Raw genomic sequence first — 72,089 nt, forward strand, 5'->3', positions numbered from 1 at the left:
TCCTCTGCCTATCTTCACTTTTTTGCACATGAGCATTGTTCCTGTAGAGAACAAATAAGATCTGTTAGGCACAAGTGTCACCTTACCTATATATCCGTTATCTCCAAGATTGGCCTCTTCCCATCTAGTAGATATCGGCTTGGACCCGGGAGGGGTTACCTGCAGAAGGGACTCCGAAGCTTAAGTCAGCCAAAGCTCTCAAAAAGTCAAATCAGGTTATTAATGGAGTAATGAATGCGTACCTTTAATTTGTGGGGTCCATGTATATTTATAGATTATTAATTATGTTTGCCCATCCCATGGTTTGGGTCATAGGTGGGCTTGGGGTGATAGGTGGGCTTGGGCTTAGTCTTGACTATTGGGGAGCTACTAGATATTAGGGGGTCTTTGATTTTACTGAGTATTTTAAAGTGGTCGGTCTAAATCGAGTACTTCCTTTGGCGGCTTGTGCCGCTAGCACTCATATGCTGTCCTAGGTGGTTCATTCCTTTTGGTATCTTAGGTTGCCGGTTCAGGCTAGTTAGGTTTAGGTTAGCGTAGACCGGTTACTAGAATGATTTCACGTGTAGGTATGGTGATCGTTTATTGTTATTACTTGGTTAAAATGGTTCGGTGCGGTACAAGCATAATCGTTGTGACATCGATTTTCAAACTTAACTATATCTAGCATGGTTCCATTACAAATTTACTAAAATTGTACTCTAATCATAAAAATCCCCAATCTGCCAATCCTAAAATTTGTTCATCTCAAATTTTATCCTATTCACTTCCAATCTCAAGCGAATTCAACAATTTTAGCCTCCAATAGCCTACAACTGAACGACTTACTCATTTCCTGATTGAAAATCCGCTCATAACCAATAAAATATAAAAATCTAGACATACTGCTCGCGTCACCTAGCGGCTTGATCATCACCACCAGGCCCTTCATTCAAAAACCTAGAAATTGGGTTGACATACATGTGTCGCCTGGCGGTCAGGCTCGTAATGCCAGGCGGTTCCTCATCTGGAACCCAGAAACAGACAGAATGGGTATGGGTCGCCTAGCGGCTTTGAAGGCCCACTAGGGGTTTCAGGAAAATTTCAAAAAATGTGAAATTGCATAGTTTTATCACAATTCAGGCATCTAGATACTCAATCAAGCATGCAATAATAACAACACGAGTCAAAATAAAGTAGTCTAACTCCCCTAACCTGGAATCCTTACTTAAACTTGAGAATCTAAAGCTTCCTCTTAGTCAACAATGGCTCTTCCAGGAACAACCCTCAATCCTCATGAAAATGCAGCTTCTCTGTGCTCAAAATGCAATTTCAGATGATTCCCCAAACTGCCCTAAGTTTTCTCCCTATGTTTCTGATGGACGTCCTTGGAGTAGGAGAGGGAGGAAATCCATGGAGAATGTTGAGGAGAAGATGAAGTGCAGCGGAATTTGGAGAATTAGAGAAAGGTTGCTCTCGGAAATGGAGAATTTGGTGAAGATGAAGAGTAGAAGTGGAGCTATGGTATGGAAGGTGGCTAGAGGAGATGAAGGAGAAGGTTAGCCATGTGTGCTCTCAAATTAATAGAAGTGTGGAGTGATCTCAAACACTAGCATCTATTAGCAATTCAAGAGTAACCTTTACAATATTTGAGTGGCTCTATTTATAGGCACATGGCCGGCCAAATAAAGAGAAAATGCAACAAAGATGAAATGCAAATGTAGCTTGGAAAAGAAGCTTGATTGTAGACCATGTGATGTAGTAGATGAGTCTAGATGGTGCCAAGTGGCGTATCACACTCTCCTTGCCCAAGTCACACACACCATGCTTCCATCACATGCTCCTTGCTTAGTTCATGCTTTGCTTGCATCCAAAAGGAGAGCCACTCTAGTAACTCTTGGCCAAAGGTGGCACATTGGGCTCGGCCCAAATGATCCCAACAAGTGTTCTAGCTTTTATTGAAAGGAAAGCCTAAACAATGGCCCAATTTAAATCTAGACTACTTCCTTCATGCATCATCTCATATTTTAGAGATTTCTTTAGCCCATGTAAATAATGTAAAAAGCCCATGATTGACTTGATCATCTTGTGAGAGGCCCATGTGAATCTTTCTCATCATGCTTCTAGTGATTGGGCCTTGATATGGGCTTGGGCTTGTTGATGCACTTGAGCTTGGGCTTGTTGGGGTCACATCAGTTTCCTTCTCTCTCTTACTGTAAATTCACTTGATTAATCACCATATATTCAAAAACGAAAATTGCCATTAACTAGAGTTTAATTACCATTCAAGGTCCATTAGTGGTTGTTTTCCAGCCTTCCATGGCTACCCATTGTCAGCTAGGGTTTCTCTGCCCTTTCACCTTCATGCCAAAAGAAATTTTGGCAAAAAGAAATTTTAGTTTGGAGTCACCATGATTCAAACCCATAACATGCCAATGCTAACTCAATACACAACCATTCAACCAATTCATGTATCGTGATAATTCTTAATTATATTATCACTCCTCATGATCCAACACATTATTAAAATAATAATAATTTAAATAACACACAATTAGCATACATAGGACTTGAACCTAAGTCCTTTCACACAATAAAGTACTCTCAACCAGTTGAACTAATACTTTTCCACGTCATACATGTCAGAATTAAATGTCATAAAGGCTTCCACTACCCGTATTTATTAATTAATTAATTATTTAATTAATTAAATTTCACGGGTCTTACATATATTGTTTTGAATGTCACTATGGTGACTGAAATTGAATGAATTGTATTATGAGTTATTATTAGGGTTCATGAGGGATTGGGGATGAGTTAAATTGTGTGAAAATGTGTGATATTCTATGAAATTGAGTTAAATGGGCCATGTGTTGAGTTTGTAAACATAATTAGGGGTGAATTTGTGGTCTTTAATGACTGGATCACATGGTGGGAAATTTTAGGGTTCTTGCAGGTGCACGAAAATCTAGGTTTTTACCCAAAACCTAATGCATCGCTTGTCGGTACTTCGCTTGCACCCAGGCAACAACCACTAACTAGCAAGCCTTTGTGGTTGATTGTGTGAGGCACAAGTTGGAGATTGCTTTGGGGTTTAATTGGAATTATGCATGAGTTATGGCCTTATGTGGTGACTAGTTTTGAATTCACTAAAAGCATGAATAATCCCTTGTTAAATTCATGTTGCAATTAATGTGATCCTATGTTTGAGTGCATGAACATGTAGTGATGCTAAATTTTGGTTTTGCTATGATGCATTGGATTAAATGGAATGTTGCAATTATTGTTTTGGTGGTATGTTCAATGTGGCATTAGTTGGAGGTGGGTTCTGTTATGAGTTCTCATGGAACATTAGTTTTCCTTTCTTAATTCACATGAAGGGATAGCCTTATTATTGAATGTATGTATATATATATATATATATATATATATATGTGGATACCATTGTTGCGAATGTGATGTGTGGTTGTACAAATGAGTCATACTAGGTTATATGCATGTGTATGGTGATATTCTGGATCTTTGTCTTGCATGGTTGATGGTTGGACACTGTTTTGGATCCCTTAAAAACCAGGAGTTTCATGCTACCAGTGAGTTGTGACCGCTAGGTAGTCTGCATTAAAATGTCGCGTGTCGGCGATTAGGCAGGTCAGGTGATAGTGTAGGGGAAAGGTGAATCTATAGTTTTTTTGCATGGTTTGTTGTGAGGGCTTTGGTCTGGGATATGCTTGGATGAATTACGAGCTGGGAGGTTCATAATGGAGTTGGAAATGCGTGATTAATACGGACGTGAAGGTTCATATTTGATGTACTCTTGTGTGAGGATACGAAACGCGTGAAACTTTATAACTCTTTTATGTTAACTTTGGTATTTGAAACTTGTAATAGTTTACTTATGACTTTTGGTTATTGGTTTTAGAAACATTTAATGTGTTTTTTAAATATTCCCGCGTTATTGGATTTTTTTTAAATTATAAATTTTCTTTTAATAAGTAATATCCACCTAGGGTGTTAAACCCATACTATTGACAGAGGGAGCATCTGAATTTGTGTGTGTTTGTTATCTTGTGTGTACTGTTTCTGGAAACATTTTTCAGATTCACAAGCTTAAGCAAAGAATGGAAGATGATGCTTAGATGGCACATGAAGCTTATCTTGATGATTTGGTTTTTCAAGATTTGATGAAGATACATGAAGCCATTGCCTTGGAACATGTTCAAACCATGCTTAAATTGATGAAGATGTGAAGATATGTTATTTCACATGTTGATCAAGCTTCATGTACGTGTGGTACATCTGGTTTATTCATGAAGAAAACAAGTTTGAATATTGGAATTCATATTGTAGACCATTTAGCATTGTATAGATGTATAAGGTCTTGTTTGTGTCTTTTAATCTTTTGAATTATTTTTCAACATCTTAAATGGTCTTTTAATCTGTTGAATGGCTTTTTAAAAGATGATTTAACTAGTTGGATGGTACAAACTTTCATTTAGATGTGTCAGTTTGGCACCCATTTTTAAAAAAATGTAAATTGAGTCCCAACTTTTGAAAAGATGCCTCCATTAGGTCCCTTTCAAGAAAAAACTATTAACGCAATTAATGATAATGATATTTAAAATAACTTACAAAGATTAAAAGGTTAAAAAGTTTGCTACAATAGTTTTAATTGTTACTTATTCGTTCAGTTAACTTATTTTGTAATCGACTGATCTTTCTCAAGCTTATTGGTTATTCCCGGTGGTTTTCCAAGTCTTCAAAGGTAGTCTTGCTCTGCTTGTGTTGATTCTTATGTGATTCAAGAGTCTTAGGTGGTGTTTTTGCATATTTTGAAAGTGTAATCTTGTAAACTTTGTAAATCTTTTTAAATAGTGCAAAGTCAATCTTGGGTTTCCTTGGCAAACTGGATGTAGCTTAGGTTTGAGTGAACCTGTATAAAAATCTTGTGTGTTGTGCTTATATCTAACTCTGCTCACTTGTTTTACACTTTAAAGTTTAAGGAAATTTGAATTGAACCATCTGTTTTCCTAGTCTTGTGTGTTCTGGCATGATCTAATACTTTCTCACATTTGTATCACTTATTGTAATCAATCTTGTTTGATCTTTCATGTTGTTTTTTGGCAGTTTTTAAGGAAATTTACATTTTAGCAGTTTTCCCAATTTTTTAGTGGACGGTTTCTGTGATTTAATTATGGTTATTCACACAACACTATATCTATTTAAAGAAATCAATCGATTGTCTCTATTTTTTATCGGTTAAAAGTGTGCCGTTAATAGCTTTTGCATCCTCATTTCGTGGTTGATTTGATTCAAGTTAACATTGGTTTAAGCTTTTAAGAGTGACCTAGGTTTTTAATTAGCCACTTCAACCCCACCTTTCTTGGCATTTCAACATTTTCAATACTTACACATGGTACCCTTTGATAGTTTGGGTCCAACATGGTTAAGCCTTTCTTGATCCTTTTGGGTTCCATTTCATAAATCCCTAAAGTACATCATATATTCTAGCTTTGATAGAAACATGCATTTTTCTCATACAATAATTGCAAGCTGTCAAAAAAATACCACTTGATGCATTATTGGAAAAGAAATACCACTTTCTTTTCACTAAAAGAGTTGTAACAGATTTCGGCCCTTCCAAAAACACAATTCTGACAGTCAAGAACAACCCTTGCACATGTTTTCATAAGGTATTTGACTTTGTTTTCCAAAAGGGTGCAGTTTTCACAACATTTTGCAACCAACTGATTTTCATTGCAACAGGTTGAATTATTGTAAATCATGCCAAGATTTTTGAAATCAACTTTTAAATTGGCTATTTTTATTTCTAGTTGATTAACTCTATTTTCCAACTAATTGTTTAATACTTTTAATCGATTGTTTATGACAAAAAATTTGTTTGCTTCACAATACAACTCTTTAAAGTCATGCAACAATTGATTATAGTCATTCTTGTCAAGAGAGCTTACTTGTATTTATGAGGATGACTCATATCCAGCCATGAGGCACAATTTGACTTCCTCACTTTCATCTTGTGATGAGCCACTTGTTGAATCATCTTTATCTTCCTAAGTTATGTATCCACCTCTCTCATAGGTTTCTTCTCCTTTTTCCTGTCAAAACTCTTCTCCTTTTCTTTATTAATGTTTGGACATTCAATCTTGATATGTCCTTATGTCGCAACCGTAATCGCGATGGGATGACAAACCAAAAAGAAAACGGGTTTAAAAAGAGATTGGAAATCGCCACCACAGTTATTTTTGGAAAACTATGGAAAACCATAAAAATAAAGCAAGTCTGTGAAAAACCAGATTGTTGGATCCGGGAGTCGGTTACGCGTAGGAAAGGTGTTAGCACCCTACAGTGCCCGCCCGAAGGCGGTACCTTTAATCAAAAGTGCAAAGTTGATGTGGTTTTCGAAATATTAATTTTCCCCAAAAATAATGAGACAAATAATACTAAGAAGAAACATAAATATTTTTTTGATTTTTGGGCCCGACAAGGATTGACCTTAGTCCTACGTATTCTCAATAAAGATGAGAAATCAGGGGTACGTAGTTCTTTAAATAAACGATTTGGAAAACTATTTGAAAAAAAAAAAGATTTATATTTTTTGGAGGTAAACCTGACAAGGACTGACCTTGCTCCTACGTATCTCACATGGGAAAATCAAGGATCACGTAGTTCTTAAAAAGACGTAGTTGCTTGAAAATGTTAATATTTTTGTATTTTGAAAATTTTGTATTGTTTTTGGTATTTTGAATTAGTTGAAAATATGTGTCACATGACGCGAGCGGTCGGACAGACACAAAAAGAAAAAGAAAACTATTTTTGGTATTTTTTAGAAAATAAGTGTCACACGGTGCAAGCGACCGGACAGACACAATAAAAGTGAAAGAGAAGCTTTTTATTTGTTTTTATATATTTTATTATTTTATAATTTTCAAATATATTTTCTAAAATAAAAATAAATAAAAATAAATAAATAAAAAGATGAAATTATTTAAGAGGGATAAAAGTGGAAAACAAAACATGGGGTACATGAGTAATGTGTGAAGTGCATCAAGTAAATGTGGTGTGTTTATTAAAAGGTGGGGGTGCAGTAAGTAAAAGTTGAAAATAGAGTAAAAAACAAGAAACGTGTAAATTGCAAAAATTGGGGTGCAGATAGCAAACACAATCAGACCTAAAACAAGACCAACAAAACATGGGGTGCGAAATTAGCAATGATGGAGGTGCACAAAGTAAACTGACGGTGTGCGTAAAGTGAGACATAAAATTATGTGGGGTACCTGCAGTAATCAGAGGAGTGTGCTGAGCAAACACAAATTCAAACCACACAAAAGGGGTGCAAATACTAAGGTGGGAGGTTCAAAGGTGTGACAGCCCTAAACCCTTTCTTCTCAAAAAGAAACCACGAGGGTTTCTTATTTCTCTCTCCTGCACGAAACCAACACCGGTAATGACCATCATCAACGCCGCACCCATTCCGGCGGGCCAGGGATGCCGGTGACGACGCCGACCACCACTGACCGGCGACACACTTCTTTTTTCTCCTTCTCCAATGCGCGGGACCCCCCTTCTCTATTGCCTCGAGCCACCAATATTCCAGTAGCAAGTGTCGCTGCCGCAAGTCCCACAGCCGGCGAGAGACGCCGTCGTCGACACCAGTCACCACCAGAAGCATCGCCGGTGAGAACCCAACTCCGCGAATCATCTCTCTTCTCGTTTCTTCTCCTACGCGCGAGATACGCCAGATCCTGGAGGTTCGCCGTCGCACGCCACGCCGCTCCGGCCTTGCGTTTGCCAGCTAAGACCACCGCAATCGGGACTGCCGCCACAGCGTCATTGCCGCTAGCAGAGAGCACTGTCAGCGTGAACACGTTTCTCTGCTCAAAGCCGCCGGCGATATCCTCTCTTCTCTGTTTTTCCGTTTGGGTTTGATTGGATGTGACTAATTGGAGAAAATGAGACTGGAATGGGGGTTCTGATCCGGTGCGATATTGGATTACAGGGGTGGGGTTGTGATTCTGGTTTTTTGCTTTGTGTTTTGTTTGCAGGATGGGGTGGTGTTGCGATGTTGAGGTGGTGTTCTACAAATGGGAATGTTGCGGGATTGGACTAGGATGTTGCGGGATCGGAATGGAGAATGAGTTTGAGGTGGAAGTGAGGACGTGAATGGAGGGGATTTGCACGTGGGTGCTTTCTCTAGTCTCTATTTTGTATTTTTGTACAAGTGAATGATTAAGATGAAAGTGGACGAGAAAAATGGAAAATGCAGCTGAAACTGATGGTTGGCGATGATGGAAACTCATGGTTGGGAAGTCAGTGAATAGAATGAGTGAAGGTGTTGTTTTTCATCTTGCAGAGAACAGAACGTGAAAAAGCCCCCTTCAGTGAAGAAGGTGAAGGTCCCCCTGAATGAAGGGATCTCTGATGATATTTGTTGTGCCTCTGCTATGTTCCTTTCCCACCTCGAGACGTGAGATAAGGCTAAAAGCAGATGTTGCTTCCTGCTCCTTCCTTCTTCAGCCATCATGACCATGGCCAGCTAGCTACCACCTATAACCATCAGAGACCTTACGTTAACCTCTTGGTCTTCTCTTTTTTTTCATTTCATTTTTTTTCTAAAATTATAAAAAGTAAAAAAGGAAAATAAAGAAAATTGTAAATAAAATCAATAAAATAAAATAAGATTAAAACGAAAAAATAATAATAATAATAATAAAATAAAACAAAACAAAATAAAAATATAAAATAAAATAAAAATAGAATAATAATAATAAAATAAAATAATATAAAAGTAAAATAAGATGAAAAGAAAAAAACAAAATAAAAGTAAAATAAGATTATGAGGAAAAAGGTAAAATACATTATAACCCGGAAAAAATTAGGTGTTGACAGTTGTCCCTCTTTACTTAGATTTTATTAGATAATATGAAAATGTGACACTAATTTTGTCCAGATTTTCAAGAGGAAAAAGATGAGTAAAAATCGATTCACATGGGTCTGACGACCAATTCCGTGAAGAGGGTCATGATATGGAAAGTAAAAAAAAGACTCAACCATTCCATAGGAGAGGGTCTTAAAGTGACAAAAATCAATGACAATTCCATTAGAGAGGGCCTTGATGTGACAAAGAAATTAATGACCATTCCATTGGAGAGGGTCTTAATGTGACAAATAAATCTATGACCATTCCATTGGAGAGGGCCTTGATGTGAAGAAAGAAATAAATGACCATTCCATTGGAGAGGGTCTTGCTATAAACATAAGAAAATCAATGACCATTCCATCGGAGAGGGCCTTGATGTAAACATAAGTAAATCAATGACCATTCAATCGGAGAGGGCCTTGATGTAAATACAAGAAAATCAATGACCATTCCATCGGAGAGGGCCTTGATGTAAACATAAGAAAATCAATGACCATTCCATCGGAGAGGGCCTTGATGTAAACATAAGAAAATCAATGACCATTCCATCGGAGAGGGCCTTGATGTAAATACAAAAAAATCAATGACCATTCCATGGGAGAGGACCTTGATGTAAAGAAAGAAAACCATGACCATTCCATCGGAGAGGGTCTTGATGTAAAGAAAGAAATCAATGACCATTCCATCGGAGAGGGCCTTGATGAAAGGAGGATCTGGACTTGACCAATCCAAAGGAGAGGGTCGTTGTCCGAAAGGAGAACACAAGAGTTGACCATTCCTAAGTAGAGGGTCGCGAGATAGGCTTAGGGGGCCAAGTGAGATGGGCTTGGTAGGCCAGTACGGAACTGGGCTTGGTGGCCAGTGCGAAACTGGGCTTGGTGGGCCAGTACGAAACTGGGCTTGGTGGGCCAGTACGGAACTGGGCTTGGAGGACATATAGGTCTTTCATATGAATTAAGATGACCATCAATCTGAGAAATGCCAAGAAAAGGTTTTTGTAAATCGACCCCTTCAGAAGAAACAATGGTTGAAGATGTATGATGCATGAAAATGCTCACTCATGTTATGATGTCAAGATATTTGTGCTTTTTGCATCTGGTGTCAATACATGAACGATGATATATCATGCAAATGGTTATTCATGATAAAAAAGCATGTTTTTTCATTTCAAGCACAAGGGATCAAAACATTATTGTAGAGATCAAGATCCTGAAATGTATGAATGCATGATGAAAAACTTGTTATGCTCTACCTTTTGAAAATTTTGGCTAGAGTCAATTGTTCTCTTTTTAATCATGAGACTCATTGTTATAGAAATACGTAGAATGAAATTCGACGTATTTTGAAATGGAGTAATGATTGCAAGAGAGAGTTGACAAGGTGTTCAGACTTTGGTAGCCACATTCTTAAAGAGAAGAAACATGTGTTGAAACCTTGACAGAATGTTGAAACCCCAACTTAATAAGGAGAAAAACAAGATGTTGAACCTTGGCAAAGCGTAGAAACCCTAACTTAGACAAGAGGGACAAGATGTCAAAACCTTAGTGTAGGGATAAGGGTGTTGTAACCTCGATATGTAGGAGAAATAAGGTGTCAAAACCTTGGTGTAGGGATTAGGGTGTCGTAACCCCGATATGCAAGAGAAACAAGGTGTCAAAACCTTAGTGAAGGGATCAGGGTGTTGTAACCCCGATATGTAAGAGAAACAAGGTGTCAAAACCTTAGTGTAAGGATCAGGGTGTTGTAACCCCGATATGCAAGAGAAACAAGGTGTCAAAACCTTGATGCAAGGATGGGGGTGTCGAAACCCAGATATGCATGAAAAGATGAATGCCTGATGAAAAAAATGTTGGTTGTGTTTTGTCCTTTGATTATTCTATGCAAGTATGAGCCAACTTTTCATTTGTAGTCATCAAACTCATATTTATTTTCAATGTTTCATGAAAGTGAGGAATGTCACATTTATCGAGGTCTAACATCTGAAATGATATATCTTTGACTTTCTCTTTTATGATATTAGTGCACGCATGTTTGAATTCACAAGTGAGTGAAAGCTAGAAATGTTTGGGAAGAGTTTGAAGGAGACTGAGATAGTCGTGCGGGCACGTTGTCTCCACACACCCTTCAAAAGAGAAGCAATATGTGAATATCAGGTTGAAAAACACAAGAATCCCAAAAATTGCCCCAATTATGGTGTATGAGAAAAAGGGTATAAGGATATTGATCAATGAATGTTAGGGTGAGATATTCATGTGAAACCCACGAAACTGCCCCAGTTTTGGTGTTTGGAGAAGAATTTGAATGAACGAGGGATGTTGTTTCAAAAGGGGTAGTGGAAATGAAGGATTGGGTGAAAAGGATTGCCCCAGTTGGTTTTTTTTCACTTGCCTTCGGTCAGATAATAGGGTGTTCCCTTCTTCATGAGACATTATTTTTCTTTCAATTTTTCTTCACTTTTGAAATCAACTCTTTGGTCTGATCAATTTATTGAAAAACTTTTTTTTATTTCTTTTGAAGCATTATCTAAACAACATGTATGAAATTTTTGATGGCTAAGAAGGGGTTGGATGAGATGACAAGGACCGACTAGGGAGCTGACTCAGTTTGATTTAGTCTTAGGGCACCAAGTATGTTTGGGCTTGCCCCAGCTATTGATGACATGAAGAAAATGATATGGACTTCAAAAGTTAACCCAGTGTGAGAGTATGGATTGGCCTCAGGGTACAAAATGTGTTTGACTTGCTCCATTTATGATAAATAGGGTTAGACAAATTAAGAGGAGTTCAAAGATTTCTTTGATTTGAGGACCTGGATTGACGCATAAATTGTGTCTGAACTGCCCCAATTATGGTAAGGCATGGAATGGTGGAAAAAGATTTGGACATCAAAAGTTGCCCCTAGCGTGACCATGATAATCAAGGTGAGATTGCCCTATGACTGGTCATATGAATGGTGATATGAAGCAACTGCTCAGTTTGGATTTTAGAGAAAAAGGTTGGACAATTGTATGACATTGTTGGACAAGTTTAGGCTGAAAGTGAAGGATCTAGTAAGAAACGATGATGGAGTCCATGAGGAGGGTAAGAATGAAACAATGAAAGCGGATGCCTCTTATCTGACTGGTTAACCATGCTTATCTTAAGAAGCCTTTGGAACTTGTTAATCAAAAACTGCTCGACTCACTGAAAGCAAATCTCCAAACATATTTTTCAATTTTTATTTTTCCCTTTTTTCTTGTTTTTTTTTTTCAAAATTTTGGACAAACCTTTTAGTACGTCAAAATGATTTCCCCTTAAAATTTTTGAAAGGTAATGACAAACAATCTTGGATTTGTGTGGGCTTTATTAGGCTTGTATTGTGGTCAAGGCTAAGGGTATGAAAGTAAATGTGGATAGTAAAAACTCAAAAAGATGTGATGGTATTTTGGAACAATGATCTTTGAATAATGTTGCATCATAAATTCATTTGCCTCTTATGTGTTCACCATTTTTTTCTAAATATCGCTTCTTCTTTGTTTTTTTTTTATGTGACCAAAACGTCATCAATTTTTCTTTTTCAAACCTTTTTTATATATTTTTTTATTGGTGAACCATTTGTCAAACAAAAGTGCAAACATTATGTCAACCGTCGGTTAGAGGGTGACCCTTGTTCAAAGTTTTGGAAGAAAAATATTTGCTCCTTTAAGGCTTAAAGGAGTAACAAAGGATCACATTTTGTGTTTTATGATAAAGAAACATGGCCACACATCATTTCCCAAACATGATTATTTTCTCTTTCAAGAAATTTTAACTCGGGAAAAAAAATTTTGATTCATGTTACAATTTGTCCCTTGCTTTTATTCTTGTTTATTTTTGCCTAAACCACCCTTTCAGGTTTTCAGTCTAGCAGACATTTTTTTATATTTTCATGCTAAGAGATTTGCTCGTAGTCTATCCAGGCCAGTGTGCCCCTTTTATTTTGATCCTCCATGAAATTCAAACTGTAGGCTTTATGGTGCAAATGTGATGAAAAAAAGGATGAGTTTGAAAATCCCATGTTATGTAGATTAGACAAATGCTTCAAAAGATATGATATCAAACATTATCTATTTATTCAACCTACTTATCTAACCAAACCATGTTTTGCCCCCGTTTTTTTTAATATTTTTTTTTGTCTCGAATGGATTTAAAGACCACCTAACAAGTGTAGACAGGGATAAACTTAGAAAATCTACCAACTTTAAGGTTTATGTTTATCAACTTGGGTAATGTCAGTGTTGATAGGGCAAATCCTTCATTGTAGGGAAGCTGAAGGATGGACTGTTTCAAACCATGTGCACACGAACGTCTCAAAAGAAAAATTCAAGTCGTTATTCTTGATTAAACATTTGACCCTAGAAAAGCGTGACACCCCATTATTCTCTGTGTTTTTTTTAAGAAGTGAATTTGATGATTTGCGAGAAAAACAAGTGACTCAAAATGTGACAACCTTTTTTATTTCCTTCATCTCTTTTGCAGAGTCTGCATGATATGGATTAAAAAAAACTATGTACATGCCACTATGACTAAAAACAATAATTGCAACGCATGTTTGTGCCCAAAAGGCACTTACTCACTTGTATGTCGATGCGATTAAAGAGTACCATGCATGATATGCAACTAATTGAAAAAACCTACATGAGATGTAATGCATGTGCCTCAAGAGGCATTTATTCCCATGATATGATGATGAAATGTGATACAATTATTTGGAAACATCATGCATGATATGTAGAGTGACATAATAAAATGCATGTTTATGCCTCAAAAGGCGCTTATTTTCATGAGATGTGATGTATGATATAAAAATGCTATGCGTGATTGCACCTCAATAGGCACTTATTCACATGTACATTATGCACACCACAAGATGATGATCCCTTTGTGCTCAATAGAGGTTTGGCGCTTAAGGTCTAGGGTGAAGTACGTGCGCTCACCGGGATGGTTCCCTAAACTTAAGGATCAAGGTCACTAGAGCTATGGCCCACTTCATGATATTTCCCACAATAGTTGGTATACAACAAGGAGTGAGAGTACCAAGGTAACAAGCAAACTCTAGTTGGAGTTCTCACAATGACCACTTGGGAAGTTCATCCACTGTGGCACTGCTACACAATCCCCTCTAATTCTAAGTTACACAGACTCGGGTATAGGGCCCCACTCATGATATGCACAATGTGTGTATGAAGGGAGGATGATGCATACCATAAACCCACATGCAAAATAGCCAAAAATTTTCCCAGACAGATATGTAACAAATAAGCAAAACAATTCACAATAATAAACAAATAAAAAGAAAGAGGAAAGAAAACATAAGGAAAAACCACATCCAGTTCGTATATCTAATTAAATGGCTTGACTCTCTAGCTTCCCCAGTGAAGTCGCCATCTGTCGCAACCAGAATCGCGACGGGATGATGAACCAAAAAAGAAAACGAAGAAAACGGGTTTAAAAAGAGATTGGGAGTCGCCACCACAATTATTTTTGGAAAACTATCGAAAACCATAAAAATAAAGCAAGTCTGCGAAAACCAGATTGTTGGATCCGGAAGTCGGTTACGCGTAGGGAAGGTGTTAGCACCCTACAGCGCCCGCCCAAAGACGGTACCTTTAATCAAAAGTGCAAAGTTGATGTGGTTTCGAAATATTAATTTTCCCCAAAAATAATGAGACAAATAATACTAAGAAGAAACAAAAATATTTTTTTGATTTTTGGGCCCGACAAGGATTGACCTTGGTCCTACGTATTCTCATTAAAGATGAGAAATCAGGGTTACGTAGTTCTTTAAAAAAACGATTTGGAAAACTATTTGAAAAAAAAAAGATTTAAATTTTTTGGAGGTGAACCTGACAAGGACTGACCTTGCTCCTACGTATCTCACATGGGAGAATCAAGGATCACGTAGTTCTTAAAAAGACGTAGTTGCTTGAAAATGTTAATATTTTTGTATTTTGAAACTTTTGTATTGTTTTTGGTATTTTGAATTAGTTGAAAATATGTGTCACATGACGCGAGTGGTCAGACAGACACAAAAAGAAAAAGAAAACTATTTTTGGTATTTTTTAGAAAATAAGTGTCACACGGTGCGAGCGACCGGACAAACATAATAAAGGTGAAAGAGAAGCTTTTTTTATTTTTTTTTATATATTTTATTTTTTATAATTTTCAAATATATTTTCTAAAATAAAACTAAAAAATAAAAAAATAAATAAAAAGATGAAATTATTTAAGAGGGATAAAAGTGGAAAACAAAACATGGGGTACATGAGTAATGTGTGAAGTGCATCAAGTAAATGAGGTGTGTTTATTAAAAGGTGGAGGTGCAGTAAGTAAAAGCTGAAAATAGAGTAAAAAAACATAAATGTGTAAATTGCAAAAATTGGGGTGCAGACAGCAAACACAATCAGACCTAAAACAAGACCAACAAAACATGGGGTGCGAAATTAACAATTATGGAGGTGCACAAAGTAAACTGACGGTGTACGTGAAGTGAGACATCAAATGATGTGGGGTGCGTGCAATAATCAGAGGAGTGTGCTGAGCAAACACAAATTCAAACCACACAAAAGGGGTGCAAATACTAAGGTGGGAGGTGCAAAGGGAGAATAAAAGGGGCAGATCCAATAACATGAAAAGGGTGTGACAGCCCTAACCCCTTTCTTCTCAAAGAGAAACCACGAGGGTTTCTTATTTCTCTCTTCCGCACGAAACCAACACCGGATATGACCATCATCAACGCCGCACCCATTCGGGCGGGCCAAGGACGCCGGTGACGACGCCGACCACCACTGACCAGCGACACACTTCTTTTTCTCCTTCTCCAACGCGCGAGACCTCCCTTCTTTATTGCTTTGAGCCACCAATATTCCAGCAGCAGGTGTCGCTGTCGTAAGTCCCACGGCCGTCGAGACACCCCGCCGTCGACGCCAGTCACCAACAGAAGCATTGCCGGCGAGAACCCAACTCCGTGAATCGTCTCTCTTCTCGTTTCTTCTCCTGCGCGCGAGATACGCTAGATCCCGGAGCTCCGCCGTCGCACGGCACGCCGCTCCGGCCTCGTGTTTGCCAGCTCAGACCACCGCGATCGGGACTACTGCCATAGTGTCGTTGCCGCTTGTAGAGAGCACTATCGGCGTGAACACGTTTATCTGCTCAAAGCCGCCTGCGATATCCTCTCTTCTCTGTTTTTCCGTTTGGGTTTGATTGGATGTGACTGATTGGAGAAAATGAGACTGGAATAGGGGTTCTGATCCGGTGGGGTATTGGATTGCAGGGGTGGGGTTGTGATTCTGGTTTTTTGCTTTGTGTTTTGTTTGCAGGATGAGGTGGTGTTGCGATGTTGATATGGTGTTCTACGAATGGGAATGTTGCGGGATTGGACTAGGATGCTACGGGATTGGAATGGAGAATGAGTCTGAGGTGGAAGTGAGGACGTGAATGGAGGGGATTTGCACATGGGTGCTTTCTCTAGTCTTTGTTTTGTATTTTTGTACAGGTGAATGATTAAGATGAAAGTGGACGAGAAAAATGGAAAATGCAGCTGAAACTGATGGTTGGCGATGATGGAAACTGATGGTTGGGAAGTCAGTGAACAGAATGAGTGAAGGTGTTGTTTTTCATCTTGTAGAGAACAAAACAAGAAAAAGCCCCCTTCAGTGAAGAAGGTGAAGGTCCCCCTAAATGAAGGGATCTCTGATGATATTTTTTGTGCCTCTGCTATGTTCCTTTCCCACCTCGAGACGTGAGATAAGGCTAAAAGCAGATGTTGCTTCATGCTCCTTCCTTCTTCAGCCATCATGACCATAGTCAGCTAGCTACCACCTATAACCATCAGAGACCTTACATTAACCTCTTGGTCTTCTCTTTTTTTTCATTTCATTTTTTTTCTTAAATAATAAAAAGTAAAAAAGGAAAATAAAGAAAATTGTAAATAAAATAAATAAACTAAAATAAGATTAAAACGAAAAAAATAATAATAATAATAATAAAATAAAACAAAACAAAATAAAAATATAAAATAAAAATAGAATAATAATAAACAAATAAAATAAAATAAAAGTAAAATAAGATGAAAAGAAAAAAACAAAAATAAAAGTAAAATAAGATTATGAGAAAAAAGGTAAAATACATTATAACCCGGACAAAATTGGGTGTTGACACCTTACTTTCCACAATTGTAAGAAGAGAAATTAGAAGTGTTATTTGACTCATCCATGTTCAATGAAGTTGTGAGGATATTCCTTACGGTGCAATCATATTGAGCTCTTCTTCTTTCATCCTTTGTCCACTCAATCTTAGGTTTGTCAACCTATTTATTATCAACATGTTTAGGAGTGTAAGGTCCATTCAAGATTGCATCGCATATACCTTGGTCTATTGATTCAATGAAGATTTCCATTCTAATTTTTCAAAACTAGTAGTTGATACCACTAAACATAGGTAGCCTACGAGTAGAGGCACCTTCTGCAAAAGGAAGCTTGTTTTCAACCATTTCCCATAGTTCAAAAACAAGTTTAGGGTTGAACTTGAGTAATTTTCAAGAACCTTGTTCTAGATACCAATTATAAGTATTGAAATGGTTGAAATATCAAGAAGGAGGGTTGAATTGGCTAATTAAAATATAAGGTATCTTTTAAAAGCTTAAAATAGTTTTAACTTGAATCAAATTAGCCACGAAATGAGGATGTAAAAGCTATTGGACTACATACTTTTAATCGATAAAAAAAAAGACAAACAATTGATTTCATTAAACAAATATTGAACCGTGTAAATCAACATATTAAATCACAAAAACAATCGACTAAAAAATTAGGAAAACTATAGAAATTTGAATTTGTGATTTAAACCCAAAACACATGAAAGATCAAACAAGATTGATTCCAATGAGTAATATAAATATGAGCAAAGCTTTAGGTCATGCCAAAACACACAAGAATAGCAAAAAAGATGATTCCATTCAAATTTCTTTAAACTTTAAAGTGCAACAGAAGTGATAAGAGTTAGAGACAAGCACAAGACATAAGATTTTTATACTAGTTCACTCCAATTTGAGCTATATTCAAATTGTCAAGGCAACCCAAGTCTGATTTGCACTATTTCAAAAGATTTACAAAGTTTACAATATTACACTTTTAAAATATGCAAAACTACAACCTATGACTCTTGAATCACACAAGAGTCAACACAAACATATAATGACTACCCTTGCAGACATGGAAAACCACCAGGAACAACACAGAAGCTTGAGAAAGATCAAACTTGCATGGTGGCACAACCTAGCCTACTGAACCTCTTCCTCCAAGCTTCAAAAAGCAAGAAAAAATTTGCAAGAATGATCCAAGATCAATCTTCAACAACTGCACATTTGTATGATCACGAAAGAGAGAGTATTCTATTAATTGTAGAAATTTTTTGGGCTAAAAAATTGCAAATCTCTCCTCTCCCTTGAGAAAAACAGACTTTATAGTGAAACTGTTACGAAATTCAACAAGTTGATTTTCAAATCAATCGGTTGATTTCAATTAACTTAAGTGAAATTAGTCAATTACAAAATAGATTAACTGATTGAATATGTAACAGTTCAAACTACAACAACAAACCTTTTAATATGTTCAAAATCCATTCAACATATTAAAAGACACCATTTAACCTATTAAAAACAATTAAACATATTAAAAGACAGAAAAAATACCCTATATGTCTATACAATGCCAAATGGTCTACAACATGAACTGCAATCTTCAAGCTTGTTTTCTTCAAGAGTGATCCAGATATATCACAAACACACGAGGCTTAATCAACACGTGAAACATCAAATCTTCACATCTTCATCAATTTAAGCATGTTTCCAATATGTTTCAATACAATGGCTTCATGTATTGTCATCAAATATTCAAGCTCCAAATCATCGAAGCCATTTGTGCTAAGAATAGTTTGTGTCTTCTGTAACAAAGTCGGTCTTAATCATATCAGATGATTCCATGGGGATTTGGTTGTAACAAGAGTAAGCGTCTAAGAAATTGAGCACACAATTACCCGCTGCTCTATCAACTAACATGCCGATGCTTGGTAAAGGGTATGCATCCTTAGGGCAGTCTTTGTTTAAGTCAGTAGAGTCGACGCACATTTTCCACTTCACGCTGGATTTCTTTACTCCAATGAATATGGCTTCCTAGAGCTCTATCGCATCTGCCTTGGTCGCTTGTCTTCTCTCTTCCCCTCAACTTCCTCTTCTTTTGCGAAACGTGTATCGGGCTTCCTTGAACACCGATAATCGATGGACGGCTACGTGAGGGTCCACCCTTGACAGGTTTGCCATTAATCAAGCAAAAAGGTTCGTGTTGCCTATCCTTAGGCTTCTTTCTTCCCTAAGTGTCAGGCTTCTAGTATCTCCTATTGGCTCTATCCTTAAATTGGTTCCTATCTAGGGATCTAGGTCATCCCCCACTAAGATGGCTCTTGTGTTACGTGCTTCTGCAACGTTATTAGAACCTAGAGCGTGCTCCTACAACCGTGAACTGGCGATCTAGCATTCCCTTGCTAAATTTTTGTCCCCATAGATGGTAACAAAGTCGCTTGATGTTGACGGGAACTTCATGAGGAGGTGGTGAATTAATACTATGGCTCCCATGGTGTTTACGAAAGGTCTCCCCAACAAAAAATTATACGATGTATGTGCCTCGACAAATAAGAATCGCACGGGTATGGTCTTCGTCTAGTCCCCCTCGTGGAATATTGTATGTAAGTAAATGAATCCCTTGATGCATACCCTTTCTTCTGAAAACCCATATATGAGCTCGTCGTATGGGGTCATTACCTCTTTTGGTAACTACAACTATTGGCATGTTTTCCAATAGAGAATGTCTACTGAGATCCTTTGATCTGCTAGCGCCTTCTTTACCGTGAAGTTTTCGACTTTGACAGTAATGACCATGGGGTCGTCCTGGTCCGGGTCTACACCTTGGAAGTCGACGCTTGTGAAAGTTATGGATGACATTCTTCGACATCTAAACGCACAAGTTATGACATTTGTGGACTGGATGCTCCTTAGGTGATGTTTATTTGTTAATGATGTGGCACCACCTCCTACAAACCCTCCGGATATTGTGTTTATGGTACCCCTTAACGGTGGCCTATCGCTAGACAGGTTGCTCTCCTTTGGGGTAGGCTCCTCCTTCCTATCACTCCTAACCTTATCTTTCTTGTGATGATCTTAGCAATCATCGTAGCATTTATACCCCGTTCTGGAACTTCTTTCTTCTATTCTTACGAAACAGTTCAAATGGCCAGAACATATTAATTCTTCTATCTTGTCTTATAGGGCCTTGCATTAGTCTATTGTATTTTCGTTATTACAGTGACATTTGCAATATTTGGACATGTCGGCATTCTACGAATTGAGGGACTTGCACTATGGGGGTTTTAGGTCAGTATAAAAGGCCTCCTATAGGATACACATATCATGAGTATCTCAACAGTTTAGGATCTTAGGACCTTGGTTCTATCTTCATCAGCATCCTGTTAGTGCTTCTTCTTTCATTTGGTTTCACATCGTTGTGAAACTTACTATTTAGTGCCCTCATCTCTTTTACTCGTATATAGTCAATGGTACGTAGCCTCAACTCATGCATGGTGGTCGGTAGCCTTAGGCACATGTTATCGGCAAAGGGACTCGACCCTAGAGTCATGGCCATATACTACATGACCACATATTGTGTTAGGTTTTTAATTTTCAGTGCCATCTTTGCTGAACCTGTCGATAAACGCCTTCAACGTCTCATCTTTTTACTATCTAACATTGAGGAGGAACAAGGATGTCACTAGATGAAAGTGACTTCCCGCGAACTGGGTGGAAAAGAGATTGGATAAGGTATCGAAGAAATCAATGGATTATGGGGGAAGAGAGATGAACCACTCTAAGGCTAGTCCCTTGAGGGTGGTGAGAAAAGCTTTGCACATGATGGCGTCCTTAGTCGAATAGAGTCCAACCTGAGTGACAAAGATCTTTACATATTCATCAGGATTCGTGTCTCCACCGTAGCGTTCCAGGGTAAAGGCTTCCCATTGCTTAGGAGTGGGGTCTCGATGATGTCGTCTATGAAAGGATTGTGACACTTGTTTCTTGTAGTGGTGATGACATGAGTGGTTATTGTACGAAGGGTAGTGGTGGCATGGGTGGCGGTTGCGGTGTGAGGGGTTGCGTTATGCTAACTTTCTTCTTTTATCACGTGGTACATGGGACTTTTTTACTTAACATGAACTTTTTTCTCTTTCCCCTTGTCATTGTCCGCCTCGACTTCCACTTTCCTTGAGTTTTCCTTCTTTTTCTTTTGACTAGGTTTAATCGTCTTTGACCAAACTTTATTGGCCCTGACTAGGCTTAATTAGGCCTGCATTGCAAGCCCAACTCTCTTTGAATATGTTTCATTAGGTATGGCTCTATTTTTACCTAAATTAGAGTAGGTTCGCTAACATACCAACATATCAAATTTTCCTGTCAGCGTGCTTTTCGTCTACGGATGTATTTGGTTAGTTATGCGTATGTCTTCTTTAACTGATGGTGCTTGGTAGTTGAATGGTTTTGCTGCTCTATAGACGACCTTAGGTACATGAGATATAGTTAGCAGGTTGATCTTTTGTTGGTCTAGAAAGTATGTATTTGACCATCTTGTTTTGAGTGCCTATTATTTGTTATGTCGCTATGTATCTGGTTGCATTATTTACAGCTCTTTAGGTTAGCGGCCTATCTGACCCCTACGATATAGTTTCTATTATGAATTGGTCTCTAAATTGGTCACTAATGTAACATCTCATTTAGTAGAGTAAATCTACTAAAGGAAAATATCAGATATTTAATACATTAAACAGATAACCATAAATTAGGAGTTCCTATTACAATTATCCAAGACATAAACACAAAATTGGTATACTGCCACAATGTAAAACTCTAGCCAAAAAATGGCAACAAATAAACCTTACAAGAATTTTTCAAAAGATGAAACTTAGCAATGAAAGTAAATATAAAGAACTAAACAGTTGCAGTATTATCACCGTCGCCAAGGGAGCCAACACCTAAATCCTCATCTGCTCGTACCAAATAATGGTGATCATTGCAAAAGAAGAACAACAACACAAGAAGCACACACACAAGAGAGGGTAAGTTAATATAAGAACAAATGTTCTATTAATCATAAATCAAATCATATTAGGGAGGTAAGTAATTGACACCATTATAAGCAACAAGCTATATCATAAAAGACCCATAAGACGCAGTTATCCGGATAACAAGCATTTAGGTAAAACTACTTGGAAGTTTTGGAAGTTGTGATGGATAACGTTCACCCACAAGGTTAATCCTATACAGGTTCCTAGAACTACAAATGGTGCTTCCAACCAGGACCTCTTGGTACTCCCAACTCCAAATTCATTCTCCTCTACATGAGTTTGAATGATTAGTAGAGTGTCAGGATAAACTTCCAAATTATGAGTCCTGTATTACACCTAGGCGGCCTAGCCTGAATACAACAATGGGATCCGCCTACATAACTCCCTCAAGGACGCAAACGATCATCATGTATGTCGAACAAGCAAGAATAAGTGACCTAAGCCGCTAACTTAAGGAAATCAAATGAGAGGTTGATAGACCTAAAACACCACTATCCAAGCCCCAAGGGCCCACAATAATCAAACTATGGGGCCTGGGCTTGGCCTAGGCCCATTTGCGACCCAATCAAATGCCCAACCCATGACGTGGCCAGACATAATTAATAATCTATAAATATGCATGGACCCCACGAATTAAAGGTATGCATTCATTAATCCCTTAATCACGAGATTTGACTTTTTGAAGAATTCATTGCTGACTTGAGTGTCAGAGTCTTCTCCGCAGGTAACCTCTCTTGGGTCTAGGCCGGTGCTAGCCGAGACGCCAACATATAGCATACATCAACCGCATAGGAGCCTACTGAGGAGATTGTGGATTGAGGTACGATATCATTCGTGTCTGACATCTCTTATTTGTTCTCTGCATGAACAAGTCCCTTCATCAATTCACACCAAAGCACACATACTTTAAAAGGATTTTCCAATGGAAAATCCATTCATCATTCTCAATTCAGAGTTTAATACATCATTGTATTCCAAAAGTTCATATCATCCACATACATTCACATAATCCCAAGTAATTTACATCATAATTTAACAACAAATGTGCAAATTGGTTTACGGTTTAAAAAAATGAAACTACAAATTATACAAAGCTCCAAAAATTATGTTCTAAAATTTAAATGAAAAATAATCGAATCTCAATGCAAGAAGAATCAATCCAATTGGGTACCAATAGAAAAATTTATGCACTAAACAAGTGATAAACAGTTGCCAACAACTTAATCTACGGGAACCTTACAAAAACAACTTCTCTCACTATAGACTTTCAAACAAAGATCACACAAGTCAAAACAATGCATCACGTGTGTCTAGGACCTACTGTTAATGAAGCTGGAATTCAAAATTTTCCAAGATGACTCAAAGCTGGAAAGCCTAACTCGCCCAGCGAGTCTGCATAACGCAGATATTCAAATTTTACGATTTGACAACGTCAAATGAACCTAAAACCTATTTTAAGCCTCATATAAGTCGGAAACATTTCTAATTCCACGTTACAACCTCAATTTCCATTAAATTTATCTTAAATCATATGCGTTTAACAAAACCCCCAAATGTTTCTAACCCATACCTACCCAAACATGAAATTAGGGATTTTTCATCTCACCTTTGAAATCTAAGAATCCTCAAGGTACATTCAAACTCGTAAAAGTTTAACTTTGACCCCAAATAAGAAACTGATCAATAAGAATCGAAGGCGTTGCTACAACCCTATGGTTTTGATTCTACAAACGAACTAATAGAGAGTAAGGAATGGGGATTCCAAGATGGCAATGGATTTGAGAGAAAGGAAGAAAGGGTTTCTACTTCTTTTTTCTAAAACAAAAGGCTTGGAAATTTGGGGTTATTTAGGAAAAAAAATAGATTTTACAAGGTTTTACAACCAACATTACCTACTAAGGTTTTGACTAACAAAAGAACTGGTTTATAAATTAATCTCCAGTTTAGAAATTTGTTTCTAATTGGTCTCTCGGGATGTTTTTTGTTCATAAAATTGGTCACTATTTAATAATTTTTTTGTGTAGTATGCTTAACATGTTGTGTTACAATTTACTAATATATTTTAAATTATACTTTTAAGTGAAACAAACAACATAATTCATTTTGATGATTTCATTTCTATACAATATTTTGAATAAAAATAAATCATATTAAATAATATATTAAATATGAATAAAGTATGTGTATAAATATATATAATTAACATTTTTATAAGGTAAAAATAAGGTATGTATAAATTAAAAATAAAAGCATAAACCTTTTATACCAAAGTACTGTTTATAGTTAATTAATGTAAAAACTAATTTCAGTTTATAAAAAACATTTTTATTTTTATTTAATATAAAAATATTAATGAAGAAAATGGTCAAACATGTTCCTTATGTTATTATTATTTATCAAATAAAGTTATGATATTTAAAATTTAGGCTTCTTTTGTTTTTTACAGATATTATATATATATATATATATAATTGTTTTTATTTATTATTTTATTGTTTTACAAAAGGTTTAAATATACATTTGGTCCCTATTTTCGTCAAATTGTAGTCAATTTGGTCCTTTTCACTAACAGTCTTTAAATAGTTAACATTTGTAAACAGTACATGCCACGTGTCAGTTCCTGGTTTTTCTAATTTTTTTAATTTTTTTAATTTTTTTAATTTCAAAAAAATTGTCCACGTGTCAAGTTACAATTGTGCAACATGTCAATGCTAGTGTCACGTGTCAGTTTTTTATTGTATTATTTCTTTTTGTTCAATTTAGACCCGATATTCGTTACTTTTGTTCAATTGAGTCCCTATATTCATTATTTTTGTTTAGTTTAGTCCAAAATTTTGTTAAAATAGAACCATTTAATTTTTAAAATTGACATTATTATTAGTTATTTTTTAAATTCAGTTATAAATTATAATATTTAATTATAAATTGAATATAATTCTTAGATTCAAGTGTTAAATAAAATATAATTATTTAAATATTATTAAAATATGATTATTAAAATTTCAAAATATATATTAATATTTGTAAAATTCACATTTAAATTTAAAATATTTAATATTTTTATCGCATTTTAGATATTAAAATCTATGATATGTTATATTTAATATTAATTTTTTAAATATTAGTTTACTTTTCTAAAATATTTTGAATATAAGTATTTTAGAATATAAGTATTTTAGAATATAAATATTAAAAAAATTAATAACTATATTCTTATAATATTTTAAATAATTATATTCTATTTAGCAATTAAATATTAGAATTTTATTCAATTTATAATTAAATTTAATAATTTATAATTGAATTTAAAAAATAATAAATTCAAATGTCAATTTTACAAAAAATATTAATATAATTTGTATAAAAGATATTGTACTACACCTAGACGCCTTAGCCTGACTATAGCCATAAAATCCGTCTACATAACTCCCAAGGACACAAATAATCACCATACATATGCCAAGCAAATGAAAGTAACCAGTTTAAACCGCTATAAGAGCAATCGGCCTAAGTCGCTAAAGAAGTAACCGGCCTAAGCCGGTAACTTAAGGAAACTAAGCGAGAACTTGACAAACTCTTAGTATTACCAGCAAAACCCCTAGAGCCCACGATAATCGAACTAAATGACCTGGACTAAGGCCCAGGCCCACCTACGGCCCAAGCAAGGGCCCAGCCCATGACATGGCCTACTGAGGAGATTTCGGATTGAGGTAAGGTAACGCTTGTGTCTGACATATCTTATTTGTTCTTCGCAGGAACAATTGGTGCCCACCGTGGGGCACGAAGTAATACTTTACGGAGCAACCCGCATTCTCTTGAAGATGGTTTCTACCCGCAGCAGAGCAGGAGTTAACAAGCAAGCTAAAGTAGGTCCTGCAGCACCTGCTACTACCACCGCGGACTTGGCAGCTATCCTAGACGGTCAAGCCAAGATGCAACAAGAACTAGCTGATTTGAAGAAACGCAATGCTGATGAGATGCAGACACTATGACAGGAAAACTCATGGCTAAGGAGAAAGATCAAAGTCGATCTCACACAAAAGGGAAAGGCTAAGGAAACATCTAACACCGCAAAGTCCCCAGCTTTCCAACCTACCGAAGAAGAAAGCGAGTACAATCCTACCCCGCACACCTTCATCAACACTCAACAAACTCCCATCCTCTCAACCTATCATACACACTTCCATCCCACCCTCCTAGAGAACACTACGGCTCCTATCCCCGTCGCCACCCTCCCCACCACCCATATCCTACCTTAGAATATCCCTTCCACCCTCCCTACCACCCACATCCCACCTTACAACATTCCTCCCTCCCTCCCTACCACTCATATCCCCCCTCACAACTTTACATTAACCTTTTCCACCCTCATCCGCTATCTCATCCCCCCTCACCCGATACCATCTACATAACCCAGACGCCGTCATCCTTTTACTGATTTCATCGCCAACAACCCCATCCCTACCTAGTGGGAACCTTTCACACTAGAATGCTATACAGGTGAGACCAATCCAGACGAGCACGTCAAAGTCTATATCACCCATGTCGCCCTCTACACTTCTCACAATGCCATTTTCTGCAAGGCTTTCCCTACCACCCTCGAAGGCCCCGCCCTCGAATGGTTTACCACCTTACCACTATACTCCATCGATTGCTTTGACACCCTCTCTCACATGTTTACCACTCACTTCGCCGATAGCCGCCCACATCAAACTACAACCATCTCTCTTCTTGGCGTGAGACAAGAACAAGATGAGACGCTTCGGGCTTTCATCAACCGCTTCAGTAAGGTTGCCCTTCGCACACCACACCTTAACTAGGAAATAATACTTCAGTGTGTGGCACTCACTCTCAAACCTGGCCCCATCGCCAATAACGTCTACCTCCACCCACACGCCTCCATGCATGAATTGAAGCTCCACGTTGCGGACTACATCCGCATGGAAGAGATGCAAACTCTCCACACAAAATTCTAAAATAACTATACACCATCTGCAGCAACCCCCCTACACAACCTTCTCAAGGGAAAAGGTCTCCACCCGCGGCTACATCGACCTCCATACTGTCTTTCGCGATGACGCTCAAACCAAGACAATCCCTATCTGTTTCCTTGTCGTCGACGTGCCTACATCATATAATGTCCTTCTCGACCGACCAACCCTCAACACTTTCGACGCAGTCGTATCCACACCTCATCTGGCCATGAAATTTCCATCCCCATTTGGAGACGTCCTTACCATCCACGATGACTAACGGCTCGCGCGCGAATGCTTCATGGCCAGCCTACGTCAACAACTTCCCATTCTTCAAACCAATCATATGGAATGTCCTCCCGACTTTGACATAGCCTTATCTGGAGATGATTTGGACCCCAGAGTAGTCCGGGATGCCCACCTCGAGCCAGTCGATGAAACTATACCACTGGAACTCCCTAATGGACGCATCATCAAACTGGGCAATGACTTACAACCCGAGCAGCGCCAAATCCTTACACCTAACTTCATCAACAACAGTGACCTCTTTGTCTGGTTCACCGCTGACTTACCTGGCGTTGACCCTCAAGTCGCATCCCACAAACTCTTCACTTACAAGGATGCCAGATATGTCTCCAGGAGAAATGAAAGCTTGGTGACGAACGTCGACTAGCGGCCAAGACTGAAGCCGATAAGTTACTCAACGCAAGGTTTATCGAAGAAGCCCATTACACCACCTGGCTCTCCAACGTAGTCTTGGTCAAGAAAGCTAACGCCAAATGGTGAATGTGCGTTGATTACAGGGATCTCAATAAAGCTTGTCCTAGGGACGCCTACCCTTTACCCAACATTGACTAACTAGTTGACGGTGCAACCAGTAACACAGTTCTCAGTTTTCTTGATGCATACTCTGGTTACAACCAGATTCCCATGGCCGCATCCGACATGAACAAAACCGCCTTTATTACAGATGAGGCCAACTACTTCTACAAAGTTAAGCCCTTCGGCCTCAAAAATGCAGGAGCAACGTATCAACGACTAATGGATAAGGTCTTCAGCCACATAATGGGCAAATGTGTCGAGGTATACGTCGACGATATGGTTGTCAAATCCCCAAGCCATCACCAGCACGCTCAATACTTGTCCACCGTCTTCTCTAAATTACGACAATACAACCTCCGCCTCAACCCCGAAATGTTCATTTTCAACGTCGATTGTGGTAAATTCTTCGATTTCATGCTCACATAGCGTAGCATAGAGGGTAATCTTGAGAAATGCAATGCAATCATTGAGATGTGAAGCCCCAACAGTGTCAAAGAACTGCAACGCCTCATTAGCCAACTAACCGCCATCTCCCGCTTCCTTCCCAAATTGGCCGAGCAAACCCAACCCATCATTCAGCTGCTCAAGAAATTGGCCAAGTTCTCGTGGAACGAGGAATGTGAACAAGTTTTTCAAAAACACCCTAACTTCACCACCCATCCTCCATAAGCCGGACATTCATCAACCCCTACTCGTCTACATCACCGCCACAGATCACACCATAAGCGTTGCGCTAGTTCAGGAGGTCGATGGCACTCAACACCCTGTATACCTCGTCAGCCGAACCTTGCAAGATCCTGAAACCAGAAACCAGATGGTGGAGAAATTAGCCCTATCCCTAGTACACACAGGGTGACGCCTACGTCCTTATTTTCAAAACCACAACATCATCGTCAAAACCGATTACCCCATCCAGAAGATACTTCAAAAGCCAGACCTTGCCGGTCGCATGTCGTCTTGGGCCGTAGAATTATCCGAGTTTAACATCCGTTACGAACCCCACGGCCCCATCAAAGCTCAATGTCTCCTAGACATCGTCAACGATCTGCAACAAAACCCTAAAGAGGACCAGTGGACATTGTACGTTGATGGTTCTTCAAACCCAAAAGGGGCAGGTGCCGGCATCGTCTTAGAAGGCCCCAACGACATCCTCATCGAAAAATCTCTCCACTTCGCCTTCAGAATATCCAACAACCAAGTCGAATACGAAGCCATCCTCGCTGGCCTATCCCTCGCCCGCAAAGTCGGCGTCAAAACGCTAACGTGCAAGATCGATTCCAAACTCACAGTGGGCCATTTAAATGACGAATTCCAGATCAAAGACCCTACCCTCCTACAATACTATCACCTGGTCTAAAACGTCATCCAATCTGCTTTTGAATGAGTATACATCCAACACATCCCCATATCTGAAAACGTTAGAGCCAGCATATTATCTAAACTGGCTAGCACTAAGCTAAAAAATCGACACTGATCACTCTTACAGCAAACACTATCCGCCCCTTCCACAACAAACACTTGTCATACCTTAACCCAACACCAAGCCGACAATTGGACATCTCCCTACATCCAATACCTCTGAACCGGTAATCCCCCACCTGACGCCAACAAGAGTTAGATTCCTAAAGCCGCTAGGTACACAATGATAGGCGATGACTTGTACAAGCAAGGTTATGGCCAGCCGCTTCTCAAATGTGTCACGGCCGAACAAGCCTAGTACATCATTAAAGAATTACACGAAGGCATATACGGCTATCACTCTGGCGCACGCACCATGACTACCAGAATCCTCCGTGTCGGCTACTTCTAGCCAACCATGGAGGCTGATTGCCACACTTTTGTCAAAAAATGCATACCCTGCCAGAAACATGGTAACCTCATCCATCAAAAGCAAGAACAGCTTCACTCTATACTATCCCCATGACCCTTTGCAAAGTGGGGAATGGACATTCTCGGCCCTTTTTCCCCAGGAAAAGGCCAAGTAAAATTCCTCATAACAGTCATCGACTACTTCACCAAATGGATAGAGGCCAAACCATTAGCCACCATTACAGCCCAACAAGTTCAACAATTCGTCTGGAAAGATATTATATGCCGATATGGCGTCCCACATACGATCATCACCGACAATGGTCGACAATTCATAAATAAAGAACTCGCTAAGTTCTATACCAGCCTAGGCATCAAACATGTAACTAGCTCTGTTGAACACCCATAGGCCAATGGGCAGGCAAAAGCAGCTAACAAAGTCATACTAGTAGAATTGCTCAAACGGCTGGATAATGCCAAAGGCCGATGGCCAGAAGAATTAGTGGAAGAGTTGTGGGCCTACAGGTGTACCCCTCAATCAGCAACAAACGAATCTCCTTTCAGCCTAGTATACGGCGTAGATGCAATGATACTAGTCGAATTTGGCAAACCATCTCTGCGCCGAGAACTGTACGACCCAGTTCAAAATCACCAAAACATGAGCACCTACCTCGACCTCCTATCTGAATTAAGAGACAAGGCCCAAATACACAACTTAGCAGCCAAACACAGAGCGACCAGAAAGTATAACGCGAACTTATGCCCAAGATCATTCGCGAAAGGAGACTTAGTTTGGAGAATGGCCAGCAGCGCAAGAAAGAAGGATGGCAAGTTGTCCGCCAATTGGGACGGCCCGTACCGAATACGCGAAAATGCCGGAGGAGAAGCGTATAAGCTTGAACAATTATCAGGCGAAGAGATACATAATACATGGAATGTGTCCCATGTCAAGTTTTATTTCAGTTAAGACATCTATTGTACTGAATACTGGTGACCCTAGGTGTACTCTTTTTCCTCACCTGATCTTTTTTCCCTAAGGAGGGTTTTGGCCAGGGAGTTTTTAACGAGGCACCCTGAATTTCATGAATAAAACAAAGGGTTATTAACCTCACGTCTACTCCTTGTACTTAAATTTTTATCGTTTAAGTTCCCCACCTTTACCACAAGTAAGCGGCCTGGGTTGAACACTCTTAACTTAATTTACATCAATTAAGTTCTCCACCCTTACCACAAGTAAGCGCCCTGGGTCGAACACCCTTAACTTAATTTTACATCGATTAAGCTCCCCACCCTTACCACAAGTAAGCGGTCTGGGTCGAACACCCTTAACTTAATTTGGAATCGTTTAAGTTCCCCACCCTTACCACAAGTAAGCGGCCTACATCGACTAAGTTCCCCACCCTTACCACTAGTAAGCAGCCTGGGTCGAACACCCTTAACTTAATTTGAAATCATTTAAGTTCTTCACCCTTACGTCGAATACCCTTAACTTAATTTGAAATCGTTTAAGTTCATCACCCTCACCACATGTAAGCGACCCGGGTCGAGTACTCTCATTAACCAACAAATGTCAATAATACTCATCCAAGTGAATAAGCATATAACGTAACATACCGCATACATAACAACATCAATGAACAAGTGCGTTCCTATCACATATACCATCGTCAACAACCACAAAACAAATATATCCACAATATGCATCACATTAAAAGCAAGGTAAAATGTTGTACAAGTTATTACAGACTTATGATTCATTACGAATAGAACATAATAAAAACTACATCCTAAGCTGCTTGGTTATCACCATCCTCCATGACTTTTCCTGCGTTCATGTCCTCATCAGTTGTTGTCTTCTCTACCTCCTCCTTAGGACTACTTTCGGCTTTATTGATAAGTTGGTCATCCACCACATCCTTGTTCACATCAAACCTCAGATCCGCCACACCCAAATCCTTATAGAAAAAGGTTGCCTACCTCACGCCTTTCAGGAACCCATTTATATGCTCTTGTATGATGCAACCTTTAAGGTCCTCGAGCTCGACTTCTAAGCCTTCATGCTTTTCCTTCAGCTCCTCGTAATCCGCCTCAAGGTCAGCAATCTTCACTTTAAATTTATCCTTTGAGTCCAAGCAGCGAACCTTCCAAGTCCCAAACCTCTTCTTCTGTTCCTTCCACTCTTCCCTTTCCTTCTCCCACGCAGCCTTCTCTTCCATAAACTTGTCAACCTTACCTTGCAATTCCTCTACCTTATCCCGATTTCCCTCCTTTAACTCTCTCACATATAACGAACCAACCCGACACCCCAATATCAGCGCCTTGCTACTAAATTCCACCATAGTTCTTATCAGGTGGTTCGGCTTTATGCTATCAATTGAATTGATCAGCGTCTCCGGCATATTGATCTCAATATCCTTCTGAACAGTCGTCTTTGGCAGCTCAATCAAGCCAGCTTCCGGTCCTTTTGTGCCACTAGAAGACCGCAGGCCTAGCAAAGCGGCTCGCACTTTCTTAACATCTTTGCCTCTGCCAGGCCTAGTCGGTAACTCGACTTTCCTCTTTGTACCACCATGTACATATACTTCCACCAGTGACCCTTGCAAATTGGGAACTTCAGTGTTCCCGACAGCTTCCACCCTAGCCGCCTTCTCTTTCCGCAGTGTTTGGAAAAGGGTCAGATTTTTCTTCCCAACTTGAGCCATATGTCCTGCATTGTACACACCAAATGTCGGTTAGTTAACTTAGACACATTGAAACATTTGAAATTACAAAAAGATACCTTCAATATGAATAATCGGATGAACCAAATTATAAACCCTAACTAAGCCCTTACTAGGTAGTCTATCTGTAAACTTCATCAGTACTTCCACCACCTCCCTATCCGCTGCCGACAACTCATTAGTATTCATGTCCTTATATCCCCATGGGTTACCCGTCCAACTAAAAGGAAATTTAGTACTCCCATCGGCATTGAAGAAATACGACCTCCCTCCCTCCTTCACCACCACTTTGAAAAACCCATCCTTGAAGTGTTTGAACGACTGAGTAAACATCCAGCCTGCTTATACTCGGCCTGCACACCAAAGATAGCCATGTTGTCGGTTGTCGTGGCTTTGTGTCATAGAAATACAAAAACTCAAATGGAGAAGGCTGCAGATATAATGACTGACAAAGAACATGGAAGGCCTGCAAATATGTCCAGCTGTTTGGATGCAGTTGGGTAAGTGTTACATTTAATAGACGGAGCACCCTAGAGCGAAGTCGTCTAACGACAACCTCACATGCAATTGCAAAAAGTGACTCATGAACATGTAGAAGAACTTATCAGGCACTCCTTCTTGCCCATGGCAAACGCGCTAAACAGCACTCATCCGCTCCAGCGATACTATGTCACGGTCCACGTCCCTCCCTATGACAGGAGTACAATTTAGCCACGAGTTAAGTAGCCTTGACCATCGGAACAACAATGACTAGTTTTGAACATCAACAGCAACCCAATCATAACTGGCCTTCGCCGGCCAACTACTCTCTTCTATCTCCTTAGGAGGGTCTTCCCTCACCTCAGTTATCGTCTCCATAGGAATTCTCCCCACCCCAGCCATTGGGCTAACACTTCCCTCAACGAAACACACAAACACTTCTCATCTCATCCTTTGCCGCTATAGATACACTGACAAAGGTTGGGGGACTGGTGTACTACACCTAGATGGCTCAATGAAACACACCAACACTTCTCTTCTTATCCTTTGGCGCTATAGATACACCGGCAAAGGCTGGGAGACTGGTGTACTACACCTAGGAGGCTTAGCCTGACTATAACCATAAAATCTGTCTACATAACTCCCAATGACGCAAATAATCACTATACATATGCCAAGCAAATGAAAGTAACCACCCTAAACCGCTATAAGAGCAACCGGCCTAAGCCGCTAAAGAAGTAACCGACCTAAGACGATAACTGAAGGAAACTAAGGGAGAACTGGACAAACTCTTAGTATTACCAGCAAAACTCCTAGAGCCCATGATAATCCAACTAAGTGACCTAGACTAAGGCCCAGGCCCACCTACGACCCAAGTAGGGGCCCAGCCCATGACGTGGCCAGACATAATTAATAATCTATAAATATGCATGGACCCCAACAATTAAAGGTACGTATTCATTACTCCCTCAATTACGAGATTTGACTTTCTGAGAGTTTTTCTTGACTTGAGCGTCGGAGTCTCTTTCGTAGGTAACCCCTCTCAGGTCCAAACCGGTCCAAACCGAGATACCCACAGATAGCATATGCCAGCCGGGAGGAAGCCTACTAAGGAGATTGCGGATTGAGGTAAGGTAACGCTTGTCTCTAACATATCTTATTTGTTCTCCGCAAGAACAGATATTAAATTTAGTGTCAATTTGAAAGGAAAAAAATTGATTTATTTTAACAAAAATTGGGACTAAATTGAACAAAAATAACAAATATAGGGACTAAATTGAACAAAAAAAATAATACTACCACAAACTAACACGTGGCACTAACATTGACACGTGGCACAATTGTAACTTGACACGTGGACAAATATTTTGAAATAATAAAAAATTAAAAAATATTTAAAAAATATTTAAAAAATATTTAAAAAACATTAAAAAAAATGAAAAAAGCCAGGAGGTCACATATGGCATGTGCTCTTCAAAAATGTTAACTATTTAAACATCGTTAGTGAAAAGGACCAAATTGACCACAATTTGACGAAAATGAGGACATAATTGAACACAAAACGAAAATAGGGACAAAGTTGAATAAAAACAACAAAAATAGTAGAGATGTCAAAATGGGTTTCAACCCGTGAGCCAACCTGGATCACCACGGGTTCGAGCCGGGTTGGGTTGAGAAAAATTCAACTTTTTCAAAAGTGGGTTGAACTCAACCGGCTCACTTAACCCATGGGTTAAACGGGTTCGAGCCGGGTTGAAGGTGGGTTGGCCCACTTAACCCACAAACATTTTTTTACAATTTATTTTTTAATTTTTTTTAAATTTTCTTTTAATGTTTTTCAATTTTGTAATAATTATTTACTACTCCTATTATATATGTTTACAATTTCATATTTTTAAATGCTAGAATGTTGCTCAATAATATTTGAATAGTTTGAATGTTTAATTAATTTGATTGTCAAGTTATATATGTTGATACTTTAATCTTTAACTATAATCTTTATAGTAAATTACTCAAGAAACCATCTTATAAACAATTTTTTCTAAATTAACATGACAAAAATGTATAGTTTTTTATTTATATTTTGTTGAATAGCATGACAGAAAATTTGTAATATTAGCCATGCTTTCTTAGACTATATGGATACTTACTTGGAAACAATTCTTCATATATTAGGTGGTGAGCATGATCAAAACATTGGTTCTTGATTTCACTATGATTGTCATCTCATGGGTTACTTAAAAATTTATTTAATATTTGAATACTAAAAAATAAATAAATAATTTTATTAGGTGGGTTGGTGAGCCAACCCAATTAACCCACAACCCGTGGTGGGTTGAGTCGGGTTACAAAATTTCTGGCTCACCATAAAGTGAGCCGGGTTGGGTTCACTCATTTTCAACCCGACTCATGGTGAGCCAACCCGTGGGAGCCGGGTTAGCTCACTTTGACATGTCTAAAAAATAGAGACCGAATGTATATTTAAGCCTTTACAAAACTATAATCATAAAGCAAATGGAATCAATCATGAAAGTTTGAAAAGAAATAAGTTAAAACTATCCAACTTAATCATATGTCATTAAAAGTATTCAAAAGACTATTTAGATAAATTTTATATACATTTTATGAATTCAGCATACAATGGCTATATTTTACCCTCTATCGGTGTATTTTGGTTTTTTGTCATATAATTAACTCCTTAAAAAATTCACAATAAAAATAATTATTATTTAATTTTAAAAATATTTTATTAACAATATAAATAATTTTATGAATTTATAAAATTATCAACATTGTTCATAATATAAAGGAGTGAAGAATCATTTTAAAATTATGTAGACTTGAATTTTAAAAGAAAAAAAATACAAGCATCATTTCCAGAAGCACTAGTTGAAGGGATGAAAAGCAAAATACCCTACAACTATTACCTATTACTACTATTATTATTTGTAATCCTTTGATACTCATGAGAAACCCTTATCAGCATGTAGTATGAGAGGTCAACGGCCTGAGAGAATAAGGAACATCCCAAGCATAGGAGAAGCTGACACTAGCAAAACCCTTCAAAGGATTGCCATTGATAAGAAGGCAAGAGTCCCATTGAAGGGCAAGAATTGATGGACTAACAATTTCTGTAGTGTGAAACCCTTGGCATAACAATTTTATTTGGCTTTGTGTGCAATTACAATTGTTTGTCACAACTACATTCCACTCAGGCTTTCCCAGTATTGTTCTCCCACTTTTGTTGTCGCAATGTTAATGTTGTTCAAGTTACAATAACTAGACCCTGCAAAGTTAATGCAACAACCACATGCATAAAGAGAGAATAATATTGATATAAAAAACATAGAAGTTCATGATAGTTAAAACTATCTTTCCTTATTTTTTTTATTTCAAAGGTAGGACTTTTCTGTAATGAAAGAAAAAATAATCCTTCAAAATAAGATAGTTTCATATGTTTTATGTTGTTCATATTTAAAGAAGTTTTGATTGACATGAAAATATAAAATACTAATTTTCCATAATTATAAATATTAATTGGAAAATTAATATAAATCAACTCATCTCGAAAATTATAAATACAATTAGTATAATAAAATTATTTAAATTTAAATTAAATTAATAAATAATATTAGCTATATGTATTTATTACTTTTGTTGTTTCTGTGAACCTCCATGCTATATAAATATTAATTGTCCTGAAATATAAAATATCAATTAAAAAATTAATATAAATGCAATTAATTTTGGAATGATAAATGCAATTAATGTAATAAAAATATATGCGATTAAACTTAAAATAATTAATAAAATTAATTATTCGAATTTAGTATTTACTTTTTTTGTTATTTTATCCCTATCAAGTTTGTATAAGGTTTGCATTAATACTAATGAGATGATTCAACATGATCACACAATTCAAGATTGAACTGATTTGATGATTCCAATTGATGAGACGTTTGAGACATTGCCTGGTGCATTTTTTATGTTAGCATTTTAATGATATTTACTGCTCCAAATATTTATAACTTAAATTGTTTATTTTATGTATTAAAAGAAACGAACAAGCAGCAATTTTAAAAGTGATGTTAAATAATCAAATCAAAATCAAAAGATCTAATAAGTAAATTATGTCTTGAAATGAATTTTTTTTTGGAATGGGTCATTTTTATCTCATTACATAGATATATTTTGTTTGCGGACTAATTTTAATATATAAATATTTTATTTTCAAATCAAACAATTTCAGGAAAGAATAATCTAAAGATTGCCTCGAAGATTTAATTAGAATATTCCTCTTAGTAGTACGAAGATGTTGAGATGAAATCAAATGGAGAAATGCAAATATAGAAAGTATAAAGAAAAGACAACACAAAGAAGATATAGAAGAGGAGAAAAGGAAACGAAAAGCTTTGTAGATCCAATCAAAACGTTCCTTTCTTAAACATCCAAAATCAAGATGTTAGTAAGTATTAGTGAGGAATCAATTTATTCAGTTTTGATGAAGCCTTCAATGCTCAAATCTTCTATAGCTATAAATAGCGATCGAGCTAAAGAAGAAAATAATTAGCTAGTGTAAAAAAAGAAGAAAAAATTACGAGATATATAATAAGAGAAAGAAAGAAAAAGAGGTACAAGAGAAAGATTGAGATTACATCATCTATAATTATCATGTAGCTATAAATAATGGTTGTCATAACCCATTGTAATATTTTTTACTTTGTGAAGTTTACTTGTTTAGTTGTGTTATCTTATTTTGAGAGTGATTTCTTTATTATCACGAGAGTTCCTAAACTCAAGGGTAGGTTAAAAAGGTTAATACTTGGAAAAATATGGACTGGTTTGTGTACTTGTATAACCTAGAGATGTTTGTATACTCGTAATTAGGAGAGTTTTGTATATTTGTAACCTAGGAATATTTGTCAACTCATTCTAATTAGATTTTATTTTATTAATGGAACCTCCTAAGTTGTATGCTTAAGGAAGAATTGGATGTAACTTGTGAGTTTCGGTGAACTAGTATAACATATCATTTTATACTTTATCTATTTGTTTTATAGTGTTTCATCTTATTTCATACAAAGAGATTCTAAGGCTCTATTCAAAACCCACTTCTAAAGCCTACTACATCATCATTAACATCCTCTTATCTTTTAGGTTAGCGGGCAATGATCCAAGGGATAAACTTAGACTTCATTTGTTTGTTCCTATGATTAAGATATGACTATGATCTCATTGAAACTCATCGGAGCATTAAAGGGAGGTCCATTATTCAGACAATGCAATGCTATCATGCATAAACTTATTTTGGAAATTTAGATATATTGGAGTTTGAGTTCAACATAATGATCGATTAGGATAAAAAAAATTTAAAACAAATATTGTAGCACTAGAAAGAAAAATTAGATGCATTATAATAATATAAAGACTAGACATGAACAAAATAAAAAAGATCAACATAGTAAAATCCTCCAAACAGTTACCATAGGTAAGGAGGCAAATGTCCCCTTAAATGGAAACAATTGATGGACTACCACTTTTTGTAGCCTTAAACCCTTGGCACGCCAACCTTATTTGGCTTTGTGTTCAATTATAGTTGTTTCTCACAACTACATTCCACTAAGGCATACCAAGTATTATTCTCCCCCTTCTTGTAGTCCCAATGTTGATGTTGTACAAGTTACAATGACCAACCCCTGCAAAAATAATGGACAAAGAGAGAATCATGGTGATACCAATAATAGGAATTTTTGGAGTTAACAAAAATTACTTATTTTGTTAACCAAAATACGTAAATCGAATTGGAGTTTGAAAAAACAAAAAAAAAACTTTTCTTAACCTGATTTCCTCGTATCTTCATAATAGTAAACAGAACCTAAAACCTATGAGATCAACAAACTTGATGATGAGCACCTAACCCGTAACCTCAAAGGAAGTTTCTTCACCTTCCTTCTATTACTTAGATTAGTTTTAAATAAAACCTAGAACTCACACTACAAAAAAATCAGTTAATAGAGGAGGTTATTTAGCAAAGGTTTGTTGGACCTCCACGAATAAATTTAATTAAGGGAGGTTTTTCTAACTTCCATTAAGTTTTAAAGGTTTATTCTGAAAACATTTTAGACTTATTTCAAAATCTCTAAAATACTTTTTTATTTCCCTCAATTTTTTTCATTCATTCCTCTTCCCTTATTCTGAACCCTAATTTTCGATACTCCACGGCCAATGCATCAGAACTCTCCACTATTGAATTTGGCCTCACCACCGTCATTTCTCACCCTAATTCTTCCGCAACTATACCGTAGGACACGCTTCAATCCCCTCATATTTTCGTTTTTTTCTTTTTGTTCCTCGAATATGTATGATGCGAAGATCTCCACAGTTCAGATGCACCTGGTGAGTTTAATGCCTTGCACACTATTTTCGTTTCTGTTGGAATCGATGATAGGGAGAACGTTTTAGTGTCCCTCTTCGGCCTCGTTTGTGTGATGCAGATTTCTAGGGTTAAGGTTTATTCTATTCTCATTCTCCCGCTTCCACATTGATTTTTGTAATTAGTTTCACGGTATGACTTTTCTGAAACGAAGCTCTCAAGTGCGAGTGGGAGTAAGAGGAGGGAAGGGAAAACTCTGGAGGTGTTATGGTTTCGAAACAATGGGTGAGAATTTGTTCGCTCCCAGTGAAACATCTTGCTTCTTTCCCTCCATTTTTTTGCTCACTCTATCTCTCACACTCTTTTACTCCAACTTGTGTGGTGATGATGATGTGTTGTGTGGGGATTATTTATATGCAGTGAGTGTAAAGATGGATGATAAAAGAAAATCAGAAATTGAGGGTGAGTGGGGGTGGCTGGTGGGGCCTAATGATGTTGTGATTTCTTATCTTTTTGGCCGTCCAATCCTTTCAATTCATAATTGGTTTGAAGGAGACTTTGTTGGAAGACTATGATCAGAGCAACAGACAAATGTAGCGTCCTTGCTGGCACGCCTCTAACCACGCACTTGATGGCCCACTGTGCCATTTTTCCGGTGAGTTGCACCTTCATGAGTTGGTGGTGCGCCGCCGAATGAGGAGCTCCGGAAAGTGGGGTCTCGCGGTGGCCATGGTGAAGGAGTTTGAGAAGTAGTGTGGGACCCCAATTGCGAAGCTGAGACAGGTGGCTGATGCCATGGACGTTGAGATGCACGCGGGTCTTGCTTCTGAAGGTGGCAGCAAGCTCAAGATGTTGATTACCTTCGTCGATAATCTCCCTTCTGGGTTTGTTCTCTTCAATCCCACAACCCCTTTTCTCAGGATTTGACTTTTTCTGCTTTGATTACACTCTGCTTTCATGGCTGTTTTTTTTTTTGTTGTTGTTCATGGTGGTGATGGGTTAGTGTGTTCTTGTTTGGTTTTTCATATTGTTTGGATAAACTTCTTCTGATTTAGCTCTTGTATGTATGAGAAGAAAATAATGAGGTGACATAAATTAAGGTAAAATTATCTCAGACATGCTAAATTGGAGTGCTTTTGTTGCTCTGATAAGATGAAATTCTCCCTAAACATTATATAGGAGAAGAAAATAAGGTAATTCTGTGACATTATGGGAGAAATTGGTTCCATTTTTCTTTTTGTGGTGTGTGTTCTAGGCATTCTAAAGGAAATATGGTGAAAGAGGGGGTTTGAATGACTGAGCTTTTCTGTGTTTTTTGATGGATGAAAAAGAATTTTGTCATATGAATTTGTAACTCTTGAAGGTTTCTTCCTTTTCTGATTCATTCTTTACTCTGTTGCATTGTTTACAGAGATGAGAAAGGACTCTTTTATGCGTTAGACCTTGGTGGCACAAACTTCAGAACACTTCGTGTGCAATTAGGTGGGAAAGAGAAAGGTGTTGTGAACCTAGAGTCTGAAGAAGTTTCCATTCCTCCTCATTTGATGACTGGTTCCTCACATGTAAGTCTGTTAAAAATTCTGTCAGAGTAATGAGCCTAACCACTCTCTCTAATATATTAATTATCATGGGATTGCAGGAACTGTTTGATTTCATCGCTGATAAACTTGCAAAGTTTGTTAGTTCTGAGCTTGAAGAGTTTCACCCTGCCCCTGGTAAACAAAGGGAACTGGGTTTTACCTTCTCTTTTCCAGTGAGACAAACATCAATTTCATCTGGGACTCTAATAAAGTGGACCAAGGGTTTCAATATTGAGGATGCGGTAATTCTCGTTACCTTGATTTTGTTATATTCAATTCTATCTTCCTTTTATTGCTATTCTTTCTTATTGTATCTCATTTGTTCTGAGCATGACTGTGGTGCATAATCCAGATACATGCATGAGTATTCTTCTCTGTCAGCATATACACTATTGCTTTTGCGTTATAGTGTTTTAACTTTGGAATTATTATGCTGACCTTTGATGGTTTCCAAATTTATCATACAAACTCTTTTCCAATGAAGAATCCCTTCGAGTTTTCTCTGCACCTCTCTGCTACTCTTTAATTGAGCAGGCTTCTGACAGTTACTATTGTATTGATTCTGTTTGTGATGTTTGTAGGTTGGAGAAGATGTGGTGGGTGAATTAACCAAAGCCTTCGAGAAAATGGAAGTTTACTAAATCTTATTTAGCTATTATCTGGTACAAGTTTACTTTGACATATATTAGTGACAAAGCAATATTCACAAGTCATGCAGAAATTTTAGTCTTGATTTTTATTGGCTGAGATAGACTATTGATTAGGCATTGAAAATGTTGAATCACAGTTACCAAAGTTTACTGCGACGCAAGCAAGGTTACTAATTTGGTTCATTTGACTTTATTGGCCTTTCTTTAGTCATTTTTTAATGTACGTGGGATTTATGGGATCATGAGAGTTAACTGTTATTTTTTTTTTCATAATGTGAATATTTAATTATGGTGCTAAATAAAAAATGGCCTTTGATCTCAAGACCTTAAGGAGTAAGCAAATGCTTTACCACTTAGTTAAACACTATATGTTTTTAAAAGGAATTTTAATATATATATATATATATATATATATATATATATATATATATATATATGTATATATGATTTTTGTGTATATTTTTTTCATGAAGTATTTTCTTTTTTAATATTTATATTGTAATTGTTAACACTTTATCACATCATCAATAAAATTAATTTTAGTTCATTTTTGTGTACTTTTCAAATTTATATATTTTATTTATTTTTTATTATAAAAATAATTTTATTAAATTAATAAATTATAAATGCATGTGTGTAATTGTAAATAAAGGAGGTTTCAAATCTCCATAAAAAAATAGTCACCAATAGAAGAGGTTAAAACCCTTAACAAAACAACCTCCACAATATAACCTGGAAATAGAAGAGGTTAAAACCCTCCACAAAACAACCTCTGCAATATAACTCGGATACCAGGGGTCGTCCAAAACCTCTGCAAATAGTCTGTGATGACTCTAATTTTGGAGGTTTAGAAAACCTCCACAAATTAATTTGCAGAGGGTGAAAACCCCCACAGATTGAAAAAATAACCTCCACTAAATAATATTTTTTTTGTAGTATCATGTTTGTGTTTTGTATTTTGTATGCTTAGTAGAGGCCCCTCCCTTTTGAGGTTTTCACCTTTTTAGAAGAATGAAGGGCAAAGAACAAATTAAATGTGTAAGTAATGAAATGGTTGCATTAGCCAAGAAGGGGGGTTCAAATTGGATTTATAAAACTGTTGGAAAGTTTAAGATCCATTTTCTTTGAATCAGTCAGACCAAGAAATTAAAATGTAAAAGTTACAGGACAGTACGCTTTCAACTGATTAAAAAAATACAACAAGTTAATTTGTTCTTACACTTATGATTCAATAGATTAAAATATGAAACTCACTCAAACATGTTTTTTCAATCATGATGCGTTCCAAACAATATATCCAACTTGATTACATTACCAGGCAATGTAAAAACACATGTACACTTAACAAAGATTAGTTTGCTTGGTTTTATTTAGATTTTACAGATGAACAAGATGAGAGAAATAAGATCACACATTTGGTTTTATATTGGTTCACTCAATCATAGAGCTACATCTAGTTTACCTAGACAACCTAAGTATGGTTTTCAACTATTATTAAAAGTTTTAGACTTTTGAAAAAATCACACACACCAAAATTTGTGAATCCCACAAAAATCTTATCCCCAAGATTGTAAGAATCCCACTTACAAACCTGGAATCACACTAGGAACACTATAAATGCACAAAAACAATAAAACCATATGAAAGCTCTCGCTAGCCAACCAAACATGTGTTCTTCATGCTTCAACCAAGCAAAAATGCCTCCAAGAACAACCAAGATCTTCAATATACTACAACGATTGGAGATTCAGAAAGAAAGAGTTTTTTGGAAGTGTATCACAATTTTTTGCAAAAACTCAAAGTCGTCCCTCATCTCTCTGAAAACCAGCTTATATAGCTTGGTCATAAGTGAACTCAATAAGTTGATTTGTCCGTACAATCTGTTGATTTCACTTGACTTAAGTGAAATCAGTCGATTGAAAAATAATTCAACTGATTTTATACATTCATACCTAAACTATACACAACAAGCCTTTAACCTATTAAAAACCTTTTTGACAGATTGAAAAAGGCACATAAAGACTTAAAATACATCTAACCTATGTCATATAGTCTACGAATATAGTACAACATATAAACTTCATAATCTTTACTTCATTTCCAGATTTAGCAAACAAGAAACTTGTTCATCAATTCATCTTCATCAATTCTTTATAAACCTCATGTGAACTCATGCCCTTACTTCATCAAATCCATGCACCAAGGCCACTTATGCTAACACAATGGTGAGGATTGTTAGTTTTGAAGCTTCCAAGATACACTCACTGACTACATTAAAACTATTACAAGAAAGTATCAAGCTAAGAGATGGAACAACACCTAAGGCTCTTCCAAGACACTTAGCACAATGGCCTTTACACAAAATTATTGATTAAAAGCAATTACAAAGGAAATTAGAAAAAACCAAAACAAACTCTCTTATCCTCTTGTGTTTGCACTCAACAATTTTCTCTCCAAGGATGTGCTTGCTCCTTCCTGTGAGATCTCCTCAAGCCAACCTCTTGGTGTTTTTTCACCCTTTAGCAAGTTTTTCCTTGACTTGTTATGCAAGTCTTGGATCATTTTTGCTTTGGCTTGTCCATCTTGGCAAGTCCATGCCTCATGGGTGGGGAGTTGAAGAAGATCTAAAGGGGTCAAGGGGTTGAACCCATAAACAATTTCAAAAGGGGAGTGAGAAGTAGTGGAGCACACTACTCTATTGTATGCAAACTCTATGTGAGGGAGAAGTTCCTCCCACTCCCTAATGTTTTGGACTATAATGCACCTTAACATTTCTCCCAAAGTCCTATTAACCACCTTGGTTTGACCATCACTTTGGAGTGACAAGTTATAGAAAAGAGAAGTTTGGTTCCAAGCTTCCCCCACAATGTCCTCCAAAAGTGGCTTACGAACTTGGTGTCCCTTCACTCACAATGGTTCAAGGAAAGCCATGTAGTTTAATTTTTTTTTAATTTTTTTTTAATTTTTTTTTTAATTTTTTTTAATTTTTTTTAATTTTTTTTTAATTTTTTTAATTTTTTTTAATGTTTTTAATTTCAAAAAAATTGTCCACGTGTCAAGTCACAATTGTGTCACATGTCAATGCTAGTGCCACGTGTCAGTTTTTTATTGTATTATTATATTTTGTTCAATTTAGTCCCGATATTCGTTAATTTTGTTCAATTCAATCCCTATATTCATTATTTTTGTTTAATTTAGTCCTAATTTTTGTTAAAATAGAACCATTTAATTTTTAAAATTGACATTATTATTAGTTATTGTTCTTGCAGAGAACAAATAAGATATGTCAGACACAAGTGCTACCTTACTCTGGTCTGATATCTCCTCAGTAGGCTTCCTCCCGGCCGATACATGTCGCTTTTGGATATCTCAGTGTGACCGATTTGGACCCGAGGAGGGTCACCTGTAGAAAAGACTCTGAAGCTCAAGTCAGCAAAATCTCTTAGAAAGTCAAATCTTGTGATTAGGAGAGTAATGAATGTGTACCTTTAATTCGTGGGGTCCATGCATATATATATATAGATTATTAATTATGTTTGGCCATGTCATGGGATGGGCCCTTGTTTGGGTCATAGATGGGCCTGGACCTTAGCCTAGGTCCCTTAGTTCGATCATTGTGGGCCCTATGAGCCTTACTAGAAATGTTCTAAATTTGTCAAGTTTTTGTTTAGTTTCCCAAAGCTGCCGGCCTAGACCGGTTACTCTTTACCGGCCCAGACTGGTTACTCTTTTAGCGGCTTAGGTCGTTGTTGATCTTTTGGCTGCTTAGGCCGGTTACTTTTATTTGCTCAGCGTATATATGGTGATTGTTATTATTTGCGTCCTTGGTGGTTACATAGACGGGTTCTATGGTTATTTGGATAGGCCGGCTAGGTGTGGTACACCAGTCCCCCAGCCTTTACCAGTATAGATATGATGGTGAAGGATGATAGGTGTTGGCGTGTTTGGCTAGGCCGGCTAGGTGTGGTACACCAGTCCCCCAGCCTTTACCAGTATAGATATGATGATGAAGGATGATAGGTGTTGGCGTGTTTGGCTAGGCTGGCTAGGTGTGGTACACCAGTCCCCCAGCCTTTAAATGTGATGAACAATGTTAAGGCTAAAAATGTGAAGAGGTTTGTGGCAGGTGAAGTGGTTTGTGGCAGGTGAAGAGGTGTTAGAAGTCTAATCCAAAGGGGTTTCGTGCCATCATTTTTTATGCTTCATGACCTTTGGTGTGCCTTGTGACGATTGGAATGGGTCACTAACACAAAAAAGCCTTTTAACGTCCGACATTTTCGACCTTTGACGTCTGCCCAAACACCGACGTCGTATCGGGTGACGTCAAAATAACGTCGGCAAAATAGCAGACGTCACTTGACGTCGGTCCTTTTGGGAGTCCGACGTTATCCAACGTCGTGGCCAGTAATAGCAGACGTCAATTTTTGCACCAGAAAGAGGGAAAAAACTGAGCAATTTAACGTCTGTCAGAGACTGTCAGACGTTAAATAACGTCGGCCCTGCAACAGTCAGACGTTAAATTATGTCGGCCCTGGTACAGTCCGACGTTAAATTACGTCTGTCAGGGCACATCAGACGTCAAACTGCACCATTTTTTAAAAAAAATTTGACTGTTTTTACAATATCCACACACCTGAAAATCAGAAAATTCCCAGAACAATTTCATAAAACTTTCAGCACAATTTTAGAGTTACAGTTATATATAATAGAACTAAAGTTTCAACATATATTCTAAACTAATATAAATAACAACAAACTAAAAGTTTCAACATGAAATTCTTGTACAATAAAGTTTTTAAAACGAGTTCTAATTCATGTGGTATCAACTCCATCTCTCCAATAGATATGCTGCCCATTCTTGTCTTAGTGTGTGGATAATGTCATCTGGTAGAGGTGATGGATTCTTGAATCGCTGAAAAAGTAATACAATTTCATTATGTATGAATATCATTCTTTAAAGTTTGATATGATTTATAATATGTGAAAGATATATATAATTACCTCTATCCATTCATCTTTAATTGCAGCTCGAATGATTGTTCTTATCCAAGACATGACATAATATCCACATTCCCATGAATCTTCTTGCTTGTTACACTGAACATTACAAATAAAATAAACACATCAAAGTCATAAGTTGACATACAGAAATTAATAACTTTAAAATGAATGAGTTCTAACCTTTGGATATATGACTTTAAGTTGTTGGCCTCTAGGTTTACCCACAATTCTAATGAAATTTTGGAAACATAAAACATATATAAGTTTTTATAACTAAGTAGATACATAGGTTAGGATTGAAAAAAAAATAATACTTACTCTTGTAACATGTTTTTAAAAGCTGGTGGAATCTTCCTATGGCATGAACAAAACCATACAACTAGGCATTGTCTTGGAATGATGAGACAAAGTTGCCAATGATACCTACCATCAATCACAAGTACTTAGCCAAAATAATTAATAATACTTCACAAAATATTATTAGCAAAAACACTTACGAATCAATGTATGGCGCAAAGTAGATCTCTCTATTTGACTCAACCATCCATGTTTGCAAATAAAGTTTGATTTGGTCAGGTGAGTTTCCCGAAGGTTGAATTGTTTGAGGTTCAATGAATCCATAGACGGAAGATCGACCTTGGTCCACAATGACTTTGTCCATGTACCTACAAGAAGACAGTTAGGTATAATATTAAAAGGTACCAATTCCTTGCTTTAAATATGAAATACAATAAAAAAATCTTACATGCACCATAGTTGTATGACTGAAATATTTAACATCTTGTCTCCTGTAATGATCTCTAGTGCATCATTCAGGTTTATGTACAATGGGACATGACAATGGAGGCCAAATACTCTTAACTCCCACTCTAGCTATACCGGTCCTCTTTTCAACTTGTGTAATTTCAGAAGCAGCTTTCCTAGAGGATCATCTTCTGCTTCCGCCATTTCATCATCTTCACGTATAACACGTGGACGTCGGACCGACTGTTTTTCAGGACGAGTGGACTGAAATAAAGATTTAGAAAGGTTTGACGTTAAAAGTTTTATAAATTGTAAGATTGAACTACTAAAAACATGATGTCATAATACCTTTGGTGGGCTAAAGTATGGCATGATCAATGCTTTAGGCCAAGCAATAAATGTGCCTAAAGCTTCCCCAACAAATTAGATTTCTGAAGTTGGCACAGGCACTTGGGCATGGGGATCTCGAACTTCATCAATCATCACACGCACATGATGGGGCAATAGAGGAACACCATGGATAGTCTCCCCACCCTGAAGTTGTCGTCCTATGGCCACTACGCGCGGGGGGTCTTCATCAACCAATAGCTCATACTGACTTGTGTAGTCAATATGATCTACACCAGAGCATGAGCCTTTTGTACTCACACGTTGTCCTGTTGGAGCTTGAGTGGGTAATTCCATGTTCTGTTGCTGCATGAACTGAAGCTTTTCTTCAAGTGTTCTTTGTATTTGTTGTTGCTGTTGAAGTTGTTCCATAAAACGTTGCTCCATAATTCCCATGCGTTGGTTGAATCTTTCCTCCATTTGTTGCTCCATCTTCCTCAAGGCCTCTTGACTCAACGATTCATTACTTCTTTGTGGAGGACCAAAGTAATCTCGAAGACCAATGGCACCTCCAACACCACGCACACGTCTTGGGTGCTCTGGCCTTCCAATTGCCGTTGTGAGTATATCGTCCCGACCATGGCCAACAAACGAACCCTGAGTCTCTTGCTCAATTAATTCATCCTACACCACAAAAGAAAGTTTAATCAAAAGGAGAAACATATGAACTATGATAGTCAAATAAGATTTGTACTTACTATTTTTTGAGATATGATTTGAGCTGATTGTGATGTCATTTGCCCATCGGACTTAGTCCGAGCAGCCTTCCACATCTCGTACCTAGGAATTGCATCCACTAGGTCAGGGGACTCAAGTCCCAGAGTCTGTGCACGCGACTTTTTCAATTTTTTCTCCAATAATGCATAACCACCTCGAGAGAGTACATGTGGTGTATCATTAAGCCTTTGTCTTTGTTGGGCTGCTGTCCTTTTTTCTACCACACATAACATTATTTAATAGTTTGAATACAGAAATGTATGACTAGTGTCACTATAAACAAATTTAACAAACAAACCTGCCAGTCTCCAGACTCTCTACATGCACGAAATTGCATCCACTCCTCCTCCGAGATTTTGTACTTCTCACAAGGAGTGTCATGTTGTCTATCTCCAAACACATATAAACGTGTGAGCCTTGCCTTGAAGTCCCTCCATCTGGTGGCTATGTGAGATAAGACTTTCTTTCTAATTCGCTCAGTGTTCGGAGTAATCTCAAATTTGTGCTGTTTAAAACATAAAATATGTTATGTTAACAGTAACATAAAAAAATACTATAGTTGGTTTAAGTAAACATACCACAAGATCCTACCATAGAAGGTTCTTCTCGACCTCCGCGACGTCATCCCAACATGCAATTGCAATAGAAACTTTCGTTTTGGCCAACATTCCTATGTAGCTACGGTACTTTTTTTCCCAAGGGCCACTGGGTTCACTCGATCGAGGATCAATGTGGACCGGCATCCTCTCTCGTCGGTTTGTGACATTCGGCAACCGAGTCACAGATCTACCAGGTCCCTCCTGGTCTGATCCGGAGCTTGTCATACCTGAAACATATCATTAGGAAATGTTAACAATGAAAATATACTCAATTAACCTCTATTATATTAAAACAGGAAGAAAAATAAAAAAAAAGTAAATGTGACAATATTATTAAATAAACACCTATCAAGAAATTGTGTTCTCCCATATGCCTTCATTGTGATCACTTCGAATAGCATGGATGTCATCAGTTACATCATCAACTTTGTCTTGAATGGTTCTTGATGAGAAAGACGTTGTCTCAAGTATGTCTAGACAATCTTCATCATCATTTACGTGCATGTTTCTTCCTTCCAATACAACTGACAATTTCTGATTGGCTGGATCAATGACATAAAAAATTTGTCTTGCTTGACTAGCCATAATAAATGGTTCATTTGTATCACTCATCTTGTTAAGATCCACCAAAGTAAAGCCAAAGTCATCTGTGCTAACACCCGAATTACTATCAACCCATTTACACTTGAAAACTGGCACTCTAAAAGTCACATAATCAACTTCCCATATTTCGTGTATTATTCCAAAGTAACTCATGGATGCTGTAACTGGATTCTTGTCCTTAGAACTGGCAAAATGTACAAATTCAGCTTGAAGTGTAACCCCACTATTTTGAACTCTACTTTTGTCATCTTCCATCTTTGAATAAAAACAATGATTGTTTATGTAGTACCCGCCATATGTAATGACATCATTGTTCGGTCCACGAGCTAGCCTCAATAGAGTTTCAGAAACATTTGGAGTCGCGTAAACCTTTTTCTTAAACCATGATAAGAATGTTTTGTTATGTTCATTAAGTGCCCATTTTTCACTCATTCGTGGATGTGCTGATTTCGTTTCATCAATGTGTTGCGTTATGTAAGGAATGACCTCTACAGTGTTGTTTAAGATGTACAAATGGGCTTGATCAACTAATTTTCTACTAACACTTTGAATCTTCACTCCACGCACACCCTTACCTTCACATTTACCTTCATGTCTAGTCTTAGGAACTCCAATTGGTTCACAACTTGGCATATAACTTGAGCAGAATTCAATGGCTTCTTCTGCAATGTACCGCTCTATAATAGAAGCTTCTGGTCGATATTGATTCTTGACATATCCCTTTAAGATCTTCATGTATCTTTCCACTGGGTACATCCATCTCAAGAAAACTGGCCCACATAATCGAATTTCCCTCACAAGATGAACTATCAAATGAACCATGATATCGAAAAATGAAGGTGGAAAATACATTTCCAATTGACACAATAGTCTAATGGCCTCATTTTCCAAATCGTCTAACACTCGAGGGTCAATAACTTTCTTGCATATGGCATTGAAGAACATACACAAACGTGTTAGAATACCTCTGACAGAAGTAGGTAAGATGGCTCGAAAAGCTACTGGTAAAAGTTGTTGCATCAACACATGACAATCGTGAGACTTTAAACCGACTAACTTTAAATCTTGCATAGAAACAAGGCTACTAATATTTGAAGAGTAACCTTGGGGAACCTTCACACTTCTTAAACACTCACAAAAAATTTGCTTCTCTTTTCTAGAAAGAGTGTGACAAGCTGGAGGCAGGTAGGTTCGTCTTCCAATTGATTGTGCATGTAACTCAGAACGGATGCCCATTTCAGCCAAATCTTGTCGTGCTTTAACTCCATCTTTAGTCTTTCCTTTTACATTTAGTAAAGTCCCGATGACGCTATCACATACATTTTTTTCAACGTGCATCACGTCTATACAATGTCGTACATCAAGTTTACACCAATATGGAAGATTAAAGAAGATTGATCGTTTCTTCCAAATGCTTTTTTCCATGGTCTTTTTCTTTGGATGTTTCCCAAACACAATGTCAATGTTTTCCACTTGGTTGTATATTTCTTCACCATTGCGGGGTCTCGCTACAACTTCATCCTCAGGACTTCCATTAAATGCTTTTTTCATTCTACGATAAGGATGATTTCGAGGAAGAAACTTTCGATGTCTTGTATACACAGTTTTCTGACCGTGCTTCAATTGAATATAACTCGTGTTTTTTTCACAAATGGGACATGCAAAATGACCTTTAACACTGTAACCGCTTAAGTTTCCATATGCTGGAAAATCATTTATGGTGCAAAACAACATTGCACGCAAACAAAACAATTCTTCAGAATATGAATCATACACATCGACACCTTCTTCCCATAATAGTTTCAAATCATCGATCAACGGCTTTAGGTACACATCAATGTCATTTCCAGGTTGTCTAGGACCCGATATCATCATAGACAACATCATATATTTCCTCTTCATGCACAACAAAGGAGATAAATTGTAAATCATCAGCAAAACTGGCCACGAACTATGTTTGCTACTTAAGTTCCCATAAGGATTCATACCATCTGTAGCAAGTCCAAGTCTTAAGTTTCTTGGCTCAGCACCAAATTCTGGATATGTTTCATCAATCTTCTTCCATTGTGGAGAATCAGCTGGGTGTTGAAGAAGATTATCACACTTTCTTCCATCAACGTGCCATTTCAGGTTTTTTGCATCTTCTTTAATGGAAAATAGTCGTTTGAATCTAGGAATTATAGGAAGGTACCACATCACCTTAGCAGGTGGACCATCTTTGTCTTCATCGCCACTATTTCCATCAATTTTCTTTTTAAACCGCGATAAACCACATGTTGGACACGCCTTCAGTGAAGCAAACTCGTCTTTGTATAAAACACAATCATTTGGGCATGCATGTATCTTTTGATATTCCAAACCCATTGGACATAAAACTTTCTTCGCTTCGTAATTACGGATAGGTAACGTGTTATTTTCTGGAAGCATCTCCTTTAACAACTCCAACAATTCTGTGAAACTTGTATCCGTCCATCCATGCCTTGCTTTTAAACTGAATAATTTCAAAGTTGCTGACAGTCGCGTAAAGTTAGTGCATCCTGGGTACAATTGTTCCTCTGAATCGGACTTAAGAGAATCATATAAATGAACTTTTCCAAAATTCTCCTCCCCAACATCACGTACCATATCTTCTAAATGATCATTCATCCAGTCATCTACATAATCTGTTCCTCGTGACGTTGTAGGCTTGTCTAATACTTCTCCATGCCAAGTCCAAAGTGTATAACTTCTCATTATACCAAAGATGAATAGATGATCACGCATTGTTCCTAAGTCATGACGTATTTGATTAAGACAACGAACACAAGGACAAAAATATGTCCCGTTACTTGAGATTGCGTGTTCTTGAACATATTGCAAAAACTCAGAAACCCCCTTTTCATACTCTTCACTTATGCGACGCTCATTCATTCAGCTTCGATCCATACTATATGTTCGTAAAAAACTCAATCAATCTCAAACTTTTAACTCTCACAAGGTGAGGCCCTACCCATTCGAAAAAATTATTTTTCATAATTTGCTAACACATGTACAAATAAGTCAAACATCATAAATTTCACAAAATTTCGACAGCATTTCGCATTGGTCTCTGAAGTACACGAAATGAAAGTGATTAATCATGATCACAATCAAGTATGCATCCAGAGAACAACACAAATTAGCCTCAATCGAAATTTTATGAAATTTATGCGTAAACCTCAATGTACACATTGTAGCAAATTATGAAAAATAATTTTTTCAAACTGTCCAATCGGACAATTCAAGATTTAATACAAACGATTAAAAATTTAATCATTTGTATTAAATCTCAAACGGGAACTAAGTTTCGCTCACTGTATACTATAATATCTAATAATAATATTCAAAAATAAAATGCAATGAGAATTATTTAAAATGCATATATCTAATAATAAATATAATTTTATTTACTAATTTTACAAATATTATTATAAAATTTTAAATAAAATATAAAAATAGGCCAAAAAAATTAACAAAAAAATAGTCTAAGACTAAAACTATAATGACATTTATAAATTAATACAAGTAATTCTATACATACAATGAACAAATATATACATACAATGAAAAACTAACCTCCTCTAATTGAAAGATGAACTTTGAGAGGAAGTCTAGGGTCTCCGCACACTGCTGGCCAAATGGGAACGAAGAGCAAGTGGGACGAATCTCAAAACGCTGCAAATGGGGATGAAAACGGAAAATAATCGGTTCAAAACGCGTAAAATCAACCCATAATTAAACCCCAACAAGTTTGATGGCCAAAACCTTTCGAAACTCACCTGGAGGGGGTCGAAAATGGCGTCGCCGGCGGGAACTCTCGCGAAAACGATGAACAGCGTGAGGGTTCTGCGTTTCGCGCAGAGATAAAGCAAAACTTAACGTCGGGGATGTTATGCCCGACGTTAAGTGACGTCGGGGGTGGGGGGGCCGACGTTAAGTGACGTCTGGCGCGCGCTGGTTCGACGTCCCTTGACGTCTGTCGAGCTGGGGGCCGACGTCCTTTTTTGAGTGACGTCGGGGCGTTTTTGAACAGACGTTAAGTAACGTCTGACGTGGAGCGGGCAGACGTTAAAAATGTCTCATTATTTACAAAAATGCCACTGCGCATTTTTAACGTTGGGCTTTTTTTAGGCAGACGTTATTGGAGTGACGTTAAAGGCCTTTTTTGTGTTAGTGGGTTGTGACTTTTGGTGGGAAGGAGTTGTGGCGTTTGAAATTCATGCTTATAAATGAAGATGTTTTTGAAAGTGTGCGCATGTTGCTTCATTTGTAAAAAATCTGAGATCAGTTACTTTGTGTGCGTTAGGGTTGTCCGATATCTTCCTTATCTCCATTGTCATCCTAAAAAGAATCAGGTATGTCTAGTAGTAGTGATAGGGTTTCCTTGGGTGTATTTGCAGGCGTTTCGGCTGTTGTGTATGGCTTTGTATTTGCAACCGTCTCCACGGGCGTTCCTTTACTTTTTTGTTACGAGGCCGAGAAGTCCAGCGACGTGGTTGTCGCTTATAAGCCGGCCTGGTTTTAACAGAATGGATGCTTTTACCCAATCTTTTAAGCACTTTAAAGATGGGTTCTTTAAAGTGGTGATAAAGCAAGTTGGTCTTTCGCATTTTTACACTACTGACGGCAATACTAAGTTCCCGTTTTTCTGGACCGGCAACCCATAGAGGTATAAGGTGATGGCGAGGGAGGATTTGTTGGTGGTCGACAAGGAGGTGGTGGATGCAGTGATGCTCTTTAGCGATAAGATGCCCACTAAGGGCTTAGTTAGGGTTTATAATTCGGTTCACCCGATTATGGATATTGAAGGTATCTTTTTGTAATTTTGAGTGTTAGTTTATGTTTAAGCGTTCTAACGGTTGTCTGTTGTAAGCTGTAGGTCATATGGCATAGATGGGAAAGAAGAATTTGACACTCTTCCAAGCGTTACGGAAGGAGAAGGCAACTAAGGCTAGAGCCGCTGGGAGCACTTAGGTCCCCAACTTCCAAGAGTCGCTAGTAGACATGCATGTGCACGGTGGAACGAAGAGGAGGGCAGAGTTGTCGGCCAGGCCCGGTAAAGGAAAGGATGTGAAGAAAGTGCGGGCCGCCTTGATGGGGCCGTGGTCGTCAAGCGGAGGCAAAGGATCGGAGGCTGGCTTGATTGAGCTTCCGGAGACAATTGTACAAAAAGATATCAAGATCAATATGCTAGAATCGTTGATTGATTCAATTGATAATATGAAGGCTAATGCTTTAGTGAAGGCTATGGTTGAGTTTAGCAGCAAAACGCTGATACTGAGCAGCGGGTGGGATCTTTATATCAAAGAGAGTTGAAAGAGTGGAGCCAGGCAAAAATTTAAGAGTTGCAAGGAAAGGTTGACAAGTACGCCGGGGAAAAAGAGGCCTGGAAGAAGGAGAAAGAGGAATGGGAAGAAGAAAGGAAAAGGCTGACAACTTGGAGAGTGCGCTGCCTAGACTCGGAGAAAAAGTTGAAGGGCCGGATTACGGATCTGGAGGCCGACTATGATGAGGTGAAAGAGAAACATGATGGGTTGGAGGTGGAGATGGAAGATTTGAAGAGTTGTATTATCCACGAGCATATAAACGGCTTCCAGAAGGGTGTGCGACAAGTGACCTTTTTCTATAAGGATGTTAATGTTAATGATGTGCGGTTTGATGTAAATAAGGATGTGGTGGATGGTGTGCTTATGGATGAGGCGGGGTCCAGTCCCGAGGAGGATGCGGAGAAGAGGACGGAGGAAGTGGATGTGAACGTTGATGGTGAACCTGCGAAGGACGCGGCCCAAGAAGCGACTTAGAACCATTATTTTAATTTTTCCAATTTGATGTTGATTCTAAGTTTGTAATAACCCATACATTGCTTAATTTTTCGTTAATTCGTATGCTATCTACTTTGCCATTAAGTTTGTAATGAATCGTACATCGTTTAATTTGCCGGTAATTCGTACACTATCTACCTTGCTGTTAATGTGATGTTTATTCTTGGTATGTTTGTTGTTATGCGATGCCCATATGATGTGTTATAGTAGTGTCTGGAATGATGTGATCATGAATATCTGTGTTAATTTGAGAAGTATTTTCAGTTAAGGGTGTTTGACCCAGACCACTTACTTGTCGTAAGGGTGGGGAACTTAAAACGAATTAACATCAAGTTAAGGGTGTTCGACCCAGGCCGCTTAGTTGTGGTAAGGGTGGGGAAATTGAAATGAATTAACATCAAGTTAAGGGTGTTCGACCCGAACCGCTTACTTGTGGTAAGGGTGGGGAACTTAAAACGAATTCACATCAAGTTAAGGGTGTTCGACCCAGGCCGCTTACTTGTGGTAAGGGTGGGGAACTTAAAACGAATTCACATCAAGTTAAGGGTGTTCGACCCAGGCCGCTTACTTGTGGTAAGGGTGGGGAACTTAAAATGAATTAACATCAAGTTAAGGGTGTTCGACTTGGGCCGCTTACTTGTGGTAAGGGTGGGGAACTTAAAACGAATTAACATCAAGTTAAGGGTGTTCGAACCAGACCGCTTACTTGTGGTAAGGGTATCAAGTTAAGGGTGTTTAACCCAGGCCGCTTACTTGTGGTAAGGGTGGAGAACTTAAAATGAATTAACATCAAGTTAAGGGTGTTCGACCCAGGCTGCTTACTTGTGGTAAGGGTGGGGAACTTAAAACGCATTAACATCAAGTTAAGGGTGTTCAACCTAGGTTGCTTACTTATGGTAAGGGTGGGGAACTTAAAACGAATTAACATCAAGTTAAGGGTGTTCGACCCAGGCCGCTTACTTGTGGTAAGGGTGGGGAACTAAAAGTGTGTTAGAAGTAACGAAGGAGTAGGTGAAGAACCCTTTGTTTTATTCATGAAATTTGGGGTGCCTCGTTAAAACCTCCCTGGCCAAAACCCTCCTTAGGTAAAAAAGACCAGGTGAGGAAAAAGAGTACACCCCGGGTTACAAGTATTCGGTACAATACATGTTTTTAACTGAAATAAAACTTGAGATGGGACACGTTCCATGTATTGGGTATCTCTTCCCCTGATAATTGTTCAAGCCTATACTCTCCTCTTCCAGCATCTTCACGTATTCAGTACGGGCCGTCCTAATTGGCGGAGAACTTGACATCCTTCTTTCTTGCACTACTGGCCATTCTCCAAACTAAGTCTCCCTTGGCGAACGATCTTGGGTGTAGGTTTGCATTATACTTTCTGGCCGCTCTCTGTTTGGCAGCTAGGTTGCGTATCTGGGCTTTTTCTCTTAACTCGGGTAGGAGGTCAAGGTGGGTGTTCATGTTTTGATGATTTTGAACTGGGTCGTACAGTTCTCGGTGCAAAGATGGTTTGCCAATTTCAACTGGTATCATGGTGTTTGCGTCGTATACTAAGCTGAACGGGGATTTGTTTGTTGCTGATTGAGGTGTACATCTGTAGGCCCATAACACTTCCACTAATTCTTCTGGCCATCGGCCCTTAGCGTTGTCCAACCGTTTACGCAATTCTACCAGTATAACCTTATTTGCTGCGTCGGCCTATCCATTGGTCTGTGGGTGCTCAACAGAGCTGGTTACATGTTTGATGCCTAGGCCGATATAGAATTTAGCAAGTTCTTTGTCTATAAACTGTCGGCTATTGTCGGTGATGATTGTCTGTGGGACGCCATACCGGCATATGATATCCTTCCAGACGAACTGTTGGACTTGTTGGGCTGTAATGGTGGCTAATGGTTTGGCTTCTATCTACTAGGTGAAGTAGTCGACGGCTACTATCAAGAGTTTTACTTGGCCTTTGCCCGGGGAGAAAGGGCCAAGGATGTCCATTCCCCATTTTATGAAGGGCCACGGGGATAGTATAGCGTGGAGCTGCTCCTGTTTTTGGTGGATGAGGTTTCCATGTTTCTGGCATGGTATGCATTTTTTGACAAAGTCATGGCAGTCTGCCTCCATGGTCAGCCAGAAGTAACCAATGCGAAGGATTCTGGTGGTCATGGTGCGTGCGCCGGAATGGTAGCCGCATATGCCTTCATGTAACTCTTTAATGATGTACTGAGCTTGTTCTACAGTAACGCATTTAAAAAGTGGTCGGCCATATCCTGTTTGTACAGGTCATCGCCTATCATCGTGCACCTGGCAGCTTTAGCCATCCAACTCCTATCAGCGTTAGGTGGTGGGTTACCAGTTTGGAGGTATTGGATGTAGGGAGTTGTCCAATTGTCGGCTTGGTGTGGGGTTAGGGTATGGCAAGTGTGTGTGATGGAAGGAGCAGATATCGTTTGCTACAATAATGATTGGTGGCAGCTTTTAGCTTGGTGCTGGCTAGTTTGGATAATATGTCGGCTCTAACGTTTTCGGATCTGGGGATGTGTTGGATGCGGACTTGTTCGAAGGCAAACTGGATGACTTTCAGGACCAAATGATAGTATTGTAGGAGGGTAGGGTCTTTGATTTGGAACTCATCATTTAGATGGCCCATGGTAAGCTTGGAATCGGTTTTGCACGTTAGTGATTTGACACCAACTTCGCGGGCGAGGGATAAGCCGGCGAGGATGGCTTCGTATTCGACTTGGTTGTTAGATTTCTGGAAGGCGAAGTGGAAGGATTTTTCGATGAGGATATCGTTGGGTCCTTCTAGCACGATGCCGGCACCTGCCCCTCTTGGGTTTGACGAACCATCAACATAAAGTTTCCATTGGTCCTCTTTAGGGGTTCGTTGGAGATCGTTGACAAAGTCTAGGAGACATTGAGCTTTGATGGGGCCGTGAGGTTTGTAGCGAATGTTGAATTCGGATAACTCAATGGCCCAAGACGACATCCGTCCCGCAAGGTCTGGTTTCTGCAATATCTTCTGGATAGGGTAGTCGGTTTTGACGATAATGTTATGATTTTGGAAATATGGGCGTAGGCGTCGGGCTGCATGTACCGGGGATAGGGCTAATTTTTCCACCATCTGGTACCTGGTTTCCAGATCTTGCAGGGTTCTGCTGACGAAGTAAACAGGGTGTTGGGTGCCACCGACATCTTGAACCAGCGCGACGCTTACGGTGTGATCTATGGTGGTGATGTAGACCAATAGGGGTTGATGGGTGTCCTGCTTATGGAGGATGGGTGGTGAGGTGAAGGTGGTTTTTAGCTTTTGAAAGACTTGTTCACAATCGTCATTCCACGTGAACTTGGTCGATTTTTTGAGCAGTTGAATGATGGGTTGGGTTTGTTCGACTAGCTTGGGAAGGAAGTGGGAGATGACGGTTAGTCGGCCTATGAGTCGTTGTACTTCTTTGATACTGTTGGGACTTCGCATTTCAATGATTGCATTGCACTTTTCGAGGTTAGCCTCTATGTCACGTTGGGTCAGCATGAATCCGAGGAATTTACCGTGGTCGACGCTGAAGACGCATTTTTTGAGGTTGAGGCGGAGGTTGTACTGCCTTAATGTAGAAAAGACTACGGATAGGTCCTGAGCGTGTTGGTGATGGCTTGGGGATTTGACAACCATGTCGTCGACGTATACTTCGACACATTTGCCCATTAAATGGTTGAATACTTTGTCCATCAGTCGTTGGTAGGTTGCCCCTATGTTTTTGAGACCGAATGGCATGACCTTGTAGAAGTAGTTTGCATCGTCTGTAATGAAGGCGGTTTTGTTTATGTCGGATGTGGCCATGGGAATTTGGTTATAACTAGAGTATGCATCAAGAAAAATGAGAACCTTGTTACCGATTGCACCGTCGACAAGTCGATCAATGTTAGGTAAGGGGTAGGCATCCCTAGGACAGGCTTTGTTAAGATTCGTGTAATCAACGCACATTCGCCACTTGTCATTGGCTTTCTTGACCAGAACCACGTTAGAGAGCCAAGTGGTGTAGTGGGCTTCTTCGATAAACCCTACATTAAACAACTTGGCAGACTTGGCTTTGGCTGCTAAGCGTCGTTCTTCACCAAGCTTGTGTTTTTTTTGCAGACATATCAGGCCTCCTTGTAAATAGACAACTTGTGGGATGCAACGTGAGGGTCAACTCCGGGTAAGTTAGCAGCTGACCAAACAAAGAGGTTCATGTTGTTGATAAGGGTGGGTGTGAGGATGTCGCGTTGTTCAGGTTGTAACCAGTGCCGAGTTTGATGGTGCGGCCATTAGGGAGCTCAAGGGGGATGGTTTCCTTGACCGGTTCGAGGCGGATATCTCTTCCTGGCGGATTAGGTGGATCCTCCACTAGCAAAACCACTAGAGATGGTGTTAATAGTGCCGCGTCGGGGAGGGTCGGTAGGGGTGACGTCGGTGCGAGCCAGTTGGGGGTCATGCTTTGCGGTATGGCTTGGGTGTTTGTCGTGGCGAGAGTCGCGGGAGGGCGTCGATGGTCAGAACGAGGAGGGTGATTGGATCGAGGAGGGTGGTCGTCTCTGCGAACAAAGCGGCGGAAATGGCTTGCACAAACCAATTCTTCAATTTTATCCTGGAGTGCTTTACATTCCTCTATGGTGTGGTCGTGGTTTCGGTGGTAGCGGCTACATTTAGTCATGTCCGCGTTGAGAGGAGTGGTCATCTTGCGCGACGGTGGGATGAGGTCGGCCTGTAAGGCCTTGTCAAGGAGACGAGATTTAGGGACATTTAGGGGGGCGTATCTGGTGAAGTGGAGTTGTCGTGGTTCTCAGTGTCTCGGATCAGGTCGAGAAGGTTGTGGAGAGGCAGTTGTTGTAGAGGGTGTGTAGTCATTGCAGAATTTTGTATAGAGAGTTTGCATTTCTTCCATGCGGACGTAGTCGGGGGCACGTAGTTTCAACTCATGCATGGAGGCGGGTGGGTGATGGTAGACATTCTTGGCGAAGGGGCCGGGTTTAAGAGTTAGGGCCATGCACTGAAGTATCATCTCTTGGTTTAGGTGTGGTGTGCGAAGGGTAGCCTTATTGAATCGGTCAATGAAAGCCCGGAGCATCTCGTCTTGTTCCTGTCTGACGCCGAGAAGTGAGATTGTTGTAGTTTGGTGCGGGCGACTGCCGGCAAAGTGAGTGGTGAACATGTGGGAGAGGGTGCGAAGCAGTCAATGGAGTATGGCGGGAGGGTGGTAAGCCATTCGAGGTTAGGGCCTTTCAGGGTGGTAGGAAAGGCCTTGCAAAAAACAGCATCATGGGAAGTGTAGAGGGCGACATGGGTGATGTAGACCTTGAGGTGTTCGTCTAGGTCGGTCTCACCGGTGTAACGTTCCAGTGTGAAAGGTTCCCACTAGGTAGGGAGGGGAGTGTTGGCAATGAAATCGGTAAAAGGATGATGGTGCCTAAATTAGGCAGATGGTAGCGGGTGAGGAGGGATGGAATGGTGAACGAGGGTGGGAAAAGTGGACGTGAAGTTGTGAGGGGGGATATGGGTAGTAGGGAGGGTGTGAGGGTTGTTATAGGGTGGGATATGAGTAGTGTGTAGAGTGGTGGGCATGTTGTAGGGCGGGATGTGGGTGGTGGGCACGGTGGCGGCGGGGGTAGGAGCAACATTATTTCCTGGGAGGGTGGAATGGAAGTGAGTATGATGGGTTGAGAGGATGGGAGTTTGTTGGGTGGTGGTGAAGGTGTGCGGGGTAGGATTGTACTCACTTTCTTCTTCAATGAGCTAGAAAGCTGGGGACCCTGCGGCATCGGATGTTTCCTTGGCCTTTGCCTTTTAAATGGGATCAGCCTCAATCTTTCGCCTTAGGCGAGAGTTCACCTGTCGTAGTGCCTCAATCTCATCATCACTACGCTTCTTTAAATCAGCAAGTACCTGTTGCATCTTGGCTTGACCGTCTAAGAGGAAGCCAAATCCGGGGTGATGTTAGCAGGTCCTGAGGGACATGCTTCAGCCTGTTTGTTAACTCCTGCTCTACTGTAGGTAGAAACCATCTTCGGAAAAAGCGTGTTGGTTTGTAAGGTATTATCTCGTGCCCTAGTGTGGGCACCAATTATTCCTACAAAGAACAAATAAGATATGTCAGACACAAGTGCTACCTTACTTTGGTTTGCAATCTCCTCAATACGGTTGCTCCTGTCCAATACATGTCGCCTCTAGATATCTCGGTGTGATCGGTTTAAACCCAAGGGGGATTACCTGCAGAAAAGACTACGAAGCTCAAGTCAGCAAAATCTCATAGAAAGTCAAATCTCGTGATTAGGGGAGTAATGAATGCGTACCTTTAATTCGTGGGGTCCATCCATATTTATAGATTATTAATTATGTTTGGCCACGTCATGGGCTGGGCCCTTGTTTGGGCTGTAGGTGGGCCTGGGCCTTAGCCTAGGTCCTTTAGTTCGATCATTGTGGGCCCTATGAGCCTTACTATAAATGTTTTGAATTTGTCAAGTTTTTGTTTAGTTTCCCAAAGCAGCCGGCCTAGACCGGTTACTCTTTTAGCAACTTAGGTAGTTGTTGCTCTTTTGGCGGCTTAGGCCGGTTACTTTTATTTGCTCAGCAAGAACAATAAAGATATGTCAGACACAAGTGCTACCTTACTCTGGTCCGCAATCTCCTCAGTACGCTTCCTCCCAGCAGATAGATGTCGCCTATGGATATCTCGGTGTGACCGGTTTGGACCCGAGGGGGGTTACCTGCAGAAGAAACTTCGAAGCTCAAGTCAGCAAAATCTTTTAGAAAGTCAAATCTCATTATTAGGAGAGTAATGAATGCGTAACTTTAATTCGTGGGGTCCATGTATATTTATAGATTATTAAATATGTCTGGGCACGTCATGGGCTGCGCCCTTGTTTGGGCTGTAGGTGGGCCTGGGCCTTAGCCTAGGTCCTTTAGTTCGATCATTGTGGCCCCTATGAGCCTTACTAGAAATGTTTTGAATTTGTCAAGTTTTTGTTTAGTTTCCCAAAGTTGTCGGCCTAGACCGGTTACTCTTTTAGCGGCTTAGGTCGCTGTTGCTCTTTTGGCAGCTTAGGCCGGTTACTTTTATTTGCTTAGCGTATATATGGTAATTGTTAGTATTTGCGTCCTTGGTGGTTACGTAGACGGGTTCTATGGTTTTTTGGCTAGGCCGGCTAGGTGCGTTACACCGGCGCCCACTGTGGGGCAAGAGATAATACCTTATGTTCTTGTAAGGAACAAGTAAGATATATCAGACACAAGTGCTACCTTACTCTGATCCGCAATCTCCTCAGTACGCTTCCTCCCAGCAGATAGATGTCGCCTATGGATATCTCGGTGTGACCGGTTTGGACCTGAGGGGGGTTACCTGTAGAAGAAACTTCGAAGCTCAAGTCAGCAAAATCTTTTAGAAAGTCAAATCTCGTTATTAGGAGAGTAATGAATGCGTAACTTTAATTCGTGGGGTACATGCATATTTATAGATTATTAAATATGTCTGGCCACGTCTTGGGCTGGGCCCTTGTTTAGGCCGTAGGTGGGTTTGGGCCTTAGCCTAGGTCCCCTAGTTCGATCTTTGTAGGCCCTATAAGCCTTACTAGAAATGTTCTGAGTTTGTCAAGTTTTTGTGTAGTTTCCCAAAGCTGCCGGCCTAGACCGGTTACTCTTTTAGCGGCTTAGGTAGTTGTTGCTCTTTTGGCAACTTAGGCCGGTTACTTTTATTTGCTTAGCGAGAACAATAAAGATATGTCAGACACAAGTGCTACCTTACTCTGGTCCGCAATCTCCTCAGTAGGCTTCCTCCCGGCCAATACATGTCGCCTATGGATATCTCAATGTGACCGGTTTGGACCCGATGGGGGTTACCTGCAGAAAAGACTCTAAAGCTCAAGTCAGCAAAATCTCTTAGAAAGTCAAATCTCGTGATTAGGAGAGTAATGAATGCGTACCTTTAATTTGTGGGGTTCATGCATATTTATAGATTATTAAATATGTCTGGCCACGTCATAGGCTGGGCGCTTGTTTGGGCCGTAGGTGGGCCTGGGCCTTAGCCCAGGTCCCTTAGTTCGATCATTGTGGGCCCTATGAGCCTTACTAGAAATGTTTTGAATTTGTCAAGTTTTTGTTTAGTTTCCCAAAGCTGCCGGCCTAGACCGGTTACTCTTTACCAGCCCAGACCGGTTACTCTTTTAGCTGCTTAGGTCACTATTGCTCTTTTGGCGGCTTAGGCCGGTTACTTTTATTTGCTCAGCGTATATATGGTAATTGTTATTATTTGCGTCCTTGGTGGTTACATAGACGGGTTCTATGGTTATTTGGCTACGCTGGCTAGGTGCGGTACAATGATTTTTTAAATTCAATTATAAATTATAATATTTAATTATAAATTGAATACAATTCTTAGATTCTAGTGTTAAATAGAATATAATTATTTAAATATTATTAAAATATGATTATTAAAATTTCAAAATATATACTATCATTTGTAAAATTCACATTTAAATTTAAAATATTTAATATTTTTATTGTATTTTAGATATTAAAATCTACGATATGTTATATTTAAATATTAATTTTACAAATATTAGTTTATTTTTCTAAAATATTTTTATATATCAATTTTAAAAGTATTTTTCAATATAAATATTAAAAAAATTAATAACTATATTCTTATAATATTTTAAATAATTATATTCTATTTCGCAATTAAATATTAGAATTTTATTCAATTTATAAATAAATTTAATAATTTATAATTGAAATTAAAAAATAATAAATTCAAATGTCAATTTTAGAAAAAATATTAATATAATTTGTATAAAAGATATTAAATTTAGTATCAATTTGAAAGAAACAAAATTGATTTATTTTAACAAAAAATTGGACTAAATTCAACAAAAATAACGAATATGGGGACTAAATTGAACAAAAAATAATACTACCATAAACTGACACGTGGCACTAGCATTGACACGTGGCACAATTGTAACTTGACACGTGGACAAATATTTTGAAATAAAAAAAAATTAAAAGAAAAAAATTTTAAAAAAAATTTTAAAAAGAATAAAAAAAACCAAGAGATCACATGTGGCATGTACTATTCAAAAACGTTCACTATTTAAACATTGTTAGTGAAAAAGACCAAATTAACTACAATTTGACAAAAATGAAGACCTAATTAAACACAAAACGAAAATAGGGACCAAATTGAATAAAAACAACAAAAATAGGGACCAAATATATATTTAATCCTTTACAAAACTATAATCATAAAGCAAATGGAAACAATCGTGAAAGTTTGAAAAACAAATAAGTTAAAACTATCCAACTTAATCATATGTCATTAAAAGTATTAAAAAGACTATTTAGATAAATTTTATATACATTTTATGAATTCAGCATACAATGGCTATATTTTACCCTCTATCGGTGTGTTTTGGTTTTTTGTCATATAATTAACTCCTTAAAAAATTCACAATAAAAATAATTATTATTTAATTTTAAAAATATTTTATTAACTATATAAATAATTTTATGAATTTATAAAATTATCAAAATTGTTCATAATATAAAGGAGTGAAGAATCATTTTAAAATTATGTAGACTTGAATTTTAAAAGAAAAAAAATACAGGCATCGTTTCCAGAAGCACTAGTTGAAGGGATGAAAAGCAAAATACCCTACAACTATTACCTATTAATACTATTATTATTTGTAATCCTTTGATACTCATGAGAAACCATTATCAACACGTAGTATGAGAGGTCAATGGCCTCAGAAAATAAGGAACATCCCAAGCATAGGAGAAGCTGACACTAGCAAAACCCTTCAAAGGATTGCCATTGATAAGAAGGCAAGAGTCCCCTTGAAGGGCAAGAATTGATGGACTAACAATTTCTGAAGTCTGAAACCCTTGGCATAACAATTTTATTTGGCTTTGTGCGCAATTACAGTTGTTTGTCACAACTACATTCCACTCAGGCTTTCCAAGTATTATTCTCCCACTTTTTGTTGTCGCAATGTTGATGTTGTTCAAGTTACAATAACTGGACCCTGCAAAGTTAATGCAACAAGCACATGCATAAAGAGAGAATAATGGTGATATAAAAAACATAGAAGTTCATGATAGTTAAAACTATCTTTCCTGATTTTTTTTTATTTCAACGTGTCATTTTGTATAATTTTCAAAGAAAGTTAGAGTTTTGGGGTGACAATGACATACCCAATCACCTTCCAACTGTGACGATGACAAGACAAAGAAAATTTATGAAATATGTTAAATGAAATAAAATATACCTCTGCTAACAAGACTAAGAAAGATAATGCAAATGAGGTACTTCAAAGTTGTCGTCATTCTTGGTGAGTGATCAGTAGGACTTTTCTGTAATGAAACAAAAACAAATCCTTGAAAGAAGATAGTTTCATATGTTGTTCATATTTAAAGAAGTTTTGATTGACATGAAAATATAAAATACTAATTTTCCATAATTATAAATATTAATTGGAAAATTAATATAAATCAACTCATTTAAAAAATTATAAATACAATTAATATAATAAAAATATTTAAATTAAAATTAAATTAATAAATAATATTAACTATAATTTTTTATTACTTTTGTTGTTACTGTGAACCTCCATGCTATGATTAGATATAGTTAATATAATGTAAATATTAATTGTCCTGAAATATAAAATATCAATTAAAAAATTAATATAAATGCACTTAATTTTAGAATGATAAATGCAATTAATGTAATAAAAATATATGCAATTAAACTTAAAATAATTAATAAAATTAATTATTCGAATTTAGTATTTAGTTTTTTTATTATTTTATCCCTATCAAATTTGTATCAAGTTTGCATTAATACTAATGAGATGATTCAACATGATCACACAGTTCAAGATTGAACTGATTTAATGATTCCAACTGATAAGACGTCTAAGACATTGCCTGGTGCATTTTTTATGTTAACATTTTAAGATATTTACTGCTCCAAATATTTATAACTTAAATTGTTTATTTTATGTATTAAAAGAAACGAACAAGCAGCAATGTTAAAAGTGATGTTAAATAATCAAATCAAAATCAAAAGATCTAATAAGTAAATTATGTCTTGAAATAAATTTTTTTTGGAATGGGTCATTTTTATCTCTTTACATAGATATATTTTGTTTTCGGACTAATTTGAATATAAAAATATTTTCTTTTCAAATCAAACAATTTCAAGAAAGAATAATCTAAAGATTCTCTTGAAGATTTAATTAGAATATTCCTCTTACTAGTACGAAGATGTTGAGATGAAATCAAATGGAGAAATGCAAATATAGAAAGTATAAAGAAATGACAACAAAGAGAAGATATAGAAGAGGAGAAAAGGAAACGAAAATCTTTGTAGATCCAATCAAAACATTCCTTTGTTAAACATCCAAAATCAAGATGTTAATAAGTATTAGTGAGGAATCAATTTATTTAGTTTTGATGAAGCCTTCAATGCTCATATCTTCTATAACTATAAATAGAGATCAAGCTAAAGAAGAAAATAAGTAGCTAGTGTAAAAAAAGAAGAAAAAATTACGAGAAATATATAATAAAAGAAGGAAAGAAAAAGAGGTACAAGAGAAAGACTGAGATTACATCATCTATAATTATCATGTAGCTATAAATAGTGGTTGTGTCATAACCCATTGTAATATTTTTTTACTTTGTGAAGTTTACTTGTTTAGTTGTGCTATCTTATTTTGAGAGTGATTTCTTTATTATCATGAGAATTCCTAAACTCAAGGGTAGGTTAAAAAGGTTAATACTTGGAAAAATATGGACTGGTCGGTCTGTGTACTTGTATAACGTAGAGATGTTTGTATACTCGTAATTAGGAGAGTTTTGTATATTTGTAACCTAGGAATATTTTTCAACTCATTCTAATTAGATATTATTTTATTAGTGGAACCTCCTAAGTTGTATGCTTAAGGAAGAATTGGATGTAACCTTTGAGTTTCGGTGAACTAGTATAACATATCATTTTATACTTTATCTATTTGTTTTATAGTGTTTCATCTTATTTCATACAAAGAGATTCTAAGGCTCTATTCAAAACCCCCTTCTAGAGCCTACTACATCATCATTAACATCCTCTTATCTTTTAGGTTAGCGAGGAATGATCCAAGGGATAAACTTAGACTTCATTTGTTTGGTTTTATGATTAAGATATTACTATTGTAACATCCCTAAGGAATATTACTTTAAAAAAATATTAAAATGAATAATTGTATTAATAGCCATCTCGATAAAAATCCCAATACGGGAAAATTTCAATTTATTACGATAGCGCGCCAAAACTCATAACTGAATTCATAAAATGTTACAAGTTCCCAAAATTTGTATTTAAAACATAAATTACAATTTAGCAAAACCCTAGCACTACTCCCATGCTAGCCCTCACTCCGCCATCTGAGCATCCTTAGCACCACCTGTATCAACATCTGCTCCCGTGTAGCGAATTACACGATCATCGCCACACACAAACAGAAAGGGTGAGCTGAGAAAATAAAATAACAAGCATGTAAACTCAAGATAGATTATTTACCCATCTTATTCATTATCTATAAATCTTGGCCAAGACCCTAACCCCAAGACTTATCAGTCTCCAAATCATACAATTTGTTAGCCTTGAACTCGGGAATCTGATGCTCACACGAACCTGCCCGCTCGTGGTCCTGCCTCTACGAACCTCCCCGCTCGTAGTCTTGCTCTACGGACCTACCCGCCCGTAGTCCAACACATGTGATCCACCAGCCCCCGTACCTCCCCGCACGTGGCATCTCTCAACGTGAGCACGGAACATACGAACCTACCTCGCTCGTATCCCCACGTGAGAGTAACTTGATATGAACCACCCCGCTCATATCATCACATGTCACACCATCCATGAACCTACCCGCTCATGGCACATCATCTCCCGATCCAAGCAAAGCGTCATTGTCAGTTAAAACAACACACCAGGAAGTAGAGAACAACAGCGTTTCCGCCTGGCCCGGCTCACACGCCGCCAGGCGAAACTGTTCCAGACCGCCTGGCGGTATTCACTCACCGCCAGGCGCCAGCGCCCTCCCAGACCCACTGTTTTCTCATCACCGCCTGGCGGACCTCACCGTGCCGCCAGGCGCCTCTCAGTGCAGGGTTCCCTCATGCTGTGTCTATCGCCTGGCGGTGTCTAAACAAGCCGCCAGGCGCCATATCAGAGGCATTCTGCAGCTGATATTTGGCACTCCATTTTGGTTAATTCTACAGCCTAGGTTACTCGAAGGACAACTCATCTTCTGGACTCAATACCCCATTCTGATTTATTGCCAATTTCCATCCTATTTTAATGTCGTTATAGCCCAACCTCACCCTTCCCTCATTCCAACTAGAGGATTATTTATTCTTAAGTCATGCCACCAGGCCTTAATTCACAATTTAACAGATATGATTCCCATATCTCCCTTTTTCACAATCATACTCACTCGTACACCTCGTATACTCAATTGACAGTCCATACATGAAATCATCCTCCACTCTATTTCCCACTCCTCTTCATCCTTGACTAACATTCCAATACCTAACATTTCCTAATCCCCACCCTTGCTCACGTTTTCCCCTATTCGATCATCAACCTATCCTACATTTCCTTTATACTTCTCTCACGTTTTATTTTCCACCCAACACACTCCAGATTTCTCACACCACTCTGATAAGACACTGTCGCCTGGCGGCCAATCATCCACCGCCAGGCGGTGCATCAGATCATGGGTATCATACCCAGATTTCTGCACACGCGCTCAACACCAAAATTCCAGAATCTGATTTCTGCTTTTGCTTCTAGTTTTGCATAATTTTATTACACCCGCTCTCCCTCACATCACTCATCACATCCCATTAGGTTTCAAATCACAGCATTACACACCCAATTCAATAATCAGCGAATTCCCTCCTTTATCCCACGATTCCTACACCAATGACAATTTAACGCGTGCCAATTTCAGAAACATCAGGGTCTTTTACAACCTCGAAACTATAGCCATTAATTGCAATCCACACAAAACAACATACAACACAGTTCAATCAAACAATATCAATACAGCGTACATCGCCTGGTGGCTCAATCCCACTGCCAGGCAGTTCATAGCAGAAACAACATATTTAGGTCAAACTGATGTGCCGCCTGGCGGCACCTTTATACCCGCCAGGCGGTTTCTGGGCGAGAACCCAGAATTTTCGTGAAAACAGCGTCAGATAGAGAGGAAATTCATACATTTACACATGGCAGCACAAAACTAATCGATCACAATTATAAACACACAAAGCAACTCCCCTTACCTGGAATTCGCGCTCCAAATTGAGATTCCCACTCTCCTTGCACACCTTTTCCTTTTGCTAAAAGAACTACTCTAATTCTTCTCTCGCTGGCCTCCTTCACGCACCAGAATTGTTCCTTCTCACTCTCAGAGCTATTTGCACCTCTCACAGACTGATTTTCTCCTCTCCTTCTCTCTTCTCTCCCACGCTTAATGTACCCTAATTATTCTCTATTTTACTAAAACGAAATTTATTAAAAGAAATATGGTTAAGGCCATTCAATGGTTATCACCCATAAATTTTCAGCTCCCCCCCCCACATTACCTCTCCAGTATCTGCTAGGTTTCCCAATCCTTTCATATTCATGCTCAAAGGAAATTTAGCAAAAAGAAAACTATTTAGTTCTCAACAAGGTTTGAACCCACACTCATGCATACACCAAACCAATGCCAAACCATTCAACCAGCACATGTTTCATGATGACTCCCACAATTTTAAGGATTTATCATCATCCATACGAGTTCAATATATAAGCACACAAAAACACATAATTTAAATAACATCCAAGTGACACACATAGGACTCGAACCCAAGTCCTCACACACAATAAAGTACTCTCAACCACTTGAGCTAGTACTCTTCCATGTCATAGCTCCTCGCATTTATTGCTTTAAATGTTCTCACTACCCGTCCTAATTAAATAATTAATTAAATAACTATTTAATTTTCCCGGGTCTTACAACTATGATCTCATTCAAACTCATCGGAGCATTAAAGGGAGGTCTATTATTCAGACAATGCAATGCTCTCATGCATCAACTTATTTTGGAAATTTAGATATATTGGAGTTTGAGTTCAACATAATGATCAACTAGGATAAAAAAATTTAAAACAAATTTTGTAGCACTAGAAAGAAAAATTGGATGCACTATAATAATATAGGGACTACATGAGCAAAATAAAAATGATCAACATAGTAAAATCCTCTAAACGATTACCGTAGGGAAGGAGGCAAATGTCCCCTTAAATGGAAACAATTGATGGACTACCACTTTTTGTAGCCTTAAACCCTTGGCACGCCAACCTTATTTGGCTTTGTGTTCAATTACAGTTGTTTCTCACAACTACATTCCACTAAGGCATACCAAGTATTATTCTCCCCCTTCTTGTAGTCCCAATGTTGATGTTGTACAAGTTACAATGACTAACCCCTGCAAAAATAATGGACAAAGAGAGAATCATGGTGATACCAAAAGCATAGAAATTTAGAACAGTTAAAACTAAATTTCTCTTGTTTTTCTTTTTTATTTAAGGTGTCATTACATAGGTATTTTAAAGAAAGTTAGGAATTTTTGGAGTTAACAAAAATTACTTATTTTGTTAACCAAAATATGTAAAGCGAATTGGAGTTTGAAGAAACAAAACAAAACTTTTCATAACCTGATTTCCTCGTATCTTTAGAATAGTAAATAGAACCTGAAACCTATGAGATCAACGAACTTGATGATGAGCACCTAACCCCTAACCTCAAAGGGAAGTTTCTTCACCTTTCTTCTATTACTTAGATTAGTTTTAAATAAAACCTAGAACTCATGTTTGTGTTTTGTTTTTTGTATGTTTAGTAGTGGCACCTTCCTTTTGAGGTTTTCACCTTTTTAGAAGAATGAAGGGCAAAGAACAAATTAAATGTGTAAGTAATGAAATGGTTGCATTAGCCAAGAAGGGGAGTTTGAATTGGATTTATAAAACTGTTCGAAATCTTAAGATCCCTTTTCTTTGAATCAATCAGACCAAGAATTAAAAAGTAAAAGTTACAGGACAATACACTTTCAACTGATTAAAATAAAACACAACAGGTTAATTTGTTCTTACACTTATGATTCAACAGATTAAAATATGAAACTCACTCAAACAACATGCTTTTTCATTCATGATGCGTTCCAAACAATATATCCAACTTGATTACACTACTAGGCAACCTAAAAACACATGTACACTTAACAAAGATTAGTTTGCTTGGTTTTATTTAGATTTTACAGATGAACAAGATGAGAGAAATAAGATCACACATTTGTTTTTATATTGGTTCACTCAATCATAGGGCTACATATAGTTTACCTAGACAACCTAAGTATGGTTTTCAACTATTATTAAAAGTTTTACAAAATCACACAAGATTACACTTTTGAATAAATTACACACACCAAGATTTGTGAATCCCATAAAAATCGTATCCCCAACATTGTAAGAATCCCACTTACAAACCTAGAATCACACTAGGAACACTATAAAGGCACTAGAACAACAAAACCTGATGAAAGCTCTCGCTAGCCAACCAAACATGTGTTCTTCATGCTTCAACCA

At 38.1% G+C, this 72,089-nt stretch overlaps 3 protein-coding genes across 6 annotated transcripts; 1 reads left to right on the forward strand and 2 right to left on the reverse strand.

The window, feature by feature from the left end:
• The first annotated feature begins 39,107 nt into the window (after positions 1 to 39,107).
• LOC114181079 (hexokinase-1-like) lies at positions 39,108 to 41,695 on the forward strand. 4 transcript variants are annotated; one of them, XM_028067414.1, is made up of 6 exons: positions 39,108 to 39,295; positions 39,487 to 39,557; positions 39,693 to 40,156; positions 40,684 to 40,834; positions 40,912 to 41,094; positions 41,434 to 41,695. In XM_028067414.1, exons 3-6 carry the CDS (start codon positions 40,068 to 40,070, stop codon positions 41,491 to 41,493), a joined length of 483 nt encoding a protein of 160 aa, XP_027923215.1. In that variant the 5' UTR covers positions 39,108 to 39,295; positions 39,487 to 39,557; positions 39,693 to 40,067; the 3' UTR covers positions 41,494 to 41,695. The 4 variants fall into 4 exon arrangements, with proteins under 4 accessions (XP_027923215.1, XP_027923216.1, XP_027923217.1 ...); XM_028067413.1 differs by having other exon boundaries at positions 39,110 to 39,295; positions 39,458 to 39,557; XM_028067415.1 differs by lacking the exon at positions 39,487 to 39,557.
• Positions 41,696 to 48,938: 7,243 nt separating this feature from the next.
• Positions 48,939 to 52,316, reverse strand: LOC114180527. The gene is made up of 2 exons (XM_028066840.1): positions 49,325 to 52,316; positions 48,939 to 49,177 (listed from the first exon to the last, which is right to left on the reverse strand). The coding sequence occupies exons 1-2, from the start codon at positions 52,314 to 52,316 to the stop codon at positions 48,939 to 48,941; spliced, it is 3,231 nt and encodes a 1,076-aa protein (XP_027922641.1).
• Positions 52,317 to 57,788: 5,472 nt separating this feature from the next.
• Positions 57,789 to 60,072, reverse strand: LOC114180528. Its single transcript, XM_028066841.1, has 4 exons — positions 59,661 to 60,072; positions 59,100 to 59,545; positions 58,479 to 58,979; positions 57,789 to 58,391 (listed from the first exon to the last, which is right to left on the reverse strand). Exons 1-4 carry the CDS (start codon positions 60,070 to 60,072, stop codon positions 57,789 to 57,791), a joined length of 1,962 nt encoding a protein of 653 aa, XP_027922642.1.
• Positions 60,073 to 72,089: the final 12,017 nt, after the last annotated feature.

The sequence above is a fragment of the Vigna unguiculata genome, chromosome 4 (assembly GCF_004118075.2).
Source record: "Vigna unguiculata cultivar IT97K-499-35 chromosome 4, ASM411807v1, whole genome shotgun sequence".
Taxonomy (NCBI): Eukaryota; Viridiplantae; Streptophyta; class Magnoliopsida; order Fabales; family Fabaceae; genus Vigna; species Vigna unguiculata.

What these genes read in the sequence shown, in the direction of transcription:
- LOC114181079 (XM_028067414.1), top strand. Translation starts at nt 40,068, where the DNA reads ATGGACGTTGAGATGCACGCGGGTCTTGCTTCTGAAGGTGGCAGCAAG. An exon ending in GTCGATAATCTCCCTTCTGG is followed by an intron (nt 40,157 to 40,683) that starts GTTTGTTCTCTT and finishes CATTGTTTACAG; the next exon opens with AGATGAGAAAGGACTCTTTT. An exon ending in GTTTCAATATTGAGGATGCG is followed by an intron (nt 41,095 to 41,433) that starts GTAATTCTCGTT and finishes TGATGTTTGTAG; the next exon opens with GTTGGAGAAGATGTGGTGGG.
- LOC114180527 (XM_028066840.1), bottom strand. Translation starts at nt 52,316, where the DNA reads ATGCGTGATCATCTATTCATCTTTGGTATAATGAGAAGTTATACACTT. An exon ending in TCGAAGTGATCACAATGAAG is followed by an intron (nt 49,178 to 49,324) that starts GCATATGGGAGA and finishes GATATGTTTCAG; the next exon opens with GTATGACAAGCTCCGGATCA.
- LOC114180528 (XM_028066841.1), bottom strand. Translation starts at nt 60,072, where the DNA reads ATGACTAAATGTAGCCGCTACCACCGAAACCACGACCACACCATAGAG. An exon ending in CACCATCAAACTCGGCACTG is followed by an intron (nt 59,546 to 59,660) that starts GTTACAACCTGA and finishes GCATCCCACAAG; the next exon opens with TTGTCTATTTACAAGGAGGC. An exon ending in ACCAACGACTGATGGACAAA is followed by an intron (nt 58,980 to 59,099) that starts GTATTCAACCAT and finishes ACATTAAGGCAG; the next exon opens with TACAACCTCCGCCTCAACCT.